The sequence below is a fragment of the Capra hircus genome, chromosome 2 (assembly GCF_001704415.2).
Source record: "Capra hircus breed San Clemente chromosome 2, ASM170441v1, whole genome shotgun sequence".
NCBI classification, from domain to species: Eukaryota; Metazoa; Chordata; class Mammalia; order Artiodactyla; family Bovidae; genus Capra; species Capra hircus.
In genome coordinates this window covers 13,510,708-13,570,572 of record NC_030809.1, presented here as the reverse complement: position 1 = coordinate 13,570,572, position 59,865 = coordinate 13,510,708, and the positions used below count along the sequence as shown (strand labels likewise).

General features: G+C 50.7%; 1 protein-coding gene across 3 annotated transcripts; it reads left to right on the top strand.

Annotated features, from left to right (window-relative positions):
* On the top strand, nt 515-46,520 carry NKAIN1 (Na+/K+ transporting ATPase interacting 1). 3 transcript variants are annotated; one of them, XM_018057341.1, is made up of 8 exons: nt 515-935; nt 1,339-1,437; nt 39,826-39,963; nt 41,810-41,890; nt 43,120-43,317; nt 43,673-43,733; nt 44,313-44,394; nt 44,544-46,520. In XM_018057341.1, exons 1-8 carry the CDS (start codon nt 882-884, stop codon nt 44,551-44,553), a joined length of 723 nt encoding a protein of 240 aa, XP_017912830.1. In that variant the 5' UTR covers nt 515-881; the 3' UTR covers nt 44,554-46,520. The 3 variants fall into 3 exon arrangements, with proteins under 3 accessions (XP_017912830.1, XP_017912837.1, XP_017912846.1); XM_018057348.1 differs by lacking the exon at nt 1,339-1,437; XM_018057357.1 differs by lacking the exons at nt 515-935; nt 1,339-1,437 and having other exon boundaries at nt 43,104-43,317.

Here is a 59,865-nt window from a genome sequence, read left to right as displayed (position 1 = left end):
TAGAGGAAAAGAGGGAAGAACTCTGGAGGGAGGCTGGGATGGGTAGCAGATACGCGAACTGGAGTGGAAGGAAATAGAGGCCAAGGTTGGAGCCGCCAGGCCCTGGAGACAAGGTGGACAGAGGCATGCTCCACACTCTCGGAAGACCAGGCACAGAACTAAGCGCTTGATTCACATAACTGCATTTCATCTTTGTGGCAACACAAGAGCAATCATAATTGCTCCTATTTTGTTAAGAAAACGGAGGCCCAGAGAGGTGACGTGATTTGCCCAAGGTCACACAGCGAGCGAGCTGCGAAGTCTGGGTTTGACCCAAGCCTGCTCTCTGCTCACTTCATTCCCTGCCTCTTCGGCGCTGCCCTCGGTTTCCGTACCCCTTCTCCCCACCCCTCCACTTCCTTGGCAGCCCCGCCCCCCCTCCCCTCCCCTCCGCTCCCCTCTCCTCCTCTCCTGCCCTCCCTCTCGGCAGCCGCGGCGGCCGAGCCACGTGGTGGGGCCGGGAAACCGCGGCCGCCGAGCGCCCGGGCGGCTGCCCCAGCTGGGCAGTGCTGCTCTGCGCTGCGCCGCGCTCGGTGCCTGCGCTCCCCTCTCCGCGCTCCCCGCCAACCGCCCCGGGGCGGGAGGCGCGCCCGGCAGCGGGGCGTCCAGACAAAGGAGGCGCGGCAGAGCCGGCGCGCGGGCGGACGGACCATGGACTCCGAGCGCGAGCGGCCGGCCCCAGCCCTGAGGACCCGGCGCTCCCGGGCCCGGCCCTAAGGCGCCCGGCCCCGCCGCCCGGGGCGCCCAGCGCGGAGGACGCGGAGCCCGCGCGGCACGGAGGAGGCGGCGGCCACCGAACTAGAGGGGCGCCGCGGCGGTCGGCGCGCGCGACCCCCGGAGCCATGGGCAAGTGCAGCGGGCGCTGCACGCTGGTCGCCTTCTGCTGCCTGCAGCTGGTGAGCGCCGCGCGCCCGGGCGGCCGGGCCGGGTAGGGTAGGGCGCGGCGGGGCGGGGTCCCGGGGCGAGCGGGTGGGGTGTGGGTCTGGGTGTGGGTCTGGGGCGAGCGCCCGGGTTGGGGGTGGTCTGGAGTCACGGAGCGGACGGGCGGAGCCTGCTCCTGCTGGCCCGGCTGTCTCTTTGTGTGCGCCTCTCGCCCGGCGCTCCCCGGCCCCCGAGTGCGTCCTGTGCGCGAGTCCCCGGCCCGCCCGGCGCCTGGGGCTCCACGCGACTGGCCAGCACTGGACGAGTGGCCTCCTGTTGGGGAGATGCGCTGTGGGAGTGTGGCTTTCCGGGGCTTGGGGGTGTGTCCGGGGCGGGTGTGTGGATCCCTTGAGGTTCCTGCCGTGTGTTTTCCTCCAGATCACTCGTTTGCGTGGGTCTCTGCCTCTGGTCTCCGCCCCACTGAGCGTTTCTCACAAACTCTCTGCTCCTGTGTGTCTCTCTCCGCGTTTCTCCTTGGTATGTGTCTAGATCTCTGACCATTTCTGGTCCATGTTCATCTGTGTGTGGGGGGCTCTTAGACTACAAGAACGTTCTCTCCTTTGTGCTCTTCCTGCCTGCCTCCACCCTCCTGACTGGGCAGGCCTAAGAGCCCCTCCCTGGAGAGGGTCACAAGGAGCTACTAGGTCCTGGGCCAGCTGACCAACCAGGTGCGGGACTGCCCTCCCTGCTTTGGCTGTGACCACCGTAGAGATAGGCATTGTCAGTCTTTCCGCCAGAGGGGCCGGGGTGTGGTGGGGTGGAGGGGGTGAGACAGGGCTGGCATACTTGGGTGCCCAGGGAGGGTGGGAGTACCTGGGGACACTGTACATAATCCCAGGGAAGCCAGAGGAGTGAATTTGGGGGCTGAAGAGGACCAGCTCTGCCTCTCAGTACAGACTCTGGCAAGTGAGTTTGGGAAGGTGGATAAGGAGAGGCCAGGATCTCCAGCCTATGCTAGAGCTGAGATCTAACCAGTAAAGAGGTCTGGTCTGGGTTCCACTTTTGCCTGCACCCATTGCCCTTCCTCCCACTGGTGTGTACATACAGTAAAGCAGAAGGAAACTCTGAGTATGGATATACAGACCCCATTCATCTTTCTTCTTTCCTCTTGGGGACCCCAGCCCCAAACATTCCATCCACAGACCTGCCCTCTTGGACAGTGGCCCAAACAGCTGGGCCCTGAAGATTGGAGCCCTGCTCCCAGCTGTGGGCTGCAAGGCAAGTGACATCTTGGTCAGCCTCTCTGCGAATTGCTCATCCTTGAGGTTGGCAGGGGGGATTAATTAAGATCAGGTAGAATGGAAACTCCAGAAGGGCAGAGATTATCTGTTTTGTTCCTGCTAAATCCCCAGCAGCTGGAACAGTGCCTGGCACTCCATTAATATTTGTAAAGTAAATGAGTGAATCAGTTATTTGGCAACTCCTGGCTCCCGGTAGAAACACCCTCTTTATCTCCTTTCAGGAACATAAAATTCCAAAAAGTGCTGAAACTTTCCAAGGAATTTTCTCTCTGAGTTTATTTTAAACTAGGACTTTTTCTTATTAGAGAAGTAACATGGGACGTCTTGGTGGTCCACGGCTAAGACTCATCGCTCCCAATGTCGGGGGCCCGGGTTCAAGCCCAGGTCAGGCATCTAGATCGCACATGCAGCATCTAAGAGTCTGCTTACTGCAACTTAAGATCCACTTGCTGCAAATAAAAAAGGAAAAGAAAGAAAGAAAAGTAGCATATACATTTTATTAAATGATTAAATCAATAAATGGAGCAGAAGATAAAGATGTTTCCTTCTATGCCCAGACCCACCGTATTCTCTGTTGATGATAATAACAGTCCTTAGCTTTGGGGAACAGTTACTAGGTGCGAGGTGCCCTTGTAAGCACTTTTCCATGTATTAACTCGTTTAATTCTCATAACAATCCTATGAATTTACTTGTCCAGAGTTCTCTAGTTAGGGGCTATAAAGCCAGACAGCTGACCAGCATCCTCCCTTGCCTTCTTTACTGGAAAATAAGTAGTTCTGGCTGTGATGAGGGGTGCTTACTTCTCTGTAGATAAATGAAGGTGGCGAGGCAGTCTCCCTGCTTCTCTCTTACCTGCCTCCATAGCTCTCCCCAGCTCAGCTAAATCCACCTTTCCACTTGGAGGGCTCACCAGCATAAGTGGCTCTGGAATCCGACAAGACCTGGGTGGGATTCTGATCCTTCTGAGTCTTAGTGGGATGCCTTTGGGTAGCTTGTGAGCACTCCATGAGATAATCTGGGGAGGTGCTCCAAGAAGGGACTTGGAAATTGGTCTCTTGGGTCTGTTGCTCTGTCTGGGCCGATTGCAGAGTGGGTCCCTTCAACTGTCGCTAATCCCCAGGAGCTTCTGCTGCCTCGCAGCCTCTGTAATGTGCTCCTGGATGGTAGAATTCACCAACCTGACCATCCCAGGGAGAAGGGAGCCTGTTTTCTCATCCAGTGGAAAGGGGCAGAGAAGGAAGAGGCCGCTAAATGTTTCTCAGCTAAAAACTTTTGCAGAACTGTATCATTTTTCTTTCTCATGTGGGGTTTGATGATTACAATAAAACAGCCCAGTTCTAAATGCTCTTCTGCAGTTGGGTTAGACTTGCTTTGGGTGAGGGAGTAGGGTGTGAGGGTGCACTAGAGGGTGGAGGAAGCAGGTGAGGGCTGAACTGTTCAGGTAGACAAGTACAGGGGACAAGCTTCTGAAGTTTGACATGACGGACATGGGACCGAGTCCTGGCTCTGTCACTTCCTAGCTGTGTGATCATAAGCAAGTTGCTTGGCCTCTCTGAGTCACGTTTTGTCATCTGTTAAATGGAGATGATAGAAACAGTTCCCGAGGGACTTCCCTGGTTGTCCAGTGGTTAAAAATCTGCCTTGCAATGCAGAACACCTGTTTGATCCTTGGTCCAGGAAGATCCCACGTGCTGCAAGGCAACTAAGCCTGTGCTCTGGAGCCTATACCTACTGAGCCTACGTGCTGCAACTACTGAAGCTCCTGCACCCTGGGACCCGTGGAAACTAGAGAAGCCACCTCAGTGAGAAGCCTGTGCACCTCAGCTAGAGAATAGCCTCCACCCTCTGCAACTAGAGAAAGCTCGAGCAGCAACGAAAAACCCTGTACAGCCAAAAATAAATAAATATTTTTTTAAAAAGAAAAGAGTGCCCAATCCTTAGAGGTGTTGTGAGGGTTAAATGCATATAGCTTGCACTGTGCCAGGCACAGAATAAGCATTCAGTAAACTGTAACTTTTTGTTGTTGTTATCTTTTTAGAAAATTTTTTTAAATTTGTTTCTTTCACTGCACTGGGTCTTTGTTGTTGCACTCGGACTTTCTCTAGTTGCGGAGAACGGGGCGTGCTCTCTAGCTGTGGTGCGTGGGTTTCCTATTGCAGTGGCGTCTCTTGTTGCAGAACGCAGGCTCTAAAGCACACAGGCTTCAGTAGTTGTGGCCCACAGGCTTAGCTGCTCCGCAGCATGTGGGATCTTCCCAGACCAGCAATCGGACCTGTGTCCCCTGCATCAGCAGGCAGATTCTTAACCACTGGACACCAGGGAAGTCCATATTGTTATTATCTTAATGATGTATATCCTGAGATGCTTCCCCGGAATTGTGACCCAGACATATCGAAGGGCCATCCTGCACTCTTCCTTTGTGGGAAGCAGCACGTAATTGGACACGAAGCTAAGAGTCTGGAGGCCTGGATTCAAGCCTTCCTCACTGACATCTGGTGAACTTGGGCAAGTCTTTTCCCTACAGCAAGGCTTGGCTTTTCCTCATCTTAAAATGGGAAGAACCACCGGTCTGTGTCTCTAGGGTCTTGCTAGTTCTGCCCATCTGGCACACTGAGAGGATGTCTGGACTAGCCTGGAGGTTCCCATGTGTCAGTCTGGTTCCACTATGTGGAACATCTTGGGCCCCTTGCTTTCTCCTTACCTGGTGTATCATCTTGACATTATTAATGTTATTCTTAATTTTTGTGTGTTTCCCATTTACCTCCCCTGCCCTTCTTTCCTAGTCCACCTCCTTCCTTAAACCTTGCAGGCTATGCTATTCTTCCAGTAAGAGGATGAACCAAGGAGATTTACCCAAAGGAATCATCATCAATTTCTTCACCATCGTCATTATCACTCCCATTTCTGGACTCCTGTGCTAAGCACTTTATATGCATTACCTCATTTAACCCAATGAGCTTACATATGTAACGTACTTGGCAGAGTGCCTAGTGTGTGTTCAACGATCGAAACGTAAGCTATTTTACTGCTTTTATCCTTCTTATTGTTACCCTACAAAATGTGATAGAGGTTTTTATTAGCCTCTTTTTCTGATGAGGAAACCAAGGCTCAGAGAGGTCTAAGCTAGTCGGTGACGGAACCAAGATTCATGCACTCTTTGGCCTGAGCAGAGAGCCACCCTCTCTGCCCTGTGTCGCTCAGCTACTCACGCTTCAGCAGCCTGTGGCCTCGGATCTCTTCCCTGCGTCAAGCCTCAGTTCCCTTATCTGAAAACTAAAATGGTACTATTTCAGTAGGATCACGCACCTGCCGGGCTCTGTGAGCCGGTGAGTGGTCAGTAATACATCATTGCCATGGTTGTTCTTGTCCCCGCTCCGGGTGACCTTGGACACATGCATTCGCTCCTCCGGGCCGCAGTGTCTTTCTCTGTCCAAGAAAAAGAATTGTCCTTACCCCTCAGAGTTGGAAAAAGGGCTTAGCCAGCTGCCGTGTACATAGTAGGTACTCAAAAACAAAAAAAACCACCGATTTTATTCTTTTCCCTTCTGGAAAGCTCTTTGCTTTCTGGAAGGTAGTGGATGAGGGGGGGAAATATGTTGCTTCCTGCTGAGCTGCGAGTAATGGTGTGAAACGTGGTCAACCTGATTGATGTCGTCATTAGCAGCAGTGATGGTGAAGACCCGAGGGAGCTGGGTTCTGCAGGGGTCTGCACTCAGAAGCAGCTGCATCTGCACACTCAGGGCTTCCTGGGGAGTGGCCGGCTCTGCTCTGGTCCTTGGGCCCGGCTTCAGAGTCAGGGCACTGGCCCTCTTTGTTCCTTATACCCCTTTGGACAACATAGGGGCTCAGGTAATCAAGTCCCTTTTGCAGGTGGACAGACTAAGGCCAAACAGCCGTCAAGACCCTGGATTGGGGCAGGGGGCAGCATACGACCCTGGTTCTGCTCCTTTGCAGGGGTGGGTGGCTGGGCGAATTTGACATAAGTACCCCATAAATGGAAGCCACTCTGAGATCTGGCATAGTGGAGTGAAAGGCCAGTACCTCCAGGATCAGGCAGACATTGCTGCCTTGCTTTGTGACTTCCAGAAAGTCCCTTACCTTCTCTGAGCCTCTGCTATAAAGTAATCAGAATAACCATGGTACCCCATGGCAGTTTGAGGGTGTTCCCTGAGCTGATGACCGGACAGCACTGGCCCAGGTGAGTGCTCCCTGTGGCCTTGAGGTTCGGATAAGTCACTTCAGCTCCCATCTCTGCCTGGATTAGAGATTTTAGTGATCAGAGTCGTACCCATAAACTCTTCAAGTCTTAGTTTCTTTATATGGAAAATGTGTGGTTCTGTCGGAAAAAATAATAGGAATGATTTCCTTTCCATTTGGTGTGTGCTGTGAGCCAGGCACTACAGTAAGCATTTTACATACCTTGTCCCTTGTTACTATCTGGCTTATCCACGGCCCCCCATATACTGGGGACAGAAGAGGATTCACACATCAGATCTAGAACTCCACAGCTTCTGCCTTGCATGCCCTGTTGTGCCCCCTGTAGGATTTGGGAGATGCAGGATGCGGAAGCTGATGGAATAATCTAAATCTTCCTTCATCCGTAAAGAATTGTTACTAGATGACTAGATGCCAGACCTCCTGAGCTGCTTATTCAAATGCTAACCCCATCCACCATCCCCACTTCCACTCACCCCAAGGCCTGTGTTAGCTTTAAGGGAATTTATGACACAGGAATTACCCAAGAAATTAACCTGTATTGAAGACTTATCAGCCCTCATAACAACTCGATGAGATAGGGTTGGTCTTTATACCCATTTACTGATGGGCATACTGAAGTCAGAAGAATGAAATGACTGGTTGCCAAGGAAACAGAAGATACAGTCTAGGCGGCACATAAATGATCAAGGGGAAAGGATCTGAGAATAGTTGCAAAATCTGGACCAAGTAGAGATGGTCCGCTCTGATGGTTGAAGTCTCTTTTCTCCTCTAGTTTCAGGGAGTCGTGAGTGATGGGAAGCAGGCTGAGGCCAGAGATGTGGGGTTTTTAAAATTAGTTCATTTTGGTTGCACTAGGTCTTCGTGGCTTTGCACAGGCTTTCTCTAGTTGGGGGCAGGGGGCTGCTCTTCATTGCAGCACACAAGCTTCTCATTGGTGGCTTCTCTTGTTGTGGAACACAGGCAGTAGGCACGCGGACTCGGTCATGGTGGCGCATAGCCTTAGCTGCTCCACAACATGTGGAATCTTCCCAGACTAGGAATCAAACCCGTATCCCCCCGCCCCATTGGCAGGTGGACTCTTATTCATACCGCCGGGGAAGTGCAGAGATGTGTTTTTAAAGGCCAGCTCCTGGCCACAGTGGGTGGAGATGGCTTTGGTCTGGGGGACCCCAGTCCTTGTGCTCTTGGTCTCCCTGCTGGTTTTGAGAGGGAGAAGGATGGTGATTCAAAGACTGAGAGAGAGCCTCAGGCAGCAAAGCACGACTCCCGGGGACTTGTGCCAGCTAGTACTGGGGTTTTGGAAGAGCAGTTGCTGAGGCTGTGGGTTCTGATGGCTTACCCTGGCCTCCTGGCCTCTGCCTTTCAAAGCAGCTAGTACATCCGGAGTCAGGGAGTTCAACTGGGAAGAGCTTGAGCTGTGTCATCTGGCTGGGGGTTAAGCTCCATCTCTTGTCTCTTTATAGCCAGGTGACCTTGGGTAAGACAGTTAACCTCTGTGAGGTTCCACCTGCACTTCTCTGAATCAGGGTACTAGTAATCTGCCTCAGAGAATTGTCCTTCCCGGAGTTAAAATAGGCTGCCTAGGAGTCCACAAAGTGTTCACAGTCTTTTAAAAAGTACATTTATTTAAATAAATGTATTTATAATTTTCTTATTTTATTTTTTTAAGTACATTTTTATGTAGTTAGTTGTTTTTAGCTGCGTCAGGTCTTGGTTGCAGCATGCTTGGTCTTCGCTGTGGTGCATGGGCTTCTCTCTAGCTGTGGTGCTCGAGTTCCAGAGCGCGTGGGCTCTGTAGTTTGCAGTCACGTGGGCTCAGTTGCCCCGTGGCATGTGGGATCTTCGTTTCCCTACCAGGGATCGAACTCGCATCCCCTGAATTGGAAGGCGGATTCTTAACCACAGGACTACCAAGGAAGTCCCAGGGTTCACTCTGGAATGCCTTGGAAATGAGACAGCAGATTCCATGAACCTGAATATCGTGGGATAGGAAATGGACATGTCCTTTTATTAAACTAGTTGAAGCAGAGGTTCTACTAAATCTGTGTGGCCTTCCGCCTTACTGTCCCTCGATCTTCTCTTGCCTAAAATGGGAATGATAATAGCACATTCTCATGGGACCGCAGTGAGGGTGACCTGAGATAAGGCAGAGAGAGCTCTGGGCGCAGAAGCCAGCACTCACGCAGAGGAGATCAGAGAAGAAGCTTGGCTCTCTGCGTCCCCCTCTGTAAAGGGAGAAGGTTGAACTCCTCATCTCAAAGGACCTCTGCAGCTCTGACTCATCGATGAGTTCCATCCTTTCCTGGGTGGAGATCAGAGCTGCTGCCACATCAGCCCACTTTGCTGCAGGCAGTGGTGACTGATGGGAGGATCAGGCTCTGGGCGGAGGAGGAGACTCCTGCTGCCAAAGACCTGCCTGAGCTTGACACCTGGGTGTCAGGTTGTCCAGGACTCAGGGAACCTCTTCCTTCCGCTGTCTGTTTGAATGAGATTCCCTATCCCAAATACCCACATGGCATATTTGGTTGTAAAATCAAGTCTCAGGCTACAGAGGCTCAGAGTAGGAGGTTCTAACCCATCACTAACTCCTCAGGGGAACTTCCTCACCCCTAGGAAGATAAAATACTGTCGGATAAGAGGGCAAACATTGCCTCAACTAACCCTACCCCGAGAGGCATTCAGCAAATATTTATGAAACATCTACAAAGTTCTGGGCATGATTCTTGCTGCTGCCCAGAACCATGATTCTTGGTCACTTTAGGGTACAAAATACGCCCTCAGCTGCAAGTCAGAATCCCAGGATTCTGGTACTCACTTGCTGTGCAACTTTGAGCTGGTCCTGTCCCTCTCTGGGCCTCTTTTTCTCCAGTCTGTGAAACCAGGGGATGGAGGAGAGGGTGTTGAGCTCCATCAGCAGTTTTCAAACTACAGAGGCTCTGCCGTAGTAGGCTGACCGTTGAGTGATGAGTTCCCTGTCTCTCATAAGGATTAACATGTAGGTTGGATGACTTGGATGTGTACTGATCTAATGATGATCCAAGTCTTTTGGAAGCACCAGATGCTGATTCTAGGTCCTGAGAGGACAGTGGCTATCATACAAAATGATGTATATTATGAATAATGAAAATTGTGAGCACTTTTGTGCTTTCACCGTGCCCCTTTACCTTGAGCCTGCTCCCCCACCACCCCAAATCACAGAGCCTGGCTGAGCTCCTGGCACTGAAGTGGGGAAGAGTAGAAGTCTGCAGGTACTTTACTCCATGCTCACTCCGGCTACCCATTGCCCTCGAAGGAGAGGCAGCCCTGGGATTATTAGGGTGGGGTGGCTCCTACGCCTCTTTCTTTGGGGGTAGGGGCGTTAGGTTCTGCAGCCCCAGCCTGAACCAGAGATGTGGGTTTTCAATTACACAATTAAATGCACAATTAGACATAATTACCAGTGCTCCGAGCCCGAGACTGCTCATAATAGGCGTGTAATCTACTGCAGCCTCTGTTTACACTACTCAGCGCGCTCCCTGATGCTGCCAGGATGCCTTCACACTGCACTGTTGCCATGGAGACAAGCCCGCTACCACCATGCAGGGCTGACAAATGGTGTTCTGGTCCTGGACCCCTGGATTGTTTCCGAGGTCTCGGCAGCCAGCCCTGGAGTGGAGGGGCCAGCCAGGTGCTCCCTGCCCTCTGACATACGCCGCTGGTTTGAGCTAGCCTCAGAGCCACCAGGGAGAGCAGGAGGCAGGAGCATCATCCTCCCCTCCCCCTGCCCCAGAGTCCTCAAGGCTGGAGCAGGATGGCCCAGGTGCTGTGAAAGGTCTGAGGTTATCAAGCCACAGTCTGGACACAGGCTGGACGAGGAGCTCCCGCATGGGCCCGGCTCTGCTGTGCATGGGCTCCATGACTTCAGAGTGCTTCGCCGCGCTCCAGGGCTCAGTTTCCCCATGTGTAAAACGTCCAATAGAGAAGATTTACGGAGCGTTTCAAAGCACTGCCTAATGTCACAACTGCTTTACCTGTAGTAGCCTATTCACACTCACTACACCCCATGTGGTAGACCGTTGTGAGCCCCGTTTTCCAGGAGCAGACTCCAAGGCCACAGGCAGTTATGTCAGGCAGTGGAGGAGCTGGGATACAAACCTTGCAGGCTGACTCCAGATCCCGCTCTTAGCCTCTAGCATATGGCCTTGCCTGTGTCATCCCACATCCCCAGAGCTGGACCACTCTTCTCCTCACCTCCTAGAGGAGGCCTCTGAGATTCAGAGAGGAACAGTTACCCGCCCAGGGTCACCCAGCAAGGCAGTGACACAGCTGGGTCTGGCTGATGCCAGAGTGAGGATGGCTAACTTTGGCCTCTTAGTGGAAGTCATAAAGGGTGAAAAGATTTCCTTCTAAAAGTGCACACCAAGAACCCCTTGATCACCACCTGGCCTGGCCGCAGCCACGGATGAGTCCTGGGGTCTCTCGGATCCAGCACTTCTATTTGACCTTGAAGGGAATCTTGGTCTAGTACTTTAATCAATCTACCCCAACCTTGGTCACTGGAAAAAGCATTGTTATACTCTCTCTCTTTTTTTTTTTTAACCTCCTTTCTCTGTCATTCAGCATATTATGGGTACTGTATGCCATAATATCCATACATCCATAATATCCATATGTCCCTAAGAGCTGGTACTGACTATGTGCCAACTGTTGGAGCCCAGATTGATCAAACACAGCAGAGAAGCGACACTGGAGCCCAGAGCTTCAGGGTCAGGTGGGCTTGGGTTCAAATTCTGTCATTTAATGCATGGTCTGGGGCAAGGTATTTAACCTCTCTGTGCCTTAGTTTCTTCATGTGTTATGAAGGCATCAACCTGTACCTTGCAGGGTGTTGACAGTATTCGCAATAATAACTACCACTTACCAGATGCTTACTGTAAGCTAAGCATTTGGCTAAGACTACTCACTATATGTTCTGGGTGAACCTTCATCACACAGGTTTAGCAGACAAAGCAACTGAGACTCAAGAAGTTCAAGTGTCTTGCCCAGGGCCCCAAAAGCCTTAAGTCCAGAGCCCCTGCTTATCTTTACTAGGCATCCTGCCAGCATAGACATGCGTGAGATCCTCCTGCCACCTCCCTGGAGGCCCTGGCTGCTTGGCCAGTTCTTCTCAGGGAAGGAGGCATCCAGATGAGAGGGCAGTCTGAGGGTGACAGTGCCCTCACCCACGGTTCTGTCTAGCTGGATGGCACCCACTGAAGCCCTAAAGCCTGGGTCTTCTGAGAGGAGGGTATCAAGACACATCACTTCCCCTCCATACTCTCCAGCTGGGAAAACTAGGATTTGCCTAAGCTCGTGGTGAAGAACCCACCTGCCAATGCAGGAGAGGTAAGAGACCCAGTTTCAGTCCCTGGGTCAGGAAGATTCCCTGGAGGAGAGCATGGCAACCCACTCCAGTATTCTTGCCTGGAGAATCCCATGGGCAGAGGAGCTTGGTGGGCTACAGTCCACGGGGTTGCACAGAGTCAGACATGACTAAAGCGACTTAACACAAGGACAGTGTAAGTCAATGGCAGAGTTGAGACTAGAACCCAAAGTCAGTTTCGCACACTTCTTGTTACCTTCCTTTTGCCACCCCCCCACCCCCCACCAGTCCTTTGGAGAGAGGTATCTGGGGCCTGTGGTGTGTATATTTCTGTGTTTGTATGTATGTGTACAGGGGCTTCACAGGTGTGCTAGGGTAAAGAACCCACCTGCCAATGCAGGAGATATAAAGAGACGCAGGTTCAATCCCTGGGTTGGGAAGATCCCCTGGAGGAGGGCATGGCAACCCACTCCAATATTCTTGCCTGGAGAATCCCATGGACAGAGAAGCCTGGCAGGCTACAGTCCATAGGGTTGCAAAGAGTCGGACATGACCAAAGTGATTTAGCACACACCCATGCATGTATACATGCAAAACTACACAGCTGCATGCCCAAGCGTTTGTGGGGCAGACACTGGCACATGGAGATATGCAGATCGATAAACATCCCTTCTGCTTCCTCCCTCTTCATTTATTCATGAACTCTGAACTCTTTGGCTCCAGAGAAAACTGCCTGGAAGAAAGCAATTAGAGCATAATTAGAACCACTCCTATTATCAACTCTCAGTGGGAGAGGAAGGGGGGCTGCTAGGGCGTAGGGGTGGCCCCGGAAGTTCCCATCACCCCAACTCCTGCAGTTGCCCATTCAGCTCCTGCTCACCCCACGAAGCTCAGCCACCCTGGAGTCGCAGGCACTAGTCCATCTTCAACAGGGAATAAGGACCTCATCCCTGGAGGCGTCCAAGCGCTTGATAAAGCGAGGGAAGAGAGCGTTCTGCCTTGCACGCTGAGTTAGAGTAGGTGATTTCCAAGTCCTTTCAACACCGAGCTGCTTGGGTGCCCCTGCCAGGACCGGAGCCAGGCACTGCAGGAAAACTAAGAAGCACAACATGGCTCCTGCTTTCTAGAAAACATCCCTGTATCAGATTGCATTGAATGAAGATTACAATGACAATAGGAAATGTAAATTACCTGGAGGAAGCAATTTACCATTCATTGCCAGCTGATTAATAGCAATAATAACAGCACCAGCAGTCAGTGTTTATGAAGTGCTTCTGAGCCCAGAGCCATGGCTCTTGCCCAGCGGGGGTCCCACCAGCAATGAGGGGTCTCACTCAGGAGCAGGCATTCCTCCTCCTGAACCTGAGGAGAGGAAGATAAGACGCAGTGGGGTGCCAGGCACTATGCTTCTCAGTCAGATGCATTTTCTTACTGAATCTTGCAGGGACCCTAAAGGGTAGATACTAATATCTCCAGTGTACAGGTGAGGAAACTGAGGCTCAAAAAGTGACACAGGCTGCCCAAGATAACTGCACCAAGACTCAAACCCAGGCCTTTTGGACTCTAGAACCCCCCTGTGCTTTGTACTTCACTGGGTTTGAGGGTGCAGTTTGCTTTCTCCTAAGCTTCAAGTTGGACCTCGGAAAGCTATTTAATGCACCCTCTGTGTCCATCTCCTGGCAGAAGGTAACATGTTGAATCATCTTGTACCTCTTTTTCTCACCATGTGCCAACTGAAGAAAAAAATGGAAGAGCCCTACTCCTGATCTGGGTCACTGCTCCCAGAACCAGCCTTGGCAAAGAACATTGCTGGCCTAGCAGATGAGGATCTGGGGCCTCTTAAGAGAGGGTCACCATGGATACAAGGGCCTGGGCTGTAACCAAGGAGACAGCCCCCCAGCCCTTAGACTGTGGCAGGAGGGTGTGGCCTCATGATGGGGAGGGGAGGAAATTGCCACTTGGGGCCCAGGTGGACAGAGAAGGAGATGCTGGGCTACATGCAGTCAGAGGAGGAGCCTGGGACCGAGATGCTCCCACCTAGGGATGGGGTGGATACCTGAGGACCACAGACTTCCTCTTCCTTTGTCCTATCCCACCTGAGGGGAGGTTGCCATGATAACCAGTTCCCCTTCATTGACCCTCTGCAGGGTGCTGCCCTCTTTCTCCAAGTGACAGGTGGTCACCCTGGCAGCAGGCTCTGTGTCCCCCAGGGGTCTCTGACTTTCCAGGAGCCCCTCCCTTACATGTGAAGATAGATGGTTCTGCTACTCGCTGCAGCTCTGTCCTGCTGGAGCTGAGGGTTCTCGTGGGACCAACTTTTGTTTGTTTTTGACAGCCTTGTGTGGCATGTGGGATCTTAGTCCCCGACCAGAGATTAAACCCGTGCCCCCTGCTTTGGGAGCGTGGAGTCTTAACCACTGGACTGCCAGGAAATTCCTTTTTTTCGTTTTCCAGCTTGAGGCCTGCTTTCAGATGTGGGCCTTTTACCAGCCCAGTGATTGTCATGAAGTACAGTCTGATCCTGCCTCCTTCTGTTCCTCCCTTCTCCATGGCTCATTGTTGCCTACAGGGGGAGGTCTGATGGGTCTCAGACTTAAGCGTGCATCAGAATCATCTGGAGGGCTTGTTCAAATACAGATTTCTGCACCGTGCCTCAAGTTTCTGACTCAGTAGATCCAAGGTGGAGACCGAGAATTTGCGTTTCTAACCAGTTCCAAGGTGCTTCTGTTGCTGCCGATCCCACATTGAGGACCAGTGGGCTAGCCAGTGGGACAGTGGGCTGCCCCACGTACCCTGGCACAACTTCCACACCCTTGAGCTCAGGCCACGTGGAGGGAAGCTCACCAGCTGCTCCTCACACCTCTGTGCCTTGCATTTGCTGCTTCTGTCTCTGGAGGGCCCTTCCCCCCTTCGTCCCCTAAGGCCTGCTCACTCATCTCCTGTTTGGAGCCTGTCTTCCTGCACCTGTCTTCCTATGGACTCTGGCAACACCTTGCCCCTATTACGGCAGGTATCACTCTGTTGTCATCTGTCCCTATTTCCACATGAAATCATTCTCTGTAGACTGTGAGCTCCATGGAGTCTGGAGAGGAGCCTGAGCCATCTGGTCCTTGGAGCCTGGCGCTGAGTCTGGCCCTCAGAAGGCCCTCAGTGGTGGCGATGCTTGAGTGAGCCCCGTAAGCAGATGGAAAACCCTGGTGAATAATCACAAAGCTTACTTTGCCTACTCTAGTTCTGGCCCTGTGTGAGATCCTGGGGATTCAGCGGTCTGGGAGGCAAAGTCTTGGCCCATGTGGGTTCAGGTGCTGTCAGTGATCATGTTGCCGCGTGGGCAGAGCTTTGCAAAAAAGAAGACAGTGAAGGAGCCGGGTGTTAAGGGGAGGGCTTCTCAGAGATAGCCTTCAGGGGAGTTGAACAGTCTGCAAGCAAGGCACAAAGCTTTTCACAGACTTACTGCATTTACTCCTGACTACAGCCCCACCAGGCAGGAACTGTCATCGTCCTTGTTTTACAGATGAGCAAAGGGGGACCCAGAAGGGGAATTCACCAGCCACAAATCACAGCACGCAAGCGGCAGAGCTGAGGTCTGCCTGGATTTCGTGATGCTAAATCCTTAGCTCTCCATCTGCTGGGGCTACCCAGAGTCCAGGCACCTATGTGGCCTGAGACTTTGTCGGGAACGAGGCTCCAGTGAGGGTTTACCGGCTTGCTCGCAGCAGACCCCAGGGTCCGCTGTTAGGTCAGCCCCAAGGCCACTTTCAGGACCTGCCAGAGCATGTCCAGAGGGAGCCTGTGCAGCTGGTGTGTGCGCTCCAGAACCCTTGGGACTGTCAAAGGACTGCTGTTGTGGGGGCGGGGAAGGTGTGGATGTTGGCCTGCACGTGTGTCCCAGGCTCCCAGACCTGTGTGTGAAGGAGCCTGGTCCCTTCTAGGGGACCAGGGAGGGACCAGGAAGGGACCAGGAAGACACTACTGTCTAACAGCGTAGAGCTCTGAGGAATCTGAGAAATCTCAGCACACAGCCTGGCTTCCAGACTGCTGTGTCTGGGTGGGAAGACAGACCATATTTTATCCAAGTTTGTCAGCTTGATTCGGAACTTAAATATCTGGACACGTGGTGCTCTGTTGGTACTTTCGCCTCAGTGTCTGAAGGCCTCCAGATGTTAGCGAAGCTTCTGGACTCAGGGGTGGGTGCAGGCAGAGGCTCCCAGGTGCCGTGTCTGCCTCCGGCAATAACAGCTGCTCCAGCCTGTCACTGCCTGTCTGCTGGTCAGCAGCCCCGGGAGCCACCTGAGTGGGCTGCTGTCCCCAAGCTGCCACTCGCTGTCATCCCCGAGATAGGCCACCAGGGACACAAGGATCCTCCCGTGAAGGGAGAGGCTGGCTGGGGTCCAGCCTGGGAATCACACCGTGCTTGTCAGCTGTTGACACGTGGAACTGGTTGGCTCCTGGGCCTGACGGCGGGCGGGGGGGGGGGGGGGGATGGAGGTTGTGGGGATGCGGTTTATCAAGGCCTGTGGCCAAATCCTTGACATATGCTAATGGACTCTTGCCCTCCCAGCTGTGGGAGGCAACAGTGAGACTACTGGCTTCTGCCTTTCCCTGGGAGCGTGAGGAGAGGCAAGGTGCTCAGCCTCTCTGGAGCCAAGTTTCTTCATCTGTGAAGTGGAGATCATTGGATCCTGCCTTTTAGGGCTGCCCAGCAAATTCAGCAAGAGAATCCATGAAAGGTGCTCAGAGCGGCACCTGGCCCTTAGTGCTTAGGAAGTGGTTCAGTTCAGTTCAGTTGCTCAGTTGTGTCTGACTCTTTGCGACCCCATGGACTGCAGCACGCCAGGCCTCCCTGTCCAGCACCAACTCCTGGAGTTTACTCAAACTCATGTCTGTTGAGTCGGTGATGCCACCCAACCATCTCATTCTCTGTCGTCCCCTTCTCCCACCTTCGATCTTTCCCAGCATCAGGGTCTCTTCAAATGAGTCAGTTCTTCGCATGAGGTGGCCAAAGTATTGGAGTTTCAGCTTCAACATCAGTCCTTCCAATGAACATTCAGGACTGATTTCCTTTAGGATGGCCTGGTTAGATCTCCTTGCAGTCCAAGGGACTCTCAAGAGTCTTCTCCAACACCACAGTTCAAAAGCATCAATTGTTCGGCACTTAGCTTTAACCGCCGTAATTACAGCCAAGGCGAATCGTGATGAGGCTCCGGGAGGTGGTATGGCTGTAAAACTCCCAGTTAGGACTGTTTGCTGAAAGGGAAACTTGCGACAGAGAATCTGGGACTGCGGGAGCCAGAAAGTTCCCAGAGAACATCCTCCAACCCGTTGTACAGATGAGTCCACAGAGGCCCCAGGAGACAGTGGGCCCGAGGGCATCTTAATCCCTGTCTCCTTCCCAGTGAAAGTCAGGGAGCCTGTCACTGAGGCTTATTATGGACTGTTCCAGAAAGTGAGTTGGGAAAGATCGTGATTGTGTGTGTGATTTCAGACAAAAAGAACCCTGAATAGAAATAAGCTTTCCAGGTGAATGGAAGTGGACTGCTCTCTGCTCAGTTCTGGGCAGCCATGGGCAAAGGGCTATAGGTAGACGTGTTCTTGTGGGCTCGATGTTTCTGGGCAGGAGTTGGTGGGGAACAGGGGCAAAGGTGCTGCAAAGTCAAAATGCTATAGACATTCCCAGGAGATGAGCTCAGACCCCATTCTGACACCTGGTGACCTCAAGAAAGGGCCTCCCTCTCCCTCTCTGGACCATGGGGACACAGTTCCCCTAGCAGGATACAAAGTCTTACTCAGGTAATCTAGGGCCAGAGGACCTGAATTAAAGCTTTACAAGCTGTGGGACCTTGGGCAAGTTACTTTTCTCCTTTATGCTCCAGTTTTCCCGTGTGCAGAGCATTGAACTGGCGTGTTTCTGTGGAGGATTAAGTGAATCAAAGCATGCTGAGCATTCGAGATACTTGGCACATCATAAGCATTAGCTGTTGGTCTCTGTGTCATTCTGGGGATAGAATGAAATACCACCTGTGAAGGGTGATGCTCAGCATGTGCACATAGTAGGCACTTAAGAACCATGACTTCTTGGGACTTCCTTGGTGATCCAGTGCTTGAGAATCCACCTCCCAATGCAGGGGGTGTGGGTTTGATCCCTGGTCGGGGAACTAAGATCCCACATACGAAGCGGTAACTAGTGAAAGTCACTCAATCGTGTCCGACACTTTGAGACCCCATGGACTATACAGTTCAAGGAATTCTACAGGCCAGAATACTGGATTGGGTAGCCGTTCCCTTCTCCAAGGAATCTTCCCAACCCAGGGATTGAACCAGGGTCTCCTGCATTGCAGGCAGATTCTTTACCATATGAACCACCAGGGAAGCCCAAGAGGTAACTAAGCCGTCTCAGCTAGAGAGCCCACACCGCAACAGAGACCCAGCGAAGCCAAACAAAAAAGAACCATGCCTTCCCTTTCTTTCCTCCTGTGAACCAGGCCTGGGGATGAGGCAGGGCCCATCCTTGGGAGGGCCCCTCTCCCTCCCTCTCCCTCCACTCTTGCTGCCTTGCAGACAGTGCACCCCTTCCTCCAACAGGTCCACCAGCAGCCTTCTGGCCTGCAGCCAGGAAGCGATTATAGGCGGCAGCTCTACTTCTCAGCCCTCCTGCCCTCCCTTTTCATCTTCCCAGCCAGTCCCTCAGGAAAGGGGATAGGGACAAGGATGAGAAGGTCTCCTGGGGGTTGCAGGTATCTGCTTAAGAGCCAGACTCTGGCTCCAGAGCCACCTGGTTTGCCACTGCTCAGCGCCCTCTCCAGCTCTGAGATCTCAGGCCACGCTCCCCTCCATAGCAAAAGGGTGATAGCCCATCCCTCATTTAAATGAGAGAGTGCGCACAAAGCACTTGCTGCAAAACCTGGAGCAGAGCTGCTGTTGAGTCTCTCAGTCGTGTCTGACTCTGCGACCCCATGGACTACAGCCCGCCGGGCTTCTCTGTCCATGGGATTTCCCAAGCAAGAATACTGGGGTGGGGTGCTATTTCCTTCTCCAGGGAATCTTCCCACCCAGGGATCGAACTCATGTCTCCCACTTGGCAGGCGGACTCTTGACTACTGAGCCTCCAGGGAAGCCCCTGGCACAGGAAGTGCACACAAAGTGCTAGTCATCGACGTTAGTACTGGTGTTGAAGTTCAAAGCCAGGCATCTCAAAGGGAACTACTTCAGCTGTGTCATGCAGAGGGGCAGGAGGGGTACTGCCGTCCTGTGCAGGGCCTCTCACAATCCTTTTTTACCACCCTGGCTCTCACAGACCTCAAATGATCCCTTCCTCTAGCCTTCTGTTGGGCCAGAATAGAACACTGGGGGCAGGTCCCCTGGAACAGATAGATCACCAGGAAAGGAAGAGGGTGACAGGTAGGGGGAGTGACAGTCATTCTTCCTAGGTGCCACCGGTGAATCAGAGCAGGTGAGCAGACCTTTACCATATTGGAGGGGGAAGGCAGCACAGAAGGAAGGGAACCAGAGCTCCCCTTTACCTCACTGAGACTCAGTGTCTTCATCCGTCCAGGGGGACTAACAATCCCATGTTCCAGGGTGGTGGCATCCATCGCAGTCTGAGCTGTGAAGGGCTGTCCAGATGTTGGCAGCTGGCTGTGATTCCCCACTGGAAGGAGAAGCCGGGACCCGAGCCAAGGTCTGGACAGTGCTGGAAGGGGGATCCTGAAGCCCCGGAGAGGGACTTCTGACACCCACCACAGTTGCTAGGCAGACTTCCCACCTGGCCTATCATCAGGATGGCAAGTCAGAAGCGGTTGCTGTTACCATAGCAGTGAGACTGATTTTCATCAGTGTTTCCTCCTTGGGAGCATCAGTACAGGAGGGGCCACTAAATAAGCCGGGGATTTGGGGTTTTTTCCATCAGGTCACATGAAGAGTGACTCAGCCAGGGGAAACGACCTCCCAGCTCATTCCAGATGTTGACTGGGAGCACTTGACCCCGTAGTAGGTGCTTATTGCCCTCCACCCCCACACCGTGAACCTTTATCCAAAGGGCACTCAGAGGGCCTGGTGCCCCCACCCCAGCCACAGTGGGCCTCCCAGCCCTTCTGTCCACCTTCTCCCTCTCATTCCCCCTGCTCTAGGCATGGGGGTCTTCTCTGGACCTGTCTACTTGCCACGCTCCTTCCCATGCAGGATCCTCGGCCTGAACCTTCTTTCCTCCTGTCCTCTCCTTGCTAACCCTACTCTTCCTTCAGATCACTTCCTCCCTAAAGTCTTCCTCAACCTGTCATACCTCTCATTCCTGACACCTCTAACATTATTATTAGCACAATAATAATTTCGATTTGTGCACATGTGTCTCTGTGTATGTGCTTCCCTCTTCCCCTGCCTGCCCCTAAATGTAACCTCCATCAGGATGAGAAGGGCAAAAATGTCTGGACTTTTTTTTCTCCTTATTTTATTGAGATATAATTCATATACCATAAAATTCACCATTTAACAATTCAGTGGTTTTTAATATGTTCACAGAGTTGTGTAACCATGGCCATTATCTAATCCCAGAACATTTTTCATTGCCCTAAAAAGAAACCTCAAACTCATTCCCGCTGCCCTCTGGCCCCTTGCTACCAGTAATCTACTTTCTGTCTCTCTGGGTTTGCCTGTTCTGGCCATTTGTTATAATAGAATCATGCGATATGTGGTCCTTTGGGGCTGGCTTCTTTCGCTTAGCATGATGTTAAGGTTCATTCATATTGTGCCATAGGTCATCCCTTCATTCCTTTCTGGAGCTTAATAATATTCCATTGAATGGATGTATCACATTTTGCTTATCCACGAATCAACTGATGAATGTTTGGTTTGTTTTCACTTTTTGGCTGCTATGAATAATGCTGCTGTGAAGATTCCTATACAAGTTTTGCTTGAACTCTGTTTAATTCTGAGGTATATACCTCGGCGTGGAATTGTTGGGCCACGTGATGTGGGTGTGTGCTTAGTTGCTCAGTTGTGTCCAACTCTCTGCAAGCCCGTGGATTACAGCCTGCAGGCTCCTCTGTCCATGGGGATTCTCCAGGCAAGAATACTGAAGAACGTTGCCATGCCCTCCTCCAGGGGATCTTCCCAGTCCAGGGATTGAACCCAGTCTCCTGCATCCAGGAGATTCTTTACATCTGAGCCACCAGGGAAGCCCCATGATAACTATGTGTAATTTTTTGAGGTCAAACTGCTTCCTGTAGTATCTGTACCATTTTACATTCCCATCAGCCATACATAAGCGTTCCAATTTCTCCACGTCCTCGCTACACCAGCTATTTAGAGTAACTGTTCCTGGGGGTGTAAGGTAGTACTTCATTGTGGGTTTGATTTCCCTGGTGACTAATGATGTTGAGCATCTTTTCATGTACTTATTGGCCAATTATGTATCTTCTTTGGAAAAATTTCTATTCAAGTCCTTTGCTCATTTTTAATTGGGTTGTTTATTGTTCTGTTGTTGATTGGAAGAGTTCTTTGTCTTCCCTTGTGGCAGTTCCTGCCAGTGAAGGAGACATGGGTTTGATCCCTAGGTCAGGTAGATTCTCTGGAAAAGGAAATGGCAACACACTCCAGTATTCTTGCCTGGGAAATGCCTTGGATAGAGAAGCCTGGCAGACTACAGTCCATGGGGTTGCAAAGAGTCAGATGTGACTTAGTGACTAAATAGCAACAAGAGTTCTTTATATATTCTGGATTCTAGACCCTTATCACATCTATGATTTGCAAATATTTTCTCCTATTCCGTGAGTTGACTTTTCACTTTCTTGATAGTATGCTTTTATGTTCAGAAGGTTTTGATTCTGATGATGTCCAATTTATCTAGTTTTCCTTTGGCTGCTTGTGATTTTGGTGTCATATTTAGGAACTGTTGCCTGTTTTAAGTTCACTCAGATAGACTCCTGTGGTTCCTTGCAAGAGCTGAATATCTTTAGCCCTTATATTTAGGTCTGTGATTCATTTTGAATGAAGCTTTATATGTGGTGTGAGGTAGGAGTCCAACTTCATTCTTCTGCATATGGATGTCTAATTGTGCCAGCATCCTCTATTGAATAAATACTTTCTCCATTGAATCATCTTGGCACCCTGTTGGAAGCTTTTTGTAAATATATGAGTTTATTTTCAGACTCTAGATTCTATTCCATTGAGCTATATGTCTGACCTTATCTCAGTACCACAGTGTCTTGATTACTGTAGTGTGTTGTTAAGTTCTGAAGTCAAGAAGTCCTCCAACTTTGTTCTTTTTCAAGATTATTTTGGCTGTTTTGGGCCCCTTGTGTTTCCATACAAATTTTAGGGCTGGCTTATCCATTTCTGCAAAAAGAGTAGTTGGAATTTTTATAGAGATTCATTGAGTCTGTAGATCAGTTTGGAAGTATTGCGATCTTAACAATGTTAAGTCTTCTAGGTTATGAACACTGGATGTCTTCCCATTTATTTGGGTCTTTAATTTCTTTCAGTAATATTTTGTAGTTTTCACCGTATGAGTCTTGCACCTACTTGGTTATATTTATCCCAAGTACTTTATTATTTTCTATATTATCGTAAAGGAAATTGTTTCCTTATTTCAAATTTGAATTGTTCATTACTAGTATATAGAAATACAACTGATTTTTGCATACTGATTTTGGACCTTGCAACTTTAGGGCTCTGATTTAGTAGCTCTAACTTTTTCTTGTGTGTGTGTGTGTGTGTGTGTGTGTGTGTGACTTCTTTAGGGCTTTCTATGTACAACGTCATGTCATTTGCCTCACAGATAGAGAGAACAAACTAGCGGCTACCATGGGAGAGGAAAGGGAGGGAGTGGGGGGGAATATATAGGGGTGGGGGAAATATATAGGGGTGGGCGGAATATATAGGGGTGGGGGGAATATATAGGGGTGGGGGAATATATAGGGGTGGGGGAAATATATAGGGGGAGGGGAAATATATAGGGGTATGGGGGGAAAGGGCTATGGGATTATATGCAAATAGGTTGTGAAACTTTTTTTTAATTGAAGTATATTTGATTTACAATGTTGTGTTAGTTTCTGGTGTAAGCAAAGTGATTCAGTTATACATGTATGTATGTATTCTTTTTCATATCCTTTTCCATTACAGTAAAACTATTAAAAATTGTAAAGCACTATAGAATTTTAAGGCTCTTTCATTCAATTTAAAAAAATCATATTATCTGGAAATAGAGATAGTTTTACTTCTTTTTTTTTCCAATCCAGGTGTCTTTGCTTTCTTTTTCTTGCCTAATTGCCCTGGCTACAATCTCAAGTACAACAATGTGAGGGTTTCTGGTGTTTCTCTTTAGACATTTGTTTGTTTGTTTGTTTGTTTTGAGCTGTACTTGGGTCTTCCTTGTGGTGCATGGGCTTCTCTTGCTGTGGAGCACAGGCTCTAGAGAGCATGGGCTCAGAAGTTGCCACGTGTGGCCTGTGCTTCTCTGCTTGAGGTGTGCAGGCTTAGGTGCCCCACGGCATCTGAGATCTTAGCTCCCTGAAGAATCCAACCTGCATCCCCAGCATTGGAAGGTGGATTCTTAACCCCTGGACACCACCAGGGAAGTCCTTCCAATATAATGTTGAACAGAAGTGAAGGAGAGTGGACACGTTGTCTTGTCCCTGATCTCAGTTTCTCACCATTAAACATGGTACGAGCTGTGGGCTTTTTCATAGATGGCTTTTACCCGGTTGAGGAAGTTACCTACTGTTCCTGTTCAGCTGAGTGTTTGGTTCAGTCAAGGGCTGTGTCTGTTTCTGCTTTTGCTCACTACTGTATCGTAGAAACTGTCTAGTATTGGTGCTGCTATTCAGTGAAGATGTACTGGTTGAACAAAGGGAAAATGAAAAAGTCTCATAATGACCTAAAGAGCTCAAACTTCTCAAGACCCTTCCTACAGTGATTCCAGCTTCTGTATCCCCGACCTCAGGTTTAGACACTTTCTCTTTACTCATTCCCTTTGCTTTATCCTGGCCTGACCCACAGATGTGGGCTCTGATATCAATTATCTCCATTGCAGATGAGATAGGCTCTGATATCAGTTATCCCCATTTCAGCCATGGTAAGAGGCTTACTAGCTGTGTGGCCTGTGGGCAAATGGTGGAGGCAGGATTTGGTCTGGCTGACTTCTCAGATTTCAGTTCCTGTATCTGCCTGGTTGGTGAGGGGTCAGCGTGGGAGCTGAACCACAGGATAAAGAGCTTCATCTCTGCAGAGGATCCACTCTATCCTGATCTGGGGGGAAATGGCCGAAGGAGAAGGCTCTATGTCAGAGTAGAGTGTGTGTGTATTTTCTCAGTCATGTCTGACTCTTTGCAACCCCCTGGATTGTAGCCCATCAGGCTCCTCTGTCTGTGGAATTTCCCAGGCAAGAATACTGGAGTGGGTTGCCATTTCTTACTCCAGGGGGTCTTCCTGACCCAGGGATTGAACCCGCATCTCTTGTGTCTCCTGCATTGGCAGGTGGGTTCTTTACCACTGCACCACCTGGGAAGCTTCAGAGTAGAATATTAGATGCATGTTCTTTTGAGATAAAACAGACTTCCAGGAGATTCTTCTCTTGCACCAGGCTCCTTGGAGGTCAGTTCTGCTGTTGGGGATGCTCAGGTGGGAAGGAGGAGGAGCCAGGGCTTTACTGTTCTGCTTCTCTTGACCCAGTTGGAACAGAAAGTGCGAGCCCAGGAGTTCTGTCCAGCGAGGAGGGGATCTTGATGGTTCCCAGGGGTCAGTTATCCCATTGAGTCCACTCCTTAACCTGGTAGGCAAGTAGGGTAGGGACTTCAGGCTCCATTCTACATATGAAAAAACTGAGGCCCTGAATGGTCAAACAAGGTCTCAACATTCTTAATTTTCTGAGTTAGACAGGATGTCATAGATTCATAGCAGAGTCCAGGAGGGAAAAGGCAGGGTTGGGAGGAGGCCCTGAAACTGGTGTTGGTCTGAGTGCCTCTGCTTACAGACAAGGGCCGCCCACTCTCAAGGCTGATTCAGCCTGGCTGGCTCAGAGGGAGCACCAGGTCAGCTTCAAGGGAGCGTTTTGAGGGAGCCCTGGGATAACTCACTTGACATGGAGATTTGCGGGGGTGCTGTGAAGGCAGGCAGGCCACCCACTTGAGATGATAGCAGAAGGGCTGCAGGAGGCCCTCCGGAAAGAATGAAAGAAACCTTCACTGAAGGGGTGAGAAAACTTCAGTAGATCAGAAAACCATCTACAAAAGTGAGGGTGAGGTGGACAGAAGGACTGGACTCAGAGGAGACCAGAGAAAGGCATCTGCTGGGTGCATCTTCTGTGCCAGGCATCTGCTTTATATCCTCTCATGTCAGCTCGGAAAGGCGGGTTTAATTCTTTTCCTGTTTGTAGACAAGGGAACCAAGGCTTAGGAGGTTTAGACTTGCTGGGCATCACAAGGCTAGCAAATGAGGAGTCTGAACAGAACGCATCTCAGCATCCTCTGTGGCCCTGGCGGATCCTCTGGGAGGGCACCAGTTTCAGCAGTTGGGGGAGGCATCAGCAAGAGTGGTGCTGACGCTGTGCGGGAGCGAGAGGAGCTGATAGGGAGAGTGCGGTGGTATGCAGGCTCTGGAGCCCACAGCGTGTTTGAATCCTGCTCTGTTGACCCGGGACCTGTGACTTTGCTCCCTGAACCAGTGACCACACGCGTAAAATGACACTTCTCAGGAGTGAGAGGAGTCAATGACACGGACGTCAGGCCGCATGCACAGGGCAAGTCCCTGGAGTGGAGGCCTTGCTTTCTTCTCTGGTCTCTCACTACACAGAGACTTGGAGTCAATCTTCTGAGCAGCCAGTGCAGGCCTGGTACAGAGTCAGTGTCCACGAATGCTTGGTGAGTGAGTGAGGAGATCAAGGGTGGAGCAAGGGGCCAGACCCAGCCAAGCAGTTGCTGGACTGGTTGGAGTGGGGTGGCGGTGGTGGGGAGTGGAGTGGGAGGGTCAGGGGAATCAGGGAGAGTGCCTTAAAGGAACCTGCACACCTGGACCACGGTGGTCTCCTGTCTAGAACAAGAGTTCTCTGAACTGTGGGGTTCTGGAGTCTACACTGTGAATAATCACAGTGGCTTTACTTATAGCTGAGGACCAGCAAGTGTTTTGAGTGTTTTACATATATTCCCTCATTTAGGCCTCAGGACAAACCCATGAAATAGGTACTGTTATTATTATCTTCATTTTACTGATGAAGACATTAAAGCACAGAGAGGTTAAGTGACTTGCTGATGATCTCACAGCTAGGAAGTGTTGAAGGTCAGATTCAAACCCAGACAGTCTGGCTTCTAGACCACGCTTTTAACCACTACACTATATAGCTTCTTTGGGGTCAAGCTGCAAAGTCTGGCCTTGGGATGAAACCAAAGACTTCATAGTGAAAGTCACTCAGTCGTGTCCGACACTTTGCGACCCCATGAACTGCAGCACGCCAGGCCTCCCTGTCCATCACCAACTCCGGGAGTCCACCCAAACCCATGTTCATCGGGTTTGTGATGCCATCCAACCATCTCATCCTCTGTCACCCCCTTCTCCTCCTGCCCTCAATCTTTCCCAGCATCAGGGTCTTTTCAAATGAGTCAGCTCTCTGCATCAGGTGGCCAAAGTATTGGAGTTTCAGCTTCAACATCAGGCCCTCCAAATGAACACCCAGGACTGATCTCCTTTAGGATGGACTGGTTAGATCTCCTTGCAGTCCAAGGGACTCTCAAGAGTCTTCTCCAACACCACTGTTCAAAAGCATCAATTCTTCGGCCCTCAGCTTTCTTTATGGTCCAACTCTCACATCCATACATGACCACTGGAAAAACCATAGCCTTGACTAGACAGACCTTTGTTGGCAAAGTAATGTCTTTGCTTTTCAATATACTGTCTAGGTTGGTCATAACTTCCTTCCAAGGAGTAAGCGTCTTTTAATTTCATGGCTGCAGTGATTTTGGAGCCCAGAAAAATAAAGTCAGCCACTGTTTCCATTGTTTCCCCATCTATTTGCCATGAAGTGATGGGACCGGATGCCATGATCTTAGTTTTCTGAATGTTGAGCTTTAAGCCAACTTTTTCACTCTCCTCTTTCACTTTCATCATGAAGCTCTTTAGTTCCTCTTCAACTTCTACCATTAGGGTGGTGTCATCTGCATATCTGAGGTTATTGATATTTCTCCTGGCAATCTTGATTTCAGCTTGTGCTTAGTAACAGTAGTATTCCCATTTTACAGGTGAGGAAACTGAGGCTCAGGGAAATGACTTTCCCACCTCCCACAGCTTGTTAAGTGACAGCTAAGACTCCATCCAGAGCCTGGGCTGATAACTCCTAGACTCTGTTCTCAGTCCCTTCCTTGGCAGATGTTGACTCCTGATTGTTTTCGTCAACTTTCCGATCTTCACTACCCCACTTCCATTGTCATAGCCACTCCTGAGATCCTCTGCTGCTGCTGCTGCTGCTGCTAAGTTGCTTCAGTCGTGTCCGACTCTGTGTGACCCCATAGACGGCAGCCCACCAGGCTCCCCCATCCCTAGGATTCTCCAGGCAAGAACACTGGAGTGGGTTGCCATTTCCTTCTCCAATACGTGAAAGTGAAAAGTGAGAGTGAAGGCGCTCAGTCATGTCCAACTCTTAGCGACCCCACGGACTGCAGCCTACCAGGCTCCTCCGTCCATGGGATTTTCCAAGCAAGAGTACTGGAGTGGGGTGCCATTGCCTTCTCCGTGAGATCCTCTACACCTCCATAACTAATAAATTCTCACTGCCTAAGTGCTAGCTTCATTAATGTGCTTTCTACCATGAGTTTTTGACTTAATAATATGATATCGTTCATTGTACTTAATGGGGGGAATCTGATTAATCACTTTTATATTTATCCAAATGTCCATTTGTCTATAGCAGCCATGTCCTGGGAGAGCCTGGTTTATGGTGGGTTTTCACTGTCTGGGTTGTCTTCCCCCACTCCCCAGATTCTCTCTGGAAGGCACCCTCCTCCCAGGCCTTCACTCCCCACTCCAGAGCCTGCTGAGGAATGGCACTGGGGATGTGCTGACAGTTTGGACATGGGAATGGGGCAGAGGTAGAGGGGGCATCTCCAAGCAGGTGGGAGCCCTAGGAGGGACTCTTTGAGCATGGAGAGGGATTCTGGCTCCTGCCTTCAGCCATCCGAAGAAGGCCTTGATGTCTCCATCAGATTGCCCGTCTCCAGCCCCCTTCCCCAGTCAGGGAGCCCCGTGCTTGAGGCATCCATCCATGGATTCTACCTCTGTCCATGGAATCCTTCAGGCAAGAATTCTGGAGTGGGTTGCCATTTCCCTTTCCAGGGGATCTTCCCGATCCAGGGATCAAACCCGAGTCTCCAGCATTGCAGGCAGATTCTTTACCATCTGAGCCACCAGGGAAGCCCTGGCTAACCCTACTCAAACCTTCCTTGGCTCCTGGGGCCAGTGGGATAAAGCTCTGGGTCTGAGGCCCAGCTGCAGGCGTCCCCACCCTGCCGCTCTCACTTCACCCATGCAGAGCTGCTCCAGGCCCCCAAGTGAACCACACCCTGCCACATCTGGGGTGACTAACTCCTCCCAGTTTGCCTGGGACTTTGGGGTTTATCCCTTCAAGTGCTGGACCTGGAGAAACTCCACAGCCCAAGGCCAATCGGGATGGTTGATCACCCCACCCACACCTCGGGGGGGTTTGCCCATGTTCATTCATCCCCTGGTAATTTCTTTTTTATTTTGTTGTCTTATAAAAGCATTGCTCATCAATGTAGCAACCTTATAGAAATCTCTCTAGTGGACTTCAAAGAGCCCCCCTCCAGTTCCAGTCTCCAAAGTTAACAGCTTGATGATTCTTTTTCTTTCTTCTGCACGAAATTTTGATCCTGCTGGGAATTCCCTGGTGGTTCAGTGGTTAGGCCTCTGCGCTTCCACTGCAGGGGGTACAGGTTTGATCCCTGGTCGGGAACTAAGATCTCTCATGCCTCTCGGCACAGCTAAAAGAAAGAGAAAAAGGATCATACTTCTCAGGTGGTCCTGCAGCCTTTCACACCACACAGCTTGACCCTCTTTCCACACCCTATTGTAATGTCTGTGTTGGTTTCATCTTAGGGAGATGTCATAATTTACTGTGTGTCCTTTTGAGGGACATCCAGAGGATATGCAGCTTTGTTTTTTTTTTTTTTTAAGTCCAAGGCCATTTTTTTTTAAATGTATTTTATTTTTGGCTGTGCTGGATCTTTGTTGCTGTGCGAAGGCTTTCTTTGGTTGTGGCAAGCTAGGGCTACTCTAAGTTGTGGTGCCTGGGCTTGTGGGTTCTTCCCGAACCAGGAATCAAACTGGCACCACGGGACCACCAGGGAAGTCCAAGGCCGAATTTAAGTATCACCTCCTCTGTAAACCCTTCTTTAACCCTCCACATGGTCTTAAGTCTCTTTCTTATTACTGTCATTATTTTAATAATAATAGTTAACATTTACAGAGTGCTGATTATCCAGCACTTGACATACATTATCTCATTTCATTTTCACAAGTCCAAGAAGTGCAGAGACTCGGTATCCCTCTTTTACAGATGGGGAGACGCAGGCTCACATGGCAGATAAACCCAAGCAGTGTGGCTCCAGAGCATGCCCTGAACTGCCTTGCATGGTTTTCCCAAGGGTACACTGAAGTGGTGGTGCCGGGGCCCGGGCCAGGCCAGATGCCCTCTGCTGCCCTCTTTCCCAGCTGTGCACCAACCAGGTCAAAGCCCAGAGGTGTTGTTGCTGAAAGGCCAAATCTGGTAGCCTACAGTGTCTAATTCGCTCTTGCCAAGACCCAGAAATTAGGGGTGGAGAGGGCAGGCTCTTGGGCTTTTCTGGGCCTGAAAGAAGGGTATGCCCACAAGCAGAAAGCAGAGTGTCAGGATTGGAGATTGGAAGTTGGAGGTGTGGGGCAAGACTTGGACTTGGGAATGAATTTACAAATGTGTGTGCAGTTGTGTCCGACTCTTTTCGACCCTTTGGACTGCAGTCTACCAGTCTCTTCTGTCCTGGGATTCTGCAGGCAAGAATACTGGGGTTGGTTGCCATGCTCTCCTCCAGGGGATCTTCCCCATCCAGGGGTTGAACCCACATCTCTTACATCTTTTGCATTGGCAGGTGGGTTCTTTACCACTGGGAATCTAGAATACCCCTTGATTTTCTCTACACTGCGGTCAAGTTGGCACCTTGTGCCCATTCTACAGAGGAGAAGACTGAGTCACTGGTCTGAAGGTCCTTCTCTGTGCTGTCCACACCACCTCCCACTGTGGTGCCTGCGAGTTTGGACCAGATGGTCAATGAGGAGTTAGGCGTCCCATGAGATAGAAGGACCCTTTGATTTTAGACTGACCTTGGTATCACCCTGGGCTGCTAGGCCCAAGTGTTATGCAAATTAATGTAGATGTATGCTAATTAGGCCTCTTCAAGGCCTGTTGTTCTTATGGAGCTGCCGGCTCAGAGGTATAGGGGGATAGATCTGCCCAGAAAGGGCCTGAGGAGCCCCCCAACTGGGGACAGGTCAGCAGTCACTGGGATGAAGGGATGGGGTTGCCATGGAGACAGAGGCCAAGCCCCAGCCACTGCCTCAGGATAGACCAGGACTGGCCAGATCAGCCCACTGAGATAGTCCAGGGCCTCTCTAACAGCTCTAAGTGTGGTCTCCGAGGGCTAATTATGTGGAAGGTAGTGACCAGCTGCTCCCTGGCTCCTCCAGGCCCGGATGAGGTAGGGGGCTGGGCCACAGCGGGTGGGTATGAAGACAGACAGATGGCAGTCTGGGGGCTTGGAGGCTGGGGAGCTGTCCTGAGGAAGAGGGCGCAGCACGGGGGTGGGGGGAGGAAGGAGGTTACCCCTAGAGAGCAGAAGGCGCAGGGTTGTAGGGGTGAGTCTCCCAGTTTCCAAGAACCACGTGGTAGGGTTCTGTAAGGGCTCTGCCCCAGCAGACATTTGTAGAATCAGCTCTTCTGTGTGACCCTGGGTAAGCCCCTTGGCTTCCCTGAGCCTCAGTTTCCTCATCTATCAGTAGAGGTCAGATTAAGAGATGTGACCTGGGACTTCCCAGTTGGTCAGGGGTTAGGACTCTGCACTGGCCTGCAAGCCATTTGGCACACCCCAAAAAAGTATAGAGAGCAATGTGACTCGAGTATGAGGGGCGGTATACAGTAGGTACTCAGTAAGTGGCTGTACAATTCCAAGGCCCACTGGGAGAGGTTAGCTTAGTCTTGGTGGGGCTTTCTTTGTATTTTGTTTTGTTTTTCCATCCTCACTGCACAGCTCCTGGGCTCTTAGTTCCCCAGTCAGGGACTGAACCTGGGCCCTTGGCTGTGAAAGTGCAGAGTCCTAACCCCTGGACCACCAGCGAAGTCCCTGGTTTTCTTGTGGGAAAGAGCTTCTTCTCTTCTTGCCCCCTCCGGCTTCCCTTGCTCCCTGGCCTGGGCCAGGTGTTCTGGTATCTGTCCTGAGGAAGGGAAGGTTTCTCATCCAGTGAGGAAAGGAACTGGGCCCTGTGGACTCAACCACTGAGCTGTCAGCACTAAGCCCACAAAAGACACTCAGGAACTGTTGGCAGAATGAATGAATGAGCAGATTTGAAGTGCTCAGAACAGTGCCTGGTGCTGGTTGGAGGTTAATAAACATCAGCTGTTACTTCTCTGCCCATGGGAGGCTGGGCTGGGTGGCTCATCAGAGCAGAGCAGATTCTGTCCCCACCTCTGCTCTGTCCCTTCATATCACCTTGGCTGTCTGGAGAGATGTCTGGCAGGTAGGAAGAGCAGTGGAGATAAGAACTCAGATCTTAGCTCTGCCACATCCTGTCTGAGACACTTGGGGAGACTCAAGAAGACTGCTCTGAGCCTGCCGTGTAGGAGGGGAACCTTCATATCAAGGTGGCCACACTAGGGCTCTGGGGAGAGGGCTGCTGGCACCTGGAGAAGGGGTGGTGATGGGTCTGAATATGGTCAGGCAACGGGAGGCAGGGCTGTGATGACCCAGGCAGAACCTAGAGAGACAGGTTGTACCAGGGACTGGCGGAACCAGAAGTCCCAGGATCCCAAGGCCAGTCGCCCTGCAGGCAGGTAGGCTGCAGCAACAGCAGGCCTAGATAGTAACCTGGAGCTGGAGTGGCCCCCATAGTGCAGATGAGAACACTGAGGCCCAGAGGAGTTTTGCCCTTGGTCCCAAAGCACGTTCCCGTCACAGGAGATCTCAGATCCTGAGCCACCCAGGTGCTCTTCCACATAGTCTTGCGATGAATCAACAACATCTTACAACATTTTCTCTTAACTTTTAAAAAAAAGTGTAGCTTTGTTGTAAAACATCTCAGAAATCCGAAAGTGTTGTGTATTTAAAAGTAGAAGTCTCCCGTTTCCCGCTCCCTAGGGAGAACTTCTCATAACCATTTGTTGTATGTTTCCCTGGCCCTCCGTTCGGCATTTACAGTCACACACATCTTGTATCTGTCTTCTTTTTTTTTTTTTTCTTTTAAACATAAATGGAATCATGTTGTTCTGCAGCTTTTTTTTTCTTTTTTTTCTTTTCACTTAACAGTGATAGCCTTGGACATTTTCCAGGAGGATCCAGGCTGGGCCAGAGAGAAGCAGAAGGGCTGCGAGAGCCCTTGCAAAGAAAGGGAGAGAGAGTGTGTGTGTTGCAGTAGGAGGAATTCCCCACAAGTCACTACACACAGTGAGTGGGAAACCAGGCAGAGAAGCCTCCATCCTCGGCTCCCAGAGGACTGTGGCATCTGGTCTCTAGGCTTGAATTCTCTGCGGCCAAAGCCACGCTAGCTTGCTTATCACCATATACCCCGCATTGTGCCTGGCACATAGTAGGTGCTCAAGAAATGCTTGTCGGATGAATTGAGTCCCTTTTAGGCCCATCTTCCCTGACCCTGCCAGAGGCTACCTAGTCTCCGTTGACTGTACTCTTTAGTCTCTTGCTGGGTGTTTATTTTGACTCATGCTCAAATGGCTATGGACGCCAGATGGACCCTAGAGAGGGGGTCCATCCCTGAGCTCTGAGCTCAGAGAAAGAGAGAAGACCCTCCCCTTAGACAAGTCACTGCCCTTCTCTGCTGTCAGTTTGCTCCCCTCTCTAATGAGGGCTTGGACCAGCGGGTCTCCAGGGGTCCTTCCAGCTCTGCCGTCTGTGGCTTCAGCCCCACTACCTCATTTCACGGATGAGGAGCTGAGTCGACTTTAATTTTGTCAGCTGCCTCAGAAATCCATTGGGAAAGCGGGGGGCTTCAGTTTGGGGATGCATCTGAGGCTGCTGCCGTGTCCTAAGCACCAACTGTGTGCCAGGCACCCGCTTGGAGCTTCAAATGCACTGTCCGGAATCCTCAGGGCATTTTCCCTCTGAGCAAACAGGCTGGCTCAGAAAGGGGGAGTAACTTGCCCAAGGCCACACAGTGAGTCGGGCTGATCTGGGAGTGGAGCTCTGGTCTACCTAGAGCCCCCAGTGGCGAGCTTTTCTCGCCTTAGGATCTCTGTGAACTAAAGCCAATAAAGGAAAAAAATTAATAATGTGATGTCAGTAAAGGAGACCAGGTTGGACCAAACTATTCTCCAGAAACTTCAGGGTCCCCTTCCTCATTGTTTTCCTAGACAACCTGACTTCTGTATCTAAGTCCCCTGGCGACATGGCTAGAATTTGGGGCAAAAAGTGGTTGACTTGCAGAACTGGCTGGCAAGGGCTTGGGCACAAGAGGCTTCTGATGGGGTTCTGAGGCCCCAGGCTTAGCCCTCTCCCCCAGCTAGTTTCCTGGGGCTGGGGTGGGCCCATCTGCATTATTCATTCTTCACCCCTCAACCCCCAGTCCCCCACCTGGTGCTGGGCTCCTGGGGTTGGCGTCTAGACAGACAAGAGCATCCTACTGAGAACAGAGGCAGCCCTGACTCGGGGCTGAAGGTTACCATGGCAACTGCATCCCCTCAGCTGGCAGCTACCTGATAAATAAATAATCAGGGATGGGGGTGGGGAGCTCAAGGCTGGGGGAGGGGCAGCAGGGGAGCCTGGTGGAGACTTCACTCTGGAAAGAGGGGCGGGTTAGGCTTGAAGTGGCCTGGGGGCTGGTATTGCAATCGGCCAGGTGAGAGAGGGTAGAGGGAGGAAAATGGCCAAAAGTGAGAGATTCAGAAGATCAAAGTACCGGGACTTGATGACTGGGCATCAAGTGAGCAAGAGTCTAGGACCTAAAGCTTAACTTTCTAGCTCATGTAGCTGGACACCTCATATTAAGTTCATGATGAACCATCCAATGGGTGCTTGGTTATAAAGGGGCTGGAGGCTTAAAGGACTGAAGTTGGTGGGAGGTCGGGGCATGCATTTGCTGGGACACATGGGTATGAAGAGAGGCTGGGCTGCACCACAGTCAGGCCTGAGAAGTGGAGGATGTGTATGCCAGGCATGGCTCTCACTGCTGGAAATGCAGCAGTGAACATCCCCACTCTTGTGGAATTTGCTGTCTAATGCAGGAGATGGTAAATAAGAAGTAAGTAGCATGTTAGTCAGTGAAAAGTGCCATGGAAAAAAAATTAAGTGGTGGAGGGGGCGAGGAGCGGGGAGTTCTGCAAAGGAATATAATTTTACATGGTGCTGACTCTCCTCAAGATCAGATGAGGCAGGTACTGTGAAACATACCCATTTTGTTGCTGAGGAAACTGAGGTACAGAGAGGTTCAATGACTTGCCCAGAGTTGTAGAAAAACCAGTGGCACCAGGGTTCTAACCCAGCTCTGCTCCTAATTTCCCAGACCAAATTGTTATAGCAGGTGGGTGGGGGAGTGAGTGGCAGGAAGGATGTGAAGAACTTTAATCAACTTTGGATGTGAGAACATTGGGATAGATAAGGCATTAGCTGGAGGGGAAAAGGGGTTATTGTTTTTTTTAATAGAAGAGGCTTGAGCATGTTTAGGAGCCAGGGGGAAGGATTACGGGCAGGGGAAGAAGTTGAGTTTACAAGAGAAGAGATTGCGGATGATGTGAGCTCCTGAGAAGGTAGAGGACACAGTTCGGAGTGCAGGAGGAGGCACTGGCCTTGGGTGGGAGGAGGAGTGGAGCCTCAAGTGTAGGAGATGGGGGTGAAGGAGACCAGGCCTTCACCCAGAGCAGGGGTGAAGGACCCCCAGGAGGTGGAGGACAGCGAGAAGACCTGAATATCATCAGGGAGAGTGATTCCCCAGGGAGCTTCTTGGAGTTGATGATTCCAGATCTCCAGGGGCCCCAGTCTGCCCTGGGGAGTGACTCTGCAGCAATGCTTGGCTGCTTTTCAAGAACTAAGAAAACTATTAATTGGGTTTATCCAGAAGTGGGCTTTCCTGACATTCGTGATGAAAAGGCAGAGGAGTATGAGAGTCTGGGTTGCAGGCGAAGCTGATGGTGAAGTGAGGGGTCCCGTGATCCCAGCAGGATGACTTGGGATGTGAAGTGGGGAATGGAAGCGAGGAGAGGGCTGGGCTCGTCATCATGAAGGCTGCTGGAAAGAAGCCGAGGCGGTCCGAGAGCGGCTCAGGAATCAGTGACTAGAAAGCATAGCAGTTACAGGTGATGACCCAGCCCAAGAGGTGGCCGTGGACAAGGAAGAATGGAAGCCTGGGGCATGGGAGAGGACCCGAGAGGCTGAGACGTTGGGGTACTGGAGGGGGTGCCCCCACCTGATGTTAGAGTCAACTAGGGTGATGCAGGGATCGAGGAATCATCTTCAAGGAACGGACCTGACCTGGAGTGGATGATGAAGCCAGCCGTGGATGAGGGTGGGACAGCCACAGGGCTGGACAGTTCTGCCAGGCAGTGTGGGGACCCCAGGATCCCACCTTTGGGCCCGAGGAACAGGAGATGAGAGAAGAGAAACAGTCACTGGGAAGACTCCAGAGAAGCAGGGTCCTTGGGTGCAAGGTGTAGCAGGTGGGGGAACCCTTAGAAAAGGCACCGAGGCCAGAGAGACACTCACTGGTGTGGAAGGGCTCATGAAAGGGGGCCAGGGGAGGTCTGGGTCAGGAAGCGGCACAGAGGGGCATTCAGATCAAGGGCAGAGAGGACTGACCGACGGGCAGGAAAGTGAGACTTACTCTGTGGGCGATGACAGATCCAGCCAGGGCTGTGGGGTCTGGATTTCTTCTGTCCTTCTGGGACTAGTTACCACTCATCCTGCTTGTCTGGGGTCCCGGGTGACCCGTGAGTTGCCTGGCCCAGAGGCCGGAGAGAGTACTCCAGGCTCTCTGGGCTGCATGGGCGACAGAGTGACTCAAGCAGATTTTGTGCTTTAGAAAAAGCACTCCACAGAGGTGGTCGGCAGCCTCCCTCTGCCAGGAAATCTGGTAGGAGGCTGCAGCACTTGCCCACAGAAGCCTCATGCCAGCTCACGGAGGAGAGAGACCCAGGGAGCCAGCTTGCTCTGGCCTGTAGGCTGACCAGGTCAAAATTTCCCCAAAGTCATTTTTTCCCTCTCATTGCCTGTGCACTTGAACTTTTTGCAAAGGGATAGGTTGCTGTTGTCTCCACACAACTCCTCTCATCAAAGGAAAAAGGACACTCCAAGGCCAGTTACGATTTACACCCACTGCAGTCCTCAGACTAGTGTTTCTAAGCTGGTGGAACCAGGCTGGGGAGGTACGCCTCCTGTTTTTTGTTCTTATCTTTACTTGTTAATCAGCCACATATCAGTGCTGGGGAAGCAGGAGTTCTGGAGTAACAACAGCTTTAGAATTGGGATTATATATAAGATATGGAATGTCAATTAAAATGTTTATTTATTTAAGTTGATCTCTGCACTCACCTTTGGCAGAAGAGGCAGCATCGTTTAGGCCTGGGTTATCACGCTGATCACAATGGTTCGTAACTGTCCGGTTTTCCATCCATCTCCCCACCTAGGCTCTGAGTTCCCAAAGGGCAGGGACTGCAACATATTCACTTCAGCATCCCAGCGTCAGCACAGGACCTGACACAGACTAAACGTTCTGTGAATAAATAAATGATGGACCCTGGATGCATGAGGGCATGTCAGATGTCGGAGGGATGAATAAAAGGATGTGGATGGGGTTTTGATGAATGAGTGGGTGAGTGTTGGATGGGAGGCTGCAAGGATGGCTCAGAGTGTCACGAACAGCTAGTGTTCCATATTCAGTGGAAAGAGAGGTCCCTCTGGGCCAAGCAGGAAGTCTTGCTAGGGAAGGAGAAAATTGTGCTATATTTTGAAAAATGAGGAGGACTTGGGTATAGGAAGAGGGAAATGATAGTGGAACCTCAACTGTTATTTCAGCTGCCTGGGGGCAGAAACTGACCCGGAATAAAGAATTGAGCCAAATCCTAGCAGCCTTCAAAGCCCAACTAAGAAGCTTTGACTCTTAGGTCTTCTATTAATTAACTACCTTATACTAAGTCCAATAGTTTATGTGCTGTCTCCATATCCTCACAACTTCCTAGGGGAATTCCTGTCTTCCCCATTTATAATTAAAGAAATAGTTTCAGAGAGGGGAATTAATTTGTCCTGAGTCACACAGCAAACTGCATTTTGAGCCTGAGTTGACTGCCTCTCACTCCATCAGTGAGGTCCCTGAGAACACAAGGGTTTTGAGCAAGGGCCAGGGTAGGGGTGGGGGTGATGTCAGGTTTAGGCAGTTGTGTCCAGTCAGGGTGTCTCCCCAGCTACACTAGGAGCCTGGGCAACTCTCTCACAACCTCATTTCTAGGATCCCATGCCAGCTGAGTCTAGAGCACCCATCTGGACCTCAAACCACCAGGGCTCCCCAGGGCCTCACAGAGTCAGGGTAGAAAGGAGAACAGAATTGGAGCAGGAGCTTTGGGTGCAGGCTATTGGATTCAAGACCAGAAGGGCCCTTAGATTATTTAGTCTGGCAGCTTCTGTGTATGAAAGAGGAGCCCAAGACCCACAGAGAAGGTAGCCTGCCCAAGTAAACCAGGAGTCAGTGTTAGAACCTCAACCAGAAACCACATGTCTAAACTCCTGAGCCAGTGCCAACCGGGAAAGGTGGCATGTTGGTGCTAAAAGGGACAGAAGGCAGAGAAAGGCAGAATGTCTGCCTGGCTCTGCCACCAACCTGCTGTGTGACCTTGGGCAAGTCACTTCCCCTCTCTGAGCCTCATTGCTGCTTTCCTCTGAGCTAATGATCTCAGCGGTGCCTTTCTGCTAAGAAGTATCCAATGAGAGATGAACTTGGAAAGCTCTTTGCAGCCTGCAGAGCCCTGGGAGGGGAGTCACCAGCAAGAGGCAGGCCGGTGCCAGGTCTGTGGATGCCAGGGTTGGGCCTCTGCCCAAGCTTTACCATCTGTGTGGTACCATCACCTCCACCTCCTCCTGCCTCCTGGCCAGGAAAAAGCCTTCTGGGATGTTATTTTATTAGGATCATCTCTCCCTACCTAGACAGACTCTCTTCTCTCTCCTTCTATGTAGTCAGGACTCTTGGGTACAAGTGACAGAAATCAGTACAAGAAGGGAGAATTCGTTTAGTTGTGGCTAGATCCTCAGACCTAGAACAAGGTCTCCCAGACCCTCCCCTTGCGTGTTCACTCTTCTTTCCTCACTCTCTGTCCCTTAGCTCTGGCTTCCTCCTCAAGCAGGCTGTCCCCTGCGTGGTGGCAAAGACAGTCCCCAGGAGCTCTCAGCTGACACCACACCCAGCCAGGTATCTTGGCGGACAGGCAGCATCTCTGTCCCGATGCCCCAGCAAATATCCAGGCAACTCTCAGGGGCAGAGCGCAGAGTGAGTGCCCAGCCCTGAGCAGATCGCTGCGTGCTGCTTCTTTAGTTAGACTTGGGTCCTGAGCCCACTGCAGAAGTTAGTACCCATGGACTGAGGGTCTGGGAGGCAGTTTCCAAAACAAAGAGATAGGTTCTGTCCACAGAAGAAGGCATATGGGACGGTCAGTAACCATTGGTATCCTTGGTACCTTTGTTCCTAAGTGTATCAGCTGAAAGGTTGAATCAGGGGCTACTGGAAAGGGACTGTTGATCGAGTCCTATATCAGTTACCTCCTGCAGCATAATAAATCCCTCTAAAATGTAGAGGTGCAAAAACAACCATTTTAGGGAGCTCCCTGGCAGTCCAGTGGTTAGGACTCAGGGCTTTGACTGCCATGGGCCCAGGTCCAACCCCTGATTTGGGGAACTAAGATCACACAAGCTGCACAACATGGCTGATAATTTAAAAACAGTAATAAAAAACCAAAAATAAAACAGCTGCTTGATTTAGCTCACGATTCTGTGGGTCAGCTGGCGGTCCTTTGGTCTGGTGACACGTCCTTGGTCGGCTGGTGGGCTGGCTAGCATCTGAGTGGTCTAAGGTGGTCTCACTCACGTGCTGTCGGCTGGGCTGCCTTGGTTCTTTTCCCCGTGCCCACTTGTCCTCCTGAAAGTGAGCTTGAGCGCTTTCAAAAGTTGTTTTCTGTGTTATCAGTGTAAAAAGTGGGCAAGCTCCAATGCACCAGCGTTTTTCAAGCTTTTTCACCGTCTTCCTCTTTGCTCAGATCTCACTGAATGAAGCAAGTCGTGTCACCAAACACAAGCATTAGTATGGGAAGGCACTGCCAAGGAGCACAAGTTAGTGTGGAAGCAGGAGAAAAAGGAAAACAAATCCCTTTCTCTGCAGCCCATGGATCCCCTGGGCCAGGACAACCTCCAGAGAGGGGTCCTTCAAAGAGGAGACTCAGTCCTGCAGGCTTCCCTGGGTCCGCCAGGGCCATGGCTCATCCCCAAACCAGTGCTGGGGGAGCCAGTCTGAATCCTGACTCCACTGAGACCCACCCCCCAGGGAAGATGCAGGTGCCAGGCAGGGAGGCTTCTTGGCAGGGAGGAAGGTGTTCTGAACCCTGGCTCCCGTCTCCCATTAGCCCACCCCAAAGTAATTGCCAGGGCTCCATCCCTCTCTCATCCTCACCAATTTGTCCTCACCTCCCAGAATCCCCTTGGGTACTACAGGGCTGGGGTGACTTTGAGACGTGTGTACAGTCAGGTCATGGTGCCTCATCACCCTGGTAACCGGTGTCCCCTGCTCCACAAGGTCTTCCTCCTTTAGGGGGTGATGTGGCCTCAGCCTGCTCTTTCCCACAGGTGGCTGCGCTGGAGCGGCAGATCTTTGACTTCCTGGGCTACCAGTGGGCTCCGATCCTAGCCAACTTCCTGCACATCATGGCAGTTATCCTGGGCATCTTTGGCACCGTGCAGTACCGCTCCCGGTACCTCATTCTGGTATGGCTCACTCGGCCCCTCCCCAAACCAACCCCCTCTTTCTCATCCCCATCCATTCCCGCCTCGTTCTCCAGCCAGAGCTGCCACCCAACCCCGGGCACCTAGACCCCTGCCTCAGTCTTGGCTCCAGCCTGGCTGGTGATATCCAAATCCCAATGCTTCTTTGCTCAGTGGAGACAAGGTTAGTACTTTCCTAAAGAATTTTCTACAGAAAAGTCCAGCTATTAACCAGATGCCTCACTGAGTGAGTGCTTCCCACGTGCCAGAGCTTCCCTGGTGGCTCAGTTGGTAAAGAATCCACCTGCAAGGCAGGAGATCCCGGTTTGATTTCTGGGTTGGGAAGATCCCCTGGAGAAGGGACAGGCTACCCACTCCAGTATTCTGTCCTAGAGAATTCCATGGACAGTCCACGGGGTCGCAAAGAGTCGGCCACGACTGAGTGACTTCCACTTTCATACTTCCCCTTCCCATGTGCCAGGCACATCCCAAGAGTTTCACTAGCTTTACTTACCTTTACGACAGCTCTGCGAGGTGTATCTTACTGTCTCCATTTTCCAGATGAGGAAACGAGGCTCAGAAAGGTGATGAGGACTCCTTGAGTCACACAGCTAGTAAGTGGCAGGGTTAGAGCATCGCTGCCAGAGCGAAGGCTCCTGCCGCATCCTCATGCTGCTGCAGGAGGTCCGGGTGAGGGAGGCGCTTGGTCTCGTCTGGTTTCTCAAGCTGCTTCAGGAAGGCGTGGCTCTTGTCCCTTGATATTCATCAAGCATGTGGTCCAGAGAGGTTCGTGTGATTCTGAGGCCAGCGCCTCCTGTGCCCAATCCCAGGAGTACATGGCGTCCCCGGCTCCCTCCACCTACTTCCTCTTTCTAAGCCCTGGTCCTTGAAGATCAGACTCCTGTTTTCAGCTGTTCTCATCCTCGTCTGCTGCTCTTCCTCAGTGACCCATTCACACACCTCTCTTGAGGAAAAAGGCTCTTTGGTAGGTTTGCTTCATAAATGCCTAGCACCTCAGATACTGATGACGTGTAATCTCATGCCCCTCCCACCCCCAAGCCCACTCACCCTCATTCTAGGGTGAGTTTCCCCACCTCCAGCTGGCTCAGTTTCAGAAGCCAGGTGAACAGGGCCCTTCCAAATCTCTCCCTCATCTGAGAGGACTCTTTTTCTCCAGTCCTCAGGAATGCCCCAGGCACCTCGGTAAACAGCACTGCCTGCCAGGAGGCTGCCACCAGAATCACAGGCGTAGGATTTGGATGGAAATCATCCAGCTCCTTGGGCTTCCCAGGTGGCTCAGTGGTCAAAGAACCCACCTGCTAATGCAGAATATGTAAGAGATATGGGTTTGATCCCTGGGTTGGGAAAATCCCCTGGAGGAGGAAATGGCAACCCACTCCAGTTCTCTTGAAAAATCCCATGGAGAGAGTCCATGGGGTCACAAAAGGACACGACTTAGGAACTAAACAACAGCAACCTTGAGCTCCTCTCTAGTTCTTGGCCATGCGTAGGATGCCATCCAGTGTCTGCTGTTCTCTACAGAGTGGATAGGATTAGCTACCAGAGGACTTGGGTTTGCATGCCAGCCTTACCTCTTCCTAGCTGTGTGATCTTGGAAAACGTAAACCTCTTCTCTGAGCCTTAGCTTAGCTTTAAAGAGAAAGACGGTGCTTTCCCTGCAGGGCTCTTGTAAGGGAGCCGGGTTGTAAGATGATTTATAAACTGAGAAGTGCTCTCTGAGTATGGCATTGTCATAGTTTCCCCTGAAGAGGTCTCTTTAGTCCATTGACCCGCCCCCTTCCCACTCCCTCAGGCCCCACCCTGACCCCTCCCCCTTTTCTTTCCCCAGTATGCAGCCTGGCTGGTGCTCTGGGTTGGCTGGAATGCATTTATCATCTGCTTCTACTTGGAGGTTGGACAGCTGTCCCAGGTAAGCCTTGGGCCTGGCGTTGTCAGAGGACAAAGCCTGGCATCCCCTGCCCCGAGGGCTCCTGTGGTGGGTCTGGGGTGTCATCCCCTAAAGAGAACACTCTCTACACATTGGGGTAATCTGTGTTCCCCCTCCACCCCTACATTTTCATTTCTGGCCTCCTCTGTACTTCTCGAAAACAAATGATGAAACTGAAGGGCAGTCTGAGTGAAGACGGGTTGGGGCTCCAGTTGATCACAGTCTCAGAAGAACCATCAATATGTCATGACCCAGAAAACTTCTCTTAGGCTTCACACATGCTCAGTGCAAAAGAAGTGAAAATGCAACATGCTTTGTATGGCTTAGACCGTGAAGATTTGAGTCCAGTTCTGATTGATATTTTTCAGATGAGAAAGAAACTAGGTAGTAGAGTCTGTTCTGGGAAAAGTGAACAGACCATGTCACATGGAGAACTGTTGAAGGAAGTGGGAGTATTTAACTTGGGGAAGAACAAATCCAGAGGGCACAACTCCTAGTTTTAGATAGAAAGGAGGCAAAATACACGAATGAGAGCACTTGGCTTCGTACTGTTGCTAGATTCAAATCCCAGCTCAAACATTTCCTGGCTGTGTGACCCTGGGCAGGTGGCTCACCCTCTCTGAGCATCAGTTTCTTCATCTAGTAAGTGCAGTTAATAGAAACTCCAGTTTCATGTGGTTGTGGAGGGAGATCGCACATCTCACTGCTTGGCACCTAGTCGGTATGCAGTGAATATTTGTTAATGAACCATATGAGTGAATGGATTGAGAAACACAGATGCACACGTGGGTAAGAACTGATCTAGGTCAGCCCCTTCTCTATTTCAAGAGGAAACCAAGGGCTAAGAAGAGGAGAGGTTTGCCCAGGGTCACACACAGGGAGCAATGTGAAGAGGTTGAATGAGCTGTGAAGGTCTGTATTGGGGATTTCACTAATAGCTGGAAAGGGGGAACCGGTCACCATTAATATCTTTTCCAGCCCTGAAATTCTGAGGCTCCTGTGAGGCTGTAGCAGCCCGGCACGATCATCTAGCGCCATCTACTGGCCAAATTTAGACTTGCCTATACAGACCATACCTCTCACAAAACAAGCCAAGAAGGGAAGCTGTTATAACCCAGGTGTGAAGCAGACATTTATATAAGGTCCCCTGGAACCTGGGAAAGATCTTCACCCTCCCCCCAGCTCAGTATCCTAGGCCCCTCTGCCCCTAGGACCGGGACTTCATCATGACCTTCAACACATCCCTGCATCGCTCCTGGTGGATGGAGAACGGGCCAGGCTGCCTCGTGACACCTGTCCTGAACTCCCGCCTGGCCCTGGAGGACCACCATGTTATCTCTGTCACCGGCTGCCTGCTCGACTACCCCTACATTGAAGCTCTTAGCAGTGCCCTGCAGATCTTCTTGGCTGTGAGTTTCTGTCCCCCTACCCATCCCAGCCCTGCCCATCCCAGCCCTGCCCTTGGCACTAACACATACAAAGTTACATAACCCTCTTTCCTCTTAACAAGCCAGTAAGATATCGCCCAGGTCCAGCTGGGGAAACAAAGAGGTAAAATAATCACTTGTTCAAAGTCACACCCAGAACGGAGAACAGAACCAAGTGTATTAAGTTTAAGGCACAGTCATTAAACTTGGGAAGTTGTTATGGGTTTGCCTTCCTCTCAGCACATTTGGCCCCTCCAGCCAGGTGGGCAGGGCCAGGCAGGGGGTGAAGAAAGAGCTTCCCACTCCTCCCTCTCTGATGCACTGTGTCCTCCCCCAGCTGTTCGGCTTCGTGTTCGCCTGCTACGTGAGCAAAGTATTCCTGGAAGAGGAGGACAGCTGTGAGTGCGCAGCCCCTAGGGAAGTGGGGAGCCCACGCCGTCAGCACCCTGTACAGGGGCCCGAGTGGGAGGGAGCCCTTGGTCAGTTAAGGGGTCCCTCTTGCGGCTGGGGAAGAAGAGACTGGGCTGGGTGGGGATCTGCATAGCCGGCCCATTATGGATGAGGACCAGACGTCCAGGTGCCCAAGCCAAGGCACTGGCCCACTACCCGCCCCTTAGGCCCCGTCCTGTCCCCTCGGAGGGGTCCACAGCCTCACTCCAGTCAAGCACCACCCATTCCCAGTTCGTCCCACTCCAACTCCTTGGAAGGTCTCGCCTCTCTGCTCGAGTTCCCCTACTCCCACCCCCCAGCCTTCTCCCTTAAACGACAGCCCTCCGCATCGACAGGCCTCCGCATCTACGCTCCAGCTCTCCATCTCAGGCCTTGGCCCATCCCTCGGGATGTTACAGCAAAGCTCAACCCCTCAGGCCCTGTACCGGATCTGGTCTCAGATTCCTCCCTTTCAAGACCCAGCCTCCCATCACCTCGCCTATCCACAGGACCATCTCTCTAACCACGTCCCATCTCCCCTTCCGCAGTCGACTTCATCGGCGGTTTTGACTCCTACGGATACCAGGCGCCCCAGAAGACGTCGCATTTACAACTGCAGCCTCTGTACACGTGGGTCATGGCGCGGAGCCGTGTCGGGTAGAGGGACCCCGGCATTAGTGTAGGAGGAAGAAGGGGAGGGGGGAGCGGAGAGGGCAGGCGGATCTCTTCGCCTCCCTATTCAGTGGTCCGCTTCCCTAATTGGTTTTTGTTTCTTGCAGGTCTGGGTAGCGTTTGCCCCACGCCCACCCCGGCGGCTAGACTGACCGCCGCTGCCGCGAGCTCTGGCCAAAATGGCAGGCGCGCCCCCTGGCGGCTCCCTGACTGACTGCAGCCTGAGCCGGCTGGATCTGGGTCAGAAGCTGACTTGGACTTGGCCCTTAGCAGCCTGGACTTGAGGGGTGGGGCGGGGAGACGGGTGGGACGGGGAGAATTGCGGGGTTTGTATTTTTTTTTTAATCTCAGCCTTGACGTGTGCGGGAGACCCCCCCCCCCGCCCTTCTCCAGCCTCCCCTTTCTCCCTTCTTCCCCCAGCATCCTGTCCCCTGTCCAGAGGGAAAGGGCAGGAGAGACACACACACCCCATCTCGCCACATTTATTCACCAGCCCTGGGGAAAGTTCCCCCGAACAATGAAGAAGAGGAGTCCTGGGTTCTAATCTCAGCTCCATCACTAACTCTGTGTGACATCTGGCAAAGCCCTTGTCTTCTCTGGGCCTTAGCTTCTCACCTCAAATAATTAAAATAATCCCTTAGTAAATGGAGTTCTTTCTAGCCTTTTCATTTGACTCTCAATTCTCTGGACTATACTGGGATTTTGCTATAATCCCCATTTTGCAGATATGGAAACTGAGTCCCAGAGATGTAAAGCGATTTGCTTGAGGTCACACAGCTGGGCTTTTGGTGGAGGCAGGTTTGAACACAGTATATCATCTATAGTTTCGGACTCCAAAACCCAGTGTCCAGTTTCTGAATTCCATTTCCAAGCGCCCTTCCAACCTGGACACTCTAGAACCCATATGGCATTCACCACTCTCACATACCACCGCCACCACTCGCCAATGCCTCTCTTAAAGCAATATACCCGTTCTCTTGTTGGAAATGGGATGGACAGATCCCAGAGCCCTGCATTCAGCCTGACCTACACGGAAGCCTTCTTAGACTTGGCCTCTGCCCACCCTTGGCAAAGCTTTCGAGCGTTCTCTAGCAAAGGGAGGACGCAACCCCATCCCCCCACTCCCTCCCAGGTCCCTGAGGCTGCTGCACCCATGACCCCTCACGCCCTCAGCAACTTTGCCAGCCTCTAAGGACACCATCCACTTCATCTGATGAAAGACCAGTGGCTCCAGCATGGAAAAGGGCTCACCCGTGCTGCCCCGTCACTAGTGCTGCAAGATCACCAGCGTTCACGATCGCGTCGGTGTCCAGAAGCAACTTCTAACAACCCCAGAAGTTGTTCCGGAGGGGCAGAATGGGGGCGGGGTGCCCCTGGGGAGAGGGGTCTGGAGGCCAGCACTCTTCCTTAAGAGCAAGTCGACGTAAGGGCTCAGTCTCCTCACCTCCCTCCTCAGACACCTCTGACGACCCTGCATCCCTGGCTGGTGAATCTGAGGCAGGAGGATCGGGCCTCAGCTTCCAGTTTGTGAAACAGGAGTGGCCCTGGCTTAGGAAGGAGGGTGGGAGGCCCGGGGGAGCCAGGTGGAAGTACAGACGGTCGTACACCTGAGCCCCTCCATGGTGACCGTTCCTCACTCTCCATGCTATGATCTGCCATCCCCTTCTGTCTAAGGCCAAAATGTCCTGAACTCAGACCCCACCCCAACATCTCATGTGCAGGTCTGTGCTGAAGAGCCTACCCTGGGCATTTCTCTGGTCACTACAGGACCTGAGATCAGCCCTGGTCAGCTACAGGTGCAGCTCCAGTGGGTGACGGTTCCTTCCGGCCTGGCTGCTGCTCTGCCCCTGGGCCAACTCCTGCCTCCAGCCCTCTCTTCTCCCACCCCCAGCTGTCATCTCACCCTGAACCCCTTTTCTACTCAGCAGGTTTAGCCACTGGTGCTTTGAAGCCTTTTGTTTTTATAAGATGGTTTCTTTTTTTCAAGGAGACCAGGTTTTCGTCTCACTGGGACCTTGCAAGGCAGGGAGTGTTGCCCTGGTTTTTGTGCAGGTGGGTTGATTAAAGACGGTGTTTTCTTCTCTCTTCCTGTCCTCCTGCCCATGAGTTAGCAGGGTCTTCTAAGGGAAAAGTCTTTGTATGAAGGGTGCGCAGAGGTTGGGAACCTACGTCATTGTCATGATCAAACATTCCTGGGACACTGGCCTGTGCCTCTGGCTGGTTGTATGGCTTTGGGCAAATGATCCTCCCTGTCTTTCCTGATTCATAAAATGCACAGAGGGGATTAGATCAGTGGGTCCCAAACCTGGCTTCACAATCCCTTGGAGAGCTTTCTATTTTTCTGATTAAGTGCATTTTAAGATTATGCTTTCAAATATCATTGGCATCTTGGCTCTGCCCTCTTCTGATGATTCAGTTCCTGGCTTGGAATAAACTGGCAGACAGTGCTTTAGACACAGATTCTTGCCTCCCAACTGGGACATCCTGGCTCTTTTTCTGACCATACTACAAGAGTCTTTTGAATTTAAAACATTTATTTTTGTGTGTAAATAAGTAATACGTATGTATGATGCAGAATTCAGAGAGTTTCGGGGGGCTATGTACTCTTCACCTGTTTTTCATATCTTTCCAAAGAGTCAATTTTTAAAAAATTATATAAATTCCCCCCCTTTTCACGCAAATGGTAAAACATGTTACTTACTCTTCAACTCTACTTTTTTCAACCTAACTCTTGGAAATCTCCCAATAACACATGTGGAGCTGTCTCCATTCTTCCACAGTGATTTGGTAGAACTGAGATTTTTACGATCTCCGGGTGACCTTGCAGTTAGGGCCAAGAACCAGAGGTTCCACATAAGCATGCCAGGTCCACTATGCCAACCTCTGCAGACCACTCCTGGTTGTGGAGTCAGAGGGAAATAAACCAAGGAGTTCATGGTCTAGTGGGGAGCCCATGGAGTGGTCAGGCAGAAGGGTGGATGCTGATAGCAGGTGGTCAATGCTGAGAACAGTTTAGCATGAAAGGCAGTTGTTAATAGGAGCTAACAGCATGAGCAGAGGTAGGGAAGGAGGAAAGCCCGTGGTGTCTAGGGCAAGAATGGCCAGAGACGAGATAGCTGGAGGCAGGGTCAGTGGGGAATGTATTAGATTTCTATTGCTGTCATAAATTATCACAACTTTAGTCTCTTAAAGAAATATGCATTTGTTAAAGTTCAGTAGAAGTCCATCAAGGATCTCACTGGGATAAAATTAAGATGGCTAGAGGATCACACTTCTGGAGGCTCTAGGGGAGAATCCATGTCCTTGTCTTCTAACTTCTAGAGGCTCCTTGCATTTCTTAGCTCTTGGCCTCCCTCTTCAAAGCCAGTGACATCACAGCTCTCTGATCCTTTTCCCATTATCGCATCTCTCTAACCACAGCCAGGAAAGGTTCTCCACTTAGAAGGATCTGTGTCCAGGATACTTTCCTCCTCTCAAAGTCTTTAATCCCATCTACAAAGTCCCTTTAGCCGTCTATCACATTCACAGTTTCCAGAAATTAGAATGGGAACATCTTTCCCGGGGCGGGAGGTCATTATTCTACCTTCCACAGGGAAGGAGTCCTATCCTGCAGCCCTGAATGTCAAACCAGAGTGCATCAGAATGTCAAACCTGGGGTTGGGGGAGGTGTGTGGGGGTAGCTATTGAAGGACTTTCAGCAGAAGCTACTCAGGATTGTCCTTTAGCGAGAACTGGCAGGGCTGGAACAGTGGGTTGGAGGAGGGAAGCAGGAAGCAGTGTTTTGTCTGGGAGAGGTTTAGGGTTCCTCTCTTCTCTGTGTAAACATGTGTTCTTGAAGGTATGTGTGTGACCAGGAGCTCTATGTGTATAAACTTGGGATGGCCCCTGCAGTAGTCACGATCAGCATGAACTGCAGGACTCCGGCATCCCTTGGTCCCTGTTCATCACTATAGAAACTAGTTAAGCTGGCCTTCCCACAAAGCCCAGCACAGGGACTTCCCTGGTGGTCCAGTGGTTAAGAATCCGCCTGCCGATGCAGGAGACACAGGTTCGATCCCTGGTCAGGGGAGATGCCAGTTGCTGCAGGGCAACTAAGCCCGTATGCCACGATTGCTGAAGCCCATGCACCCTCGAGCCTGTGCCTCCAACAAGGGCCAGGGTAATGAGACGCCCACGTGCAGCCCCAAAAAGGCCCAGCACAGCTTCTGCTATCATGGGGCCATTTCCCGCAACCTCTGCACATTCGAATAATCCAGCTGGGATGGATCTTCCAATGACTATTAAGTCATAAAGGCGTCCAAGCCATTCTTTGAGGCACTAGAATACGAATTCCCCAAGGTGCATTTGACAAGCACAAGAGTCTCCTGGGATTTGTAGACAGACTAGTGTTTGCTTGAATAAGTTAGGATTGGGTCTTCCTGTTTCTAAACAGATTGGGAATGAGGGAGTGCCTCACACCAGACCTCATTGCCTTATAAGGTTCATTACTCCACAGGCTACTGGCACTGGACAGGCCAAGCTTCTCAAGTTTACAGAGCATAAGAATGCCTTAAAAATCCAAATTCCTAAGCCTGATCTAGGCCACACTGAACCCAACATCTGGGCAGCAGCAGGAACCTATGTTTTTCCCAAGTGCCCAGAGTGATCCAGGTTTGGGAAATTCTAGAACCAGGTAAAGAGGCCTCCAAACATTTTTGAAACTTCCCCTCCTCTAGGGTCATGGAAGGCCTACCCAAATTATGCCTGCCAGCCCCCGCAGAACTCTAAGATTCTCTCAAGTTTAACTTTCATTTGTTAATACTTGTTACAGTCTTAAATTTTTTAAAAAATGGGTTAATCGTGTCAAAGGGTAGGATCAACTCTTGAACTTTAACATTGACAACTTCACCACTAGGTTAGTTTGAGCAAAAGACAGGTCCGAGTTTGCCCATCACCACCTGAGCTGGGGACCACACCATGCCCCAAGTCTCAGACACAGCGATTCCCCTGATACCAGTCTGATGAGGTCCAAGCCGGTGAGCTGCAGAGAGAACCCTGTGTTGGTCTTGCAATACTGGAGTTTGAGTTTCCCCTCTGCCCTCTCCTCACCCTGGGACCTGGGGCCCCCACCTCTGGCCTTGGCGACTTCGTCATGATGTGAGAGGACTGGACTTGGCAGAATATTCCTGGGTTTCTTTACTGCTGACATTCAGGGATGGGGCTTCTCCACCCTACCTGTACTTGGGGTGTGTTTTTAAAGTACAGATTTCTGAGCTCCACCCACGTGCCAGATTCCAATTCACTGGGACCCGAGCATCTGAATTCATCAAATATTGATTAAGAATTTACTGTGTACCAGGCACTGGGGATATGAAGTGAACAAAGCAGGACATAATCACTGCTCTCCTGGGGGGTATCTATGGGAGGATACACACAAAGGCAGAGCAGTAAATTACATGGTTTGTCAGATAATTGTCATGGAGCAAAAGAGAGCAGGGCAGGGAAGGCAGGAGAGGGATCGATTCTGGTTTTAAATTGGACATCATGTCGGTCAGAAAGATTTTTCCCCCTGGCCATGCACTCTATGGCATGTGGGATCTTGGTTCCCCAAGTGTCCAGGGATCAAACCCACACTCGTTGCATTGGGGGTGCAGAGTCTTAACCACTGGACCGTCAGGGAAGTCCCTGAGAAATAGTTTTGACAAAATACCTGAAGAAGTTAGAAGACAAAGGGAATAGCAAGTGCAAAGGCCCTGAGGTAGAAGCCTGAAGACTAGAAGGAAGCAAGGAGGCTAGTGTGGTTCAAAGCAAGGAAAGGAGAGTGGTAGGCGACAAAGTCAGAGAAATAAGGGTGTGAGTGTCTGACACTATATTGGCTTGAACAACACCATAAGGGCTTAGTTTTTGATCTGAGATGGGAAACCACAGAACTAGGAAGAATCCCTTGGGATACTGTGTAAAGAATACACTGTGAGAGGTCAAGGACTGGAACACAGAGACCAGGTCAGATGCTATCAAGACAATCAAGGTGAGGGATGGTAGTGCTCAGTTGGGTGGCTAGAACAAAGAGGCCTCAGGGTATTTCTTTTCAGTCCTAAAATGCTAGACATTGCCAGTCTAATTGAAGCAAGGAGTTAATAGACAGGCACTACCTTGTGTGTTAAGCCAACAAGCGTTTATTGATTATCAATCCAGTAGCATTTACTGAAAGCTCTGATTCGAGGCAGCATGCTCAGCACCTATTAGGGCAGACAGTGGCTGCCGGGGTGATGAGGACGGGCAACCTCTCCTTGTAGGGACTCAAGGAGGGCCTCCTGGAGTGACCCAGAGGGAAGCACATGGATTTCTCTAGATCAGAGTTTCTCCAGCTCCACATTATTTCAACCTAATAGTAGTGTTAGTTGCTCAGTCGTGTCCGACTCTCTGCGACCCCATGGACTATAGCCCGCCAGGCCCCTCTGTCCATGGGATTCAAGTGGGTTGCCAAATGCCCTCCTCCAGAGGCTCTTCTCAACCCAGGGATCGAACCCGGGTCTCCTGCACTGCAGGCAGATTCTTTACTGTCTGAACTTGGGGCCAGGTAGTTTCTTGCTGTGGGAAGCTATCCTGTACACTGTAGGATGTTTAGCAGCAACCTTGGGCTTCACTCACCGGATGTAGCCCGACCCTCAGTAGTGAAAATTGCCAAATATCCCTGAGGGGCGACATTGCCCTCAGTGGGGAATTGCCTCTCTAGACAGAAGAAATAAAGTGAGTTAAGTCATCAAGGAGGGATGAGTGAGACTTGGGTAAATCACTTAACTTGAGCCTCATTTTTTCTCATCTGTAAAATGGCACAATATTTGAAAGGTTTATTGTGATAATGAGAATACCTATAAAGCACTTGACATATAGAAGGCCCCTGATAAATGTTAGGTCCTTTCCATCATAACACGAAAATGACGCCTCCTGACCCTTGTCTCATCAAATGATGGGCTGCCTCCGAGACTGGGATCTTTAGGCTCCAAACTAGGGTGTTAGTGTTTCTGTCCAGACAATGGCCCTGGGGAGAAGGGAGAAATGAAGCTAAATCAGTGGCTCCAGACTTTTGATATTACCACCGTCATCCTCACCCGATTTCTTTTTAAGAGAGAGCATTGATTAACAATTTATTTCCCAACTACTCAAGGCAGCTGTCCCAGCTCTGTGGGGCAGGACTCACCACATGACCTCCTGGAGCACCGGCTCCCTTATCAGCTTGATGACCTCTTCCCATTTTAGTACGAGATGGTTCTCTGGCTTTCAGAAATACTGTGAGAGCACAAGGACCCCAGTCAGCTACAGAGGTTCCCGAATATCAGATTAAGAATCATAAATGGTTGATGATTATAAGAGAGCGGGAATTCCCAAGCCTCTAGCACCAGCGCCAAGCCCTGCAGCTACTGTGCCAGGCACTGGACTTGGGGTTTCACTTGTGTCAACGGCTCATTCGCTGATATTGTCACCATTTCATAGGTAAGGACATGGATAAGGATTGCTTTAAATCTGTATATTGCTTTGAGTACTATGGTCATTTTTACTTTTTTAGGAAGCAAACAATTTGATTTTTTAATGATCTTAATTATTTTTGTCTGTGCTAGGTCTTCATTGCTGTGTATGGCCTTTCTCTAGTTGCCAGAGAAAGCAGAGGCTGCTCTTCATTGTGTTGCCTGGGCTTCTCATTGCAGAGGCTTCTCTTGTTGGAGAGCACAGGCTCTAAGGCACGTGGCCTCCAGCAGCTGTGGCTCGCGGACCCTAATGCTCCAGCTCAGGAGCTGCGGTGCACGGGCTTGGTTGCCCCCTAGCATGTGGAAGCTTCCCAGATCAAGAATGGAATCTCTGTCTCCAGCATTGGCAGACTATCTTAACCACTGAACCACTGGGGAAGTTCACTATGGCCATTGTAGCAATATGAATTCTTCCAATCCAAGAGCATGGGATCTCCCTCCATCTCTATGAAAGTGTTAGTCCCTCAGTCGTGTCCGATTCTTTGTGACCCCATGGACTGTAGCCCATCAGGCTTCTTCGTGCATGGGATTTCCCAGGCAAGGATACTGGAGTGGGTTGCCATTTCCTTCTCCAGGGGATCTTCCCAACCCAAGGATCGAACCCAGGTCTCCCACATTTCAGGCAGTTTCTTTACTGTACGAGCTACCCAGGAGTCATCCTTAATTTCCTTTAACACTATCTTATAGTTCTCAGTATATAAACCTTTCACTTCCTTGGTCAGGTTTATTCCTGTTTGCTTTTTTTTTTTCAATGTGATTTTTAAAGGGATTTTGTTTTTATTATCCCTTTCTGACATTTCATTAGTAGTGTAAAGAAATGCAATAGATTTCTGTATGCTAATCTCTTTTTTTTGGTTGTGCTGGGTCTTCGTCGCTGTGTGTGGGTTTTCTCTGGCTGTGACAAGTGGGGGCTACTCTTTGCTGCGATGTTCGGGCTTCTCACTGCACTGACTTCTCTTGTTGTGGAGAACAGGTTCTGGGTGCGAGGGCTCAGTAGTTGCAGTTCAAGGCCCTGAGTTCAGGCTCAGTGGTTGTGGCTCACGGGCTTCATTGCTCCACCCGTGAGGCATCTTCTTGGACCAAGGGTTGAACTCGTGTCGTCTGCACCGGCGGGCGGATTCCTATGCGATATGCCAGCAGGCAAGTCCATCTGTATGTTAGCCTTGTATCCTGCTGCCTTGCTGAATTCATGTTTCAGTTCTAGTAGTTTCGGTGTGGCATCTTTAGGGTTTTCTAGACATAGTATGTCACCTGCCAAGGACAATGACTTCCAAACTCCCTCACCCTCCGGGTGAATACACCTTCTATGCATCTCTGTCCACACTCTTGGCTTCCTGCTCTTGTGCCTAGGGAGGGTCCTCAGTGTGACTGGTGCAGTTTGTGAGGGTGGTGGGAAATAAAGTCGTGAGGCCCAACAGGATAGGATGCTACTGCCAGGAGGAATGTGTCAACAGCAAACACTCGCCGAGTCCTTACAATGTGCCGGGTTCACATCAACTCCCTCAGTCCTCACAGAGATCCTGTGAGGCAGCTGCTGTAATTCCCATCTGATGCATCAGGAACCTGAGCCACAGAGAGATTAAGATTGCACGGGTGGTAAGGGGGGTGACGCCTGTTTGTGGAGCGCCTGGCTGGACTCTTTTCCTGAGTGATATTGTTCATCCTCCCCACCATCTCCAGTAGAGGTATAGCCCCTGTTTTATCCTTGCTGTCTCTTGCTTGTTTTCACAAAAATCCTAATCTTGCTTTTGCATGATTGCACTCTGCCTCCTTCCCGGAGAACCCTGGGGAGCACGGCTGTCACAGTGACACCTGCTGGCTGGTGCCGTATCTACACTGCCTCCAGACATTGACTCCACATCCCCGCCAAATGACTGACCATCCTGCTGCCCAGCCACCACCCTCCCTCTCTTGGCACCAGACTCAGAAAGGGCTCTGCATAATAACCAGGGTTATGCAGAACCAGACCAGAGTTCGTCTCCTGGCTCTGGCACCTGCTAACTGGGAAATCTTGGTCACGTCTTATTTCTTTTTTTTTTTTTTTTTTTTTTTACGTCTTATTTCTTGATAAAAATCCCTCACTTGTAAAATCCCTCCCCAGGCAGGGTTCTCTGAAGATCACAGGTGATCCTGAATGTAAAAGATGCACTGTGGGTTCTGTCCCCCTGGCCTCCAGGCACAGAAGGTGTCCTCTCTGCCTGCCTGGGGTGAGTGTGAGGCAGTAGGCCTACGCCCCTGCTCTTCCCTCGCATCTCCCCACTTCCTGAAAGATGGCAGCTCCTGAATCACCATGGATGGGGATGGTGGGGGTGCTCAGGGCCCCAAGGAGAAGGCAGATGGGGAGCTGGGGTCAATGGGACTCCACGGGGAGAAGGTCAGTAGGGAGAGGAGAGGAGTCAGGGTGAGACAGAGCACTAGGCGTGACCAGGAAGGTGAGGTCTTGTCTCAATTTAACGGATCACTTTAGACAAGCCAGTCACTGTTCTAAGCCTCAATATTCCCATCTGGAAAATGACCCTCTTAATGTATATTTTCAGGCCATAAAAGGTAAGAGCTTTGGAAATTGTAAAAACTACACAGGGAAAGAACTCACTCTATTTTGGGGTGGCCTGAGGCCTCCTTGACAGACCACACTCTGGAGCAGTATGGTGGGACCTGAATCTCAGTTCTGAACCCCAGAGGGGCTCCCAGGGGCCTCCTCAACCAGCCAGACCCAGTCTTCCTCCATCTGCCTCTGCAGCCCAGCCTGCCCTCCTGAGATGGCCACGGGCAGAGGACCCATTTCACTGTTGCTGGACTTGGCCTTGAGAATCAGCCACCATCCACTTCTGCCTCCTCTCCATCCCAAGTTCCGCTCACCTCCCTGCAGCCTTTGCCCAGACGCCCCAGGAAGTATCTCTGAGCCTCCACTGTGATAAGCACTGCCGTTGCCTGGAAGAGAAAAGAGAGCTCCCGGATGGAAAAGGAGCTGTTCCAGGTCTGAGGACCATCATCTCTCCCCACTCCGTGACTGCAAGCACTGGCCAGGGGTCTGGAGGTCACTGGCACACGGCTGCATCCAGCCTGGTCCTGTCGGTGCTCAGTAGGTGCTTGTTGAGCAAGTGAGAGAAGGAACGAATGAATAAATGAATGAGTGAAGAATAGCAGGGCGGATACTGTGGTTATTCCCTTCTACAAACGAGAAAATTGGGGTTCAGTGAGGCAAAGGGCCCTTTCCTTCGCCGGGCCACCCAGCCATGACTGGACTCCTGTTTTCCCGCTCTAATACCGTGTTCCCCTGCTGGCAGAGATTCTGCCTCTTTGCCTGGGTCCTGCAGGATGGTAAGAACTACTGGCCTAATTCCCTGGGTTTTAGGGAACCTGGGCTCCCCTACATCCACTGCCTTCTTTTCCATGGAAAAAACTTAAAAACCGTCATCCTGGCAGGGGCAACACAGCCTCTTCTCCTGGGTGAATGCACATGTCAAACCCCTGGGAGCTGTTGTCACCACTATCACAATGAGGTCCTCAAATCCCTCTGACCCCTCTAATGTGGCCAGGTCACAGTGTCATAGCTGGAGCTTTGGAGTAGACAGGACAGAATCCAACCCCAGCTCTGTCCCCGGGCAGCTCACTTACCCTCTCCAAGCCTTAGTTTTACTTACATAGATGCAGTATTTGCATCTCCCTCTCTGGGTTGTACTGGGTTTATAAGGACCCATGCATCATTGTGCCTGGCACTGAGTAGGACCTCTATATATGTACCTTTTCTGACCCATGACGTCAGTACAAGGTATGCTGACACGGTCACTATGAGGTCAATGCCAAGGACCACCAAGGACTCTCTAAGCTTGGGCCAGCCAGGGAAAGGTGATGTGGCCACTGACTACCTGTTCCTCCAGGCACAGCCCCATTAGGGTGCAAATGAAGCTCTCTTTGCTTTCCTTTTCCCACCAGAGTGTCACCTGCCCACCCTCCTGAGTCCTGGTGGTGGCCCAGCCAGCATCCTTGGCCTGGCTTCCCAAGGGGCTTGCTCCCTCTGTTCCAGTGACCTATTGCTGCCTAACAAATCAACTCAAAATGTGGCTTAAAACATTTTAATATATCTCAAAACTTAGGGGAACCAAGGATTTGAGTGGGTTATTCTGCTCCATGGCACCAACCATAGTCACTGGGCAACAGTAGTTAATGGGTGATGAGTTTGGTCTGAGAGTCCAAGGCACCCACGAGGCTGCCTTCACATGCTTGGTGTCTGGATGGCATCAGCAACAAGACTGAGCTCAACTGGGCCCATCTCCCTGTCTCAGGGCCTTTCCACATGGTCTCTCCAGCAGAATCACTGGAGTTTCACATGGTGATTCAGAGCTCCAAAAACACAAGGTGGCAACTGCCAGTCCTCATAAAAGCTAGGTTTGGAACTGGTACAGCATGTCTTCCACTATAATCCATTGGTCAGAATAGCCACTGGCTGGTCCACATGCAAGAAGGGGAACCACTGACGCTCTCTCTTAACAAGAGGACTGGCAAAGAAATTGTGGTCGTCTTTAGTCTGTCACACCATCTAAAGTCTCTCCATTCCCTTGAATTTAACACACACATGTGTAACCTCAGCTTCTACTGTGCCAGGCCCTGTTCAGGGTACTAGGGATAAAATGGTCATGGTAGAGGAAACTTAAAATCATGGCTGTGTCTTAAGGAGTGGAGATATCCTTATATAAAAAGTGTCTTGTTTCTGAATGCCTTAGGGGGTTAGATTTGCAGATGGGTTTAGGAGTAGGGGCTAGAAAGAATAGAACATTTTCCACATACAGGGTGCGAAGAATGTTGGAGGCCCTGTGGGACAAACTGATACCAAAAAAAAAAAAAGAGAGAGAGAGAGAGAGAAATAGGAAAAGGCCTGGAAAAACTGGAGGGTGTGAGCTGGATGAAAATCTCGCCATGGTGGAAGAGCTTTTCAGACAGATATCCAAATTCACATTTATTCATTCAACTGAGGTCAGTCCACTGCCTACCAGTACTGAGCGCTATAAACAGGATGACGAGCAAGATCAGTCCTTATTACAACGTCATAGAGGAAGAAAACGAACACACAAAAAGTAAAAAGACAAATAAACAAAATAATGACAAATTGCTATAAATCTTATGAAGGAAATTCACAAGCTGCTGAAAGAGACTAAAATAAGAACCAACTTTAGATATTAAAACCCTCCTCCCACCTTCATCAAATCTTTAGTAGAATCTGCTACCCACACAAAGGCCTGTGTGAGGGGGGATTTGTGGAAGTCAGAGAACAAGGCTGAGTTCTAGATCTGCTCTAACAAAATGAGTACCAGAGACAGGAGAACAAGATGGAAATGCTTCCATGAGCTCAACTAATTAAGCAGGAACAGGGGCTCAAATTCTGAGCCCCATCCCCACGCTGCATCTCCCAGGATTTTGCAAACAGCCTGCAAGTGTATGGACCTCTACAGATATATGAGTGGATGAATCAAATCACAGTCTGGGTTCACAATCTCAGCCCTTGAGGGGTCACAATCCAACAGGATAGGCATCCTCTCCAAAACCGGAGCACATCAGAATCAGATGTGACCTGTGATGGAGGCCTGGAGAAGGGACTTAGAAACACAACCTTGTTCATTGATGTATGGCAGAAATCAAACCAATATTATAAAGTGATTATCCTTCAATTAAAAAGAAATAAATTAAGCAACAGCAAAAAAAGAGAAATAAAGAAGCACAACCTTGAAACATGGAGCAGGGAGAACTGATCATTCCTCTGGATGAGTTCAGAGAAGACTTCCTGGAGGAGGGGACATTTGAGCTAAGTTTCAAAGGATGAGAAGGAGGTTGCTGGGTATCAGGAAGAATGAATCAGTTGGTGCCAAGCCAGACAGCTCTTACTTACATAGAGACCCAACAACACAGTGGCTTAAGGAACACAGTGTCTTTCTCACAATACAGTCCCCATGTGAATCGTCCAGGTGGGTGACCAGCTCTGCTCCCTGCAGTTACTCAAGGACCCAGGCCATTCTCTACAAAATTGTCATCCTGAACGTCTCTGCAACTGTCTCAGCTCTCACATCTCCACTTCCTGCTCCTCTCCTACTGGGAACTCTTATCTCCACCACGTGTGCCTGTGCCCATGCTGTGGGTCAAAAAAGACACAGCATGGCGCTCACTTGTCTCCTCACTGAAGTCAGGGTGAACCCACATCCAGGCCCTTCCCAGACTGATTTCTCCCTCTTCATCTCTCAGTGACAAGGACTCTAAATTGGCTCAGCCTTCAGAAAGGCCCTCATACTGGGGAGACGGTCCGGCCCCATCCTCATGAGATCATTGTAACTCCCAAAACCCATTCTGATTGGACGAATGTATGTCATGTGCCCATACATGAGCCAATCACCACAGCAAAGAGAATGGATATAAAGATTAGTCAAGCCATTCCTTTACTCACTTCATCCCTGATGCTGTGAATGTAGCCTCATCCTCACCACACTGAGTCAGTGGGAAGGGCACTTCCCTCCAAATGATCAATCTCCAAATGAAAATCAGAGGGGATGGATGCTGGGGAGGCAATTCACCAGTGATCATTATGGTGCAACCCCCTTCAGTTTTCCACCAGCCTTTCCAAAAATCAGTAATGTCTATTCCTGCTTTCTGGCCAAGGCCTATACCTTCCTCTTTTAGCTTGGTTCACAAACATTTGCTGAGTCCTCTTCCTCCATAGAGGGCCTGTAGACAGAGAAGAAACGGATACAATCCCTGACTTCTACAAATTCAAGTTCAGTGGAACAGTATTAGAAGCTACAATTTGTTGAGTGTCTGCTGTTTGTCAGGCACTGTTATGCCTTTCACACATGACCACATTTGATTCAAACACATAAAAACTGGTAGCCTCCGTGCACAGCCCCTGTTTCTTCAAACTGTAAGCTCTGAGAAAATCCACCAGCCTCTAATTACCTCTTCCTCCTCATCTCATGCCAGTCCTCCTTCTTGTTTGACTGCCCCACAATGACCTTGTTTCAAGTCTTTGATATTACCATGCTCCCTTCTACCCCAGGACCTTTGCACATGCAGGTTCCGCTGTCTAAAATGCTCTCTCTCTAATTTTGCCTATTTAACCTATGAATCCTCCAAATGTCACATCAAACATTCCTCTGGGAGAGGAAGGTCTCCTCTGACCTTCCAGACAAGGCCAAGAACTCTGCTTAGAGGCTATTAGAGCACTCTGCTCTTCTTCCTAGCACTACTCACAAGTATAATTATATGCTCATTTGTATTCAGTGTTTGTTATTAGTCTCCCCACCAGACAGTAAATTCCCATGGGGGCAAGAATAGGGTCATCAGATAGTTTTACCTAACACATAACAAAAGCTCAGCAAATATTTGTTGAGTGAATAAGTTGTACATCCATGTGCCTGTCCCCCAACATATGAGGGGGCAGGAGCTAATCCAGAATGTGACAAAGCAATGCTTACTTTGGTTTGTGGTAAGTTTTGTCACTTTTTACTGCTAGAATCCTGGTTAACACAACGTTCAAACAAGTTTGATAAAGACTTTTTGGGCTGCACCACTGCAGCCTGTGGGGCCTTAGTTCCCCCACCAGGGATCGAACTTGCACCCCCTGAACTGGACGCACCTAGTCTTAACCACTGGACCACCAGGGAAGCCCCCTGAGCTAGATTTTAAGGGGGCAGGAGACCCACATCAGATCATAAATCGTTTAGCATGAACCTGGCTTCTCAGGTGGCTCAGTGGTAAAGAATCTTCCTGCTAACTGAGGAGACACAGGAGACTGCTGCTTGATCCCTGGGTCAGGAATATCCCCTGGAGAAAGAAATGGCAACCCACTGCAGTATTCTTGCCTGGAAAATCCCATGAACAGAGAAGCCCGGCAGGCTACAGTCCATGGGGTCGGGAAGAGTTGGATACGACGTAGTGACTG

Excerpts from the sequence above, each read along its gene's own strand:
- NKAIN1 (XM_018057341.1), top strand. The coding sequence starts at position 882 with ATGGGCAAGTGCAGCGGGCGCTGCACGCTGGTCGCCTTCTGCTGCCTG. Across the intron at positions 936-1,338 it reads CCTTCTGCTGCCTGCAGCTG|ATCACTCGTTTGCGTGGGTC; the intron begins GTGAGCGCCGCG and ends GTTTTCCTCCAG. Across the intron at positions 43,318-43,672 it reads CCCTGCAGATCTTCTTGGCT|CTGTTCGGCTTCGTGTTCGC; the intron begins GTGAGTTTCTGT and ends GTCCTCCCCCAG.